Below are 72,089 nucleotides of genomic sequence, written 5' to 3' on the forward strand. Positions count from 1 at the left end.
AAATCAGCATCTTCAAAAAGCTGGTCAGAAGAAGGAAGCATGAAGTGCTCCAAAATTTCTTGGTAAACGGGTGCAGTGACTTTGGTTTTCAAAAAACACAATGGACCAACACCAGCAGATGACATTGCACCCCAAATCATCACAGACTGTGGAAACTTAACACTGGACTTCAAGCAACTTGAGCTATGAGCTTCTCCACCCATCCTCCAGACTTTAGGACCTTGGTTTCCAAATGAAATACAAAACTTGCTCTCATCTGAAAAGAGGACTTTGGACCACTGGGCAACAGTCCAGTTCTTCTTCTCCTTAGCCCAGGTAAGACGCCTCTGACTTAGTCTGTGGTTCAGGAGTGGCTTAACAAGAGGAATACGACAACTGTAGCCAAATTCCTTGACACATCTATATGCCTTGACCCCAGCCTCAGTCCATTCCTTGTGAAGTTCACTCAAATTCTTGAACTGATTTTGTTTGACAGTCTTCATAAGGCTGCGGTTCTCTCGGTTGGTTGTGCATCTTTTTCTTCCACACTTTTTCCTTCCACTCAACTTTCTGTTAACATGCTTGAATACATCACTCTGTGAACAGCCAGCTTCTTTGGCAATGAATGTTTGTGGTTTACCCTCCTTGTGAAGGGTGTCAGTGATTGTCTTTTGGACAACTGTCAGATCAGCACAATCCTCATGATTGTGTAGCCTAGTGAACCAAACTGAGAGACCATTTTGAAGGCTCAGGAAACCTTTGCAAGTGTTTTGAGTTGATTAGCTGATTGGCATTTCAGCATATTCTAATTTGTTGAGATGTGAATTGGTGAATTTTTGTTAAATGTGAGCCAAAATCATCACAATTAAAAGAATCAAAGACTTGAACTACTTCAGTCTGTGTGCATTGAATTTATTTACATGAGTTTCACAATTTGAGTTGAATTATTGAAATAAATGAACTTTTCTACGACATTCTGATTTTTTGAGATGCACCTGTATTTAAAGAAAATTCATGCTTTTAGATGCCTTCCTCGTATGTGATTGTTTTTTTTTTTTATCTAATCGTAATGTCCCTGTAATGTCATTCACGCTCTGTTGTTTTTTTTCTTTCCTTTTCTTTTCTTTTTTTGTAACAGTATTTTAAGTTACTATTAATGTGTATGTGGTCATTATTATTGGTTATTATTTTCTGGATTTGTAAGTGATCCCTTGGCTATGTTGCTTTTGTATTGTCTGTTTAAGCATTAATAATAAAAGAAATAATAAATAAATAAAATAAAACTGAATGTGATGCATGAATGTTCAGGTCATTTGAAAAAGTCTTTTTAATGTCATATGAAACTCGCACCCTGAGTCCCAATGTGCATACTATCCACCCTATCTGCACTAAATAGTATTGAAAATTAATAATATCACATAGAATTTAGGATGGATATTATCAGAGAATGTCTAATATGCACATTGTGACGCAGGCTCAGATATTCCTAATTAATTCGCTTGTCAAAATGCAAATTTTCTTTCGGATTTAAAGACACGAACAGGTCCATTTTATTTTTTGTCTAAAACTAAAATAATCTTAAATGATAGATTAAAAAAAAAAAAAAAAACTGCACATAATACAAGCGAAAATCCCGAAAATCACGCGTCATAGCAGAGGTCATACCCATAAGCACCCGCGGTGATCCGGAAGCTGTTGTTTCGTCTGTCAGAGGCTCCGGTGTCAAACACAAGGTTAGACGAAATATTCCTTTATCGTGTTTGATTCGCATGAAAATGAGAATATGATTGTTACATATGTTTGTACGCCCTCGTAGCACGCGCGCTTTAGTCGCATGAGGCCAGTGTAACGTTATATGAGTGCAGATCGATTCGCTCATCATACTGATAATCAGGGCTTTACTGTAACTACAGTACTTTGATAAGTGTCACTGTGCTGAATGTCTGCCGTGATCATGTACTATAGTATTGACTCCGGACTATCATGGTAATACCACGGTAACATCTGGTCCAGTTTGACCTTGCTGAGTTTGGCTCTGGTTTGATGTTTGTTCAAAGTTGAAAACTGTATATATGCTTCCTCCGAGGACGCAAGAGGCAGCTTCTCCTCAGAAAGTTGGATGAGAAAATAATCGAAATAACAATATGATTAAATATGGTATTAAAATTCTAAAAGTCACTCGTTTTTATAAAGTAGCACTGTCTAACAGCGACACCCGCAGGTAAAGTTACAGCGGAGGCTTGCCTCCCATCGGTCCGTTGACTTTCTACAGAGACCCTAATGCTTGAGGCTCATTGAGATGAATGGGAGAAAGTCACCCACTATATAGTGCACTAGACCGGGAGTCAGCCATTTTGTAGTGCTGTCCGAATTCTGAGTGAACGACTTCATTCCCTACATTCGTCCACTACTTTTTACCCACAACCCATAGATGTGAACCATGCAGTCTATGATATGAACGTAAATATATATCTGTGGTACAACCGATGTACACTCGCTGAAGCACTATTTCCCACAATCCAGTGCGGAGAACCGGCGAGCTGGAAGCGGGAGCGAGCAAGTTTGAATGAGAGACGCCGTTTACATCTTTATTTTTTTCTGCTTAACAACGTTTATTTCATGCATTATTTATATTAAAATATGTTATGCAGGCAATAACTATTTTACTAATTTACCGAGGTGGCATCGTTGTTAACTTTTTTAAAAAATGATAATTTGGTGGATAATTTAAAAGTGTTCGTTAATCACGGTATTCATTCTGATGTCAAATTAACGGTCGCCCGAGGGCGCTCTACGACCATTATCTTATCTGCTCGGGAGAGTGTCAAGATGCTAAAAATAATAAATACATAAAATTATGAACGTGTTAATGTGTTTATTTTTGTTCTTAGTATTTTAATAGTATTTAGTGATTATGAACATAAAAGCATAACAAAACAAATCAATAATATCACAGCTGACGCGGAGGTATGTATAATTACAATATAAAGTCATTTTGAGTGTTATTGCTAGTAATATTATTTTCTAAAATAAGGTAAATATATTATAAAAGTACATGTGAGATGATGTTTTTGCAACAGCTCCAGTGTATACGTCACCGTCCGAATCCATCACTTATTTAACTCCTCTCTGATATAGTGCACTCATCTGCCATACACACTGTATAGGGATTAGTGAATGAGCGGTTTCGGACCGAGAGTGTGTTTTGCTTGTTTGTGTCGGTCTCAGATGGTCTTCATAACAGTGTTGTGTGTTTGTGTGTAGATCATGGCTCTTCATCGGCTCTTCCACCTTTCGTCCCTGTTGCGCTCGGCTGTGAGCGTGACGCTGCGCAGGAACATCGGTCTGTCTGCTGTCGTCTTCAACAAAGCCAGAGACCTGGATCCCGTGCAGAAGCTCTTCCTGGACAAGATCCGCGAGTACAACGCCAAGAGCAAGTGTGTGACCAGCCGTGTATACTGATCAACATGTTCATCTCACGTCACCTGAACTGTCATTGGCGGTGGTTTGAGTGGTTTTCACTGGTTTTGTGATGTCATAGGACCGCTGGCGGTGTGTTTGAAGCCGGTCCGGCCTATCAGAAGAACCTGACCGAAGAGATGACCAAACTCCAGCGCTTGTACGGAGGAGGAGATCTCACCAAATTCCCTCAGTTCAAATTCCCAGGTGAGTTTGAGACGCTGAAGAGCTGCTGGCTGAACGCTCACTTCATGATGAAGAGGGTTTGAAGCGCTCATACTGTAGAAACAGTTTTATGAAAGTGTACAGCACCTTGGTAATTTGTGGTTTTTAAAGCACTTTAAATAAAATTTAATTAGGGATGCATGATATTATCGGACTGATATCGGAATCGGCCGATAATGGCTTTAGATGTAAATATCGGCATCGGGCGATATGAAAAACTATGCTGATATGTCTTGCTGCTAAGAGAAATATGTTAACTCGCATGTGCTCAGGGTGTGACAGTGATTAGATCGTGTCAGCAAGTGTGGCTCATGCTTGAAGCAACGTTTTGTCTGAGTGATGAAAGGATTCACTGTTTAGGATCCCTGCATTTAATCTGTGAAAGCAGGTACAGAATGACACTTCGGTGTGTGATAGAGTAAACAGTAGCCTCCCTCGGGTCCTGTAAGGAGTTTTAATCTGTAGGGGGCGCTGTTGTCCTACTTCTACTTCAATTAAAAATACAATAACTTACACAAATAACATTTAGACTGTGATTTTTTTTTTTTTTTTTAAAGCAGTAATTGATGTCATAAAATAATGAGTATGTTTTGATTTAAAGGTCAGAAGCTATAGCTTACATAAAAAAAAATCAAACACATGACACTTGTAAATTACATAATTTTATACATACTGATTTATTAATTAATGTGTAATATGTTTTCATTTTTAAACAAATCATAAGCTCTAAAAGATTTTCAGAATTTTTTACAGCTTTTTTTTTGCCTTAGACCATCTACAAATGTTAAATCTTAAAATAAAATGTTAGGGTTAACTGCATCTTTCTGGGGGAAAATACAGCAATTGATATATAGTTTATTTATAGTTATTTTCAGAGCTTCAAAGTACTGTCAAAAAACCTTCATTATTGTTTATTTAATTCTAACAAATACGTTTTTGTTAAAAACTTACCAAAATTAAAAATATTTTGCTTATAATTTCTGCACAGGAGAGACTTGGTGTTGTTTCCAAACAAAAGGAAATATATCGGTATCGGCCAAAAATGAGTTGGAAAAATATCGGCATATCGGTTATCGGCAAAAATCCAATATCGTGCATCCCTAATTTTAATTTTACACTTCACTATTTGAAATAAATGTTAACTGAAATATAAGTAGCTTATTTTATTTCAGGTAGTAGCCAAGTCAACACTTCTCATTTTCATTTAGTTTAATTGATTTATTAGAAAAACTTTTAAATATAGTTTGTTATAGTACTAAATTAAGTAAAACTAAATAAAACTAATAAATAAAAACTAGACATTAAAAAAAAAAACTTTTCTAAAACTTTTTAAAATAACTAATTCAAAATATCAAAAATCATTGATACTAAAGTTATTAGTAGTATTGTTGCAGTTTTATGCTTTATGTAACCTAAGCAGCTAGATGTATAAACAAATAAATATTTGATTTGATATGTACTAATAAAATAGTCCATTAGGAAGCTTAAGTCACACAATGAATGAAATCAAATCTTTAATCATGAAATAACTGGTTTAAAGCAGGATGATTATAATCTGAACTACAGTAACAGATTATTAAACATGATTTATTGGATCAGTGCTTCTGTTAGATACTAGTTTAGGTTTGATGCATCTAGTCAAGCTACACAATGATCTGGATAAAACGTTTAAGGAGCTGAAGCTGTTCCAACTGTTTTTTTTGTCCTTTGGGTTAGTTTGGTTGCTTGAACTACTGGTTAGCTTGTTAATCTTTGGTTAATGACTGACCTACACATTTTCCATGTTGTTGTTTCCACAGAACCCCAACTAGAGGAGGTGACGGCAAAATGAATGCCTTCTGTCCTTTACTGTCTGTGCACCGAAAATATGAACTCAATATTTAATAAATAGTCTTTGGTTCAAAAATCTGTTTGTCTGTGTGATGCTGCGTTTCATACATTGTTTTACAGCCTGGGTTTCTTCAAATCACATTCCTGAACATTTGTTTATTGTTACGATTTTCCAATGAGGTAAAATACATTAATATTTCAGTAACTCTTTACAATAAGATCTTGTTCATCACTGTTTTACAAAAATTAGTGAACAAGTAACAATAAACAGCACTTACGAAAGGGTTAGTTTTCACCTCCAAACCCAAAGACTTAGTTTATCTTCAAAATACAATTATTTATAATACTTACTTCAGGGTTATGGTTAACTAAAAACAAAAACATTTGTTACTTGAAATAAACATTAACTAAAAAAACTTTTATAGTACCAAAATAACTAAATACTAAAATCGAAAAAATTATAAACCTTAAAAAGGACAAAAATACTTTACAAAAAAAAAATACTAAAATAAAATATTGATAAAAATACTTTTAAGATACTATTTTTTTTTGTCCAAACTTTTATGGATGAAAAAAGAAAGTATTTAATTTCAGTATTCCATTTCTGAGTTAAAAATATATCACTAAATGTTGAAATAACCATTAATGCGGTAGAAGTGTTAATTGTTAAACACGTTTACAAATACAATTTAAAAATGTATTATAGGGACTGTGAACAAACTTTAACAATATAATTTTCACAGCATTTGTAAAGCTTAATGTTGAAAATATGATAGTTCGTGAAAGCATTATTGTTAACAAATGAACTTTATTCTAAATCTTTAACTTCGTTTCCTTCCTTTCGGTCTCATAATTTGGAAATTTTGTATTTAAGCACTTCTCATTTCTCCTCAATCACTTTTGGATAAATGCGTCAGCTACAAATAAATGTTCCAATTCAGACAAAAAAACTTTATTAAAAAAACAAATATAGATAAAATATACAATAATTCACGCCATTCCATGATTCCCACCATCACACTCAGTAGACACAGACATGATTGAGTTGAAATGAAAGGCACGACGTGTCACATGTCATCAATCAGACTCTACTCAACTCGTTTAAAGGCACCAGTCAAACACTTCAGTCGCTCCAGTTGATCTGGTTCATTCATGTGATGATCGCTTCATCAGAGGCCTTTGGAAGATTATTATTGCAATAGAGAGACCGACTGTTATCGAGTTCTTCATGGTAGTTCCAGTGTCACAACAATTGCCATCCATCCGTCGTTTTCACATCACAGCATGAACGACTGAGTGTGTTTGAAATCCTGTGGATGAAGAAAAAAAATAAAATAATTCAGAATATTTCTGTACATTATTGATTTGCTTAATATAAATTCAATTTCAAAAATAGTGTATAAAGAAAAATAAATAGATTAAAATAAAATGTATTCCAATTAATAACAAATATTTAAATCCTACAGTATTATATAGTGAGCAGAAAAAGAGTAAACAATGTCTTGCAATTAATATTTTACACATTTATATGAATTCTTCCCAGTATTAACTGGGCATTTATACATACAAATATATAGTATTTAAATTTATAAAACATTATTTATAATATAAATACATTTTAGGATGGGGATATTTGGGGGTCAGTAGTATCTAAATGGTTAAAACCCCCTGGAGGGTCAAATGTTGAGTTAATACCAGTGTGTCCAAAACACTTGCTACAACTTCTCTTTTGACAAAAAAAAAAAAAACCCTACAAACATAATTGTGATTGAACCTGGTAAGAGCAGATGCTGCGGTCAACCAAACATTTGATTGTCGTAAACAGCATTTTTTTTTAGGAAAGGTTTGATATTGTCTGGATATTATTAAATTATAGTTTATAAGAGTTACAAGTGCATAAATGTACCAACTCAAAATAAAAGAATTACAGGTGAAACTGATACTTTGTACCTTAAAAAAAAAAAAAAAAAAAATATTAAAAAGAAGAAAAATGAATTGTTTAATTACTAAATTACTCAAACTGTTATTTAATTGTCGCAGTTATTGTTAATCATCATAAATGTATAAATTGACATTTGGATATCAGATGGTTAGTAGAAACGGAGGTTAGTCCTCAGTGGTTGAGTTGGTATAAAAATATCACTCACTTCCTTTGGAGGATGACTGTAGCCCGAATGTTGGCTGAAACACAGAAAATAACAGTGTTAGACACTGAAACAATCACATGATGCAAAAAAAAAAAAAAAAAGGTCACCCAGAACAAACTCTCTCTCTCTCTCTCTCTCAAACACTCTCTCTATCTGTGTGTCGGTGTGCAGTCTCTGGTGTTTCTCTCTCTGCCGTGACTCACGTGTGTTCGGTTCTGTGGAGGTTCTGGCTGCTAATGTGAGCCGTGCCGTGACACTGCGTGATCCAGAATGACCTGTAATGATGCACCGCTGAGGTCAAAGGTCAAACACTACCATCTGCCGCTGACGGAAACGCACACACAGAACGCACGCCATGCATAATCTTGGGAATCAGTGAAGGCCGAGCTATTAATCCATCACATGCGACTCAAAACTCTCCTGTGTTAACCAGATCAAACTAACTAAAACAACTCAATAACATCTGATCAGAACCCAGACGGCCATCTGTTCAGCTTCCTGTGCTTCTGGATCAACCGGGACGATTAGTGCACACACACACACACACACAGTTAGTCTGTTAGTTAAGGCAGTAAACTAGTTGTCTTACCTTCCTCTGTGTCCTGTGTATGAAGGTATTAAAGGTTCAGGTCAGTCAGAAATGAAAGGAAAAACAACTTATTAAATATGAACATTAATTAGTGTCTTTCTCTGGAAATGTAACTAATAATTCACTCCTGATATAATGAACCACACTGAGTGTTATTACCATACAACTAACACTTATTAAAAACAGTTTTCTTTAACTGTAATAAAGCTGAAATAAAATAAATGTTCTTGTAAGCACTAAAACTGAAACAAAAAAAAGCTACATTTATATTTTTTCTTTTTGCAAAAATTCTGTTCATAATTTTCACCACAGAGGGGCAGTAAAATCCTGAGGTTGATATTAAAGTACAAATTATAATGATTTATTCAAATATGAATAAATATTATAATAGTATAAAACTGCTCTATAACTATATTTGGTAACACTTTACAGTAAGCTCTCATTTATGAACATTATTCAATGCAATTACAGAAAAATGAACAATACATTTTTACGGCATTAATCTTTGTTATTGCTAGTTAACAGAAAAGCTCATTTTCATGTTAGTTAACAATATATTAACGATACAACTTTTGATATTAATAATGTATTAGTAAATATTGACCCTGTATAATTGTTGCTGAATAATTATTGTTCATGTTACCTAATATGTTAACAAATGAAACCTTATTGTAAAGTGTTACCCTATATTTCTTTTGGACATAATTTATATTACTATTATTAAACTTTTAAATGTATTCAATTTTTAAATGTTTTCAATCAATTTGCATGTCTTTTGAATGTACTACAGTATATCAAGCTTTAACTGATCATTGCATCCTCAGAATGAGTTCTTCTCAGAATGAGATGGAGAGCTACTCACGGCTGAAGTATCCGTGCCGATGGGCGTAACACGCTCCGAAAACACAAAACAGCATGATCAGGCACAGCAGAACCACTCCGGCTATCACCGCCGCCACATTCAGATCATCTGTCAGACACGTTACAGATCATATACTCACCTGATGAAACATTCACTCGGAATATGTTATTCACATTCTGAAGCTTCAACACACTCCACCTGAATATGATTCATATAGCTGTAATATAATAACTATAAGCTTTATGGAAGTTATTATAGAATGAAAAGGCCAATCTGCACAATCACAGGCAGTCTGAGTTTCTCACATCAGGGTTTTTATATTGAATCTTCTTTACTATTATGATGATTGCACAATCATCATAAATCACAGTGTTAATTCTTGGAACAAATCTGTCCCCAAAATATGGTTAAGTAGGTACAAACACACACACTCCTCACCGATATGCATGTGTGTGCCCTGGCAGCTCTTGGCGGGTCCCACACCGTTTTTGGCCTCACAGTGATACTGACCCGTATCGGCTCTGCTAACAGTCTGGAACGTCTGACAGAAGCACAACAGAACAACAGTCAAACACACCTTCATCTTTTTCAGTAAGGCTGAGAATCAAGAACCATTCATGTATGAACTCATGAACTGTAAATTTGAATCAATTTAATGACACTCACTCAATGAATCACTCCGATCGGTTTAACTAGGTCATTATAATTTTTAGAAACTGACTGGTTTTTAAACATTCAAAACAGAGTTTTCATACAATAAAAGCTACATCAGAAATAGCCCAACATTTTTTAATGTAGCATATAGTTGACGACTACTTACTGAGATGGATGCTTGGTCAAACAAACTGAAATGAAGCCCAGAATCATTTGGTGTGTTCTGTCCTTGTGGCGTGAGTGTGTGACAGTGTCAGTGTTATTCAGAGACGCTTGTGTCTGTCTGTCAGCATTACTTTGTCATTGTGACACTCATAGCAGAGATGAAGATCTGAACACGAGGACATTCACCTCAAAACTGCAGCATGTCTTCACTTATACTGAACAGTCACTTTCATTCAAAACAAATGCATACAGCAATCTGCACTGACGATATTAACCATTAATGACATGATTGTTTATGACATGATTATTCTCCAATTTGCTAATATTTGCCTTTAAATACATGTTTTTCCTTTTTTCCGTAATACCAGAATCTTTCTCCTTCACTCAGCTATGCTCTCTCCAAGAAGCCTCTTATCGCTCACTGATGAAGGTACGCTCATCAGTGGAAGGTGGCCGGATTGCCATCCCCCTGCAGTCTTCCAATGAGTATAAAATCTTTATATTATACTGATAAGCTGTCGGTTCACTTCTTCACCTCTGCCGCTGAACCTCAAATATAGAAGCCATGGCAGCTTGGGACAGAAAGTTTAGGTCATGGGCCTGTGACGTGTCAATTCCCAATCCCCTTTGTTCAACTAAACATCCTAGGTCTCCTTCAGAATGAATATTCACTGCCTTTCTACCCATGTGCCCCCCAAGCAGATGCAGTGCTGCCTGAGCTTTTCTACCCTCCAGTATGCAAAAGGCCTTAAGGACTTTGGTAGCAAGCTGCATGGGCTCAGTTTCCAAGTTATCCTCCCCACTAAGCCGGGGCCTGAATTTGGCGGGAAAATAGCCTCATCACTGACAGTGCTGTCTATGAGAGGTTTACAGGGGTTCACAGACCCTCATTTGTACAATTCAAGCAGCCCCCTGACTCAAAGCAGCAGCCTGCTGTGTTTTGAGCATGGAAAAGTTCCAGACGGTCATTAATTTGCAGGCTATCAGTAGCCCCTTGCCTTCCGAGCATTGGCCAACTGTGTACAGAACACAGAGAAGTCCCAATCGCTTACTCATTCACACAAGAGCGTGCAGCCTCTTGCCTCAAAGCAATTGTTAGTCATGTACAGAGCTCATGGAAATTCTAGTCACTCACTCATTCACACAATAAAAGCAGCTCCTGCTTAGAGAAGTGGCCAGGCATGTACGGAGCACAGGAAAATTCCAATCATTCACTTGATACAAGCAGCCCCTCACCTCAGAGCGGCGGTCAGCTATTGATAGAGTAAAGAAAGTCCAGTCGCACTTATTTACACAATGCAAGGAGTCCCTTGCTTTCAAGCAGCGACCGCTGATGAACTAATCAAAGAAGTTCCGATCACTCATTCATTCACACGATGTAAGCCGTCCCCTGGATCAATGCAGTGGTCAGCTGTGTACAGAACAGTTTTTGACCACTTGCTCTCTCTTACACAGCATAAACAGCCTCGTCTCAGTGCAGCGGTCAGCCATGTACTGAACACAGAGGAGTTCCAGTCACTCACTCATTCACGTGTTATAAGCAGCCCCTGCCTTGGAGCAGTGGTCAGCCGTGTACGAAGCACAGAGACATTCCTGGAAAGCATGGAGAAATTTGTTGTCGCTCACCCACTCACATGAGCAAATTCTCTCCTCAGGGCGACGTTTTGCAGAGAGAGATCTTGAGGTGTTATCCCTGCCCCTCGAGCTGTGGATCCATCACCTCTCATGCTCACAAGCAGCGATGTCAGACACCACTGCGTCTATTATCAAGTTGTCCGAGCGTGTGGGAGGCGCTCCCAGGGGTACCAATTGGGTTGTCATTACCACAGAGAACGGCTACACACTTCAGTTTGCTTGCAGACCACCGTGATCATGTCAAAAAGCAAGTGGTAGAGATAGATAGTGCCTGATGAACAATGGGAATGTGGCTGGTACAGCCGCTACTCCTTGGTTCTTGAAAAAAGACCACTAAACCGAGCGCTGGAGAAGCACGCACTTAGAAGCGCTGACGTGTCGCTCAGTGGGTAAACACCCCTTAATAAACAAACAAACTTTCCTCTGCCCTGGTCTGACACCTGTATAAGATTTATCATTAGTGCTCAGTGCGCTGCCAAACCCTTCCTTTGGTTTGAAAGCACTCTCATTCAAGATATCGCTACTGCTCGCTTCAGCTTGTGAGAAACAGGTGGGGGACTTGCAAGCTCTCTGTCAGTGCTTGTATGCGCTAGATCTGAACGATTGTATGGTGAGGCTTACACCTAGACTCGATTATACACCTAAGTGCTCTCAATGCCATTCAGAGCCCAGGTTATGACACTACAAGGATTTCATTTTTGAGCCAACCTCCGAAAAAAAAGGTGTACCAAAAGGTGTGCCTTATGCCCTGTGGGTGCATTGAGTGCATATGTGGACAGACAAAAACAGACAGAATGTCACACTGAATAAGGGAAGCTATACGATTAGCTTATGCCTCTGGGGAAGTCGAGTGGATCTTCTCAAAACACTTTCACTAGGTTTTATAACCTGGAGATTCCTTCTCTTGCACTGCATGTTCTGTCGGTGCAGTACAAGATGACTGAGCAGCCACTGGATGGCTGAGTTGCCTGTTGCCACGCCCCTCCCTAACATGCTTCAACTAGGTTAAAGCTGATATGATGCAACGCTCCTTGCGGCCTTGAATGCATGATACAGTGTTTTATGCTTATTCACTAATCTTGATGGCCCCAGCTGCAAGTTGTCTGCCCCAGTATTATTCTTAGGACCTTGGCATGTCCTGCACATCTATAATGAAGTTGTAATGTCCATTTTACCCGCAAAGAGCTGGTTATGTTGTATGCACCAATAAACTTGTTGCTTCACTATTTATCAGTATATTTATAACCCACTCACTGAGTCAGTTTATTGTTGTATGCACCAATACAGTCACTCTCTGTACTTAACCAGCCCAGCGCGGCTTGGCTATGTACTGGAGGTGCTGGCACTGTGCCAACTAGCTGTCTGAGTGTCTCCACTAGGTCCAGTACCAACCTGCTATTCACCTGCTTATCCACCTATTGCAGCATGTCGGACGTTTCTCCCCGTATGAACTCTGGGTGGATTCACAGATAACAGTTTTTACACAGCGTGATTTTACTTGTTCCCCAAAGTAGCTTTCAGCCGCAGTGTTGAGAGAACGACTCGAAAGGAAACGTCTGTGGTTACTCTACACAACTTCAATTTAATTTTTTTAAATACATTTTTAAGAGTCAATTAAATATTTAAATCTTAAATATTTTCAGGAACACCTTTTTTGATTTTACATTATTATTCTGATATGTATGCTTTAGGGCTGCCCCTGATTAAAGATAGTAAACTATTGGTCGGGGTTTATATGAATTTAAATAAACACTTTCCCCGCCATTGACTGAATTTTCTGTCGTTTATTAGACAATGCTCCCCCGCTATTTGATGAAAATTCTTCATCTTCTGAAAGAGTACTGAAGATCTGGATCAAAACACAGTGAAGAAGCAAAACTCAATCAACAAAATAATCTGGGGGCCTTTTTTTCCACTTTTGTGAAAATGATCAAAAATGCTGGTGGTCGCTATCTCTCAAACAGACCATTGACACTATCTGCAATATCAATTAGGAGTTTCAATGGTCCACTTGAGAGATAGGTGGTGGTAATGCACTTATAAGTCTGCAATCCGCCATAAAGCAAGAAGAAGAGGAGGCCTCACGTGCCTGCTGCCGAGAACACGTTCAGGAGAGTCCTAACAGTTCGGACATTTTCAGAAACTTTTCAGTTTCTTGCAAGACCAATCGTTTTGTCTTTACACATTAATGTATTACAAGCTGCAGGGTTTAATTTGGTTTTGTTTGTGTGTGTGTTTTTTTTTTTTTTTTAAGTTTTATTGTATGTTTTAGCAGTGATTCCCATCAACTTCCATTATATGACTGACAGACTGCAACGGTTTGTGTTCTACTGAAGAAACAAAGTCACCTACATCTTGAATGCCCTTGTAGTAAGCAGATAAACAATTTTCATTTTCGGGTGAATATCCCTTTAAGCCTAGTCCCTGACTAAAATGTAAGTCTGAGATGTTTTAACTGAAAGAAACTTGCACCGATTGATCTTGAAATATGTCAGTGCCTTTTTTTGTCTCAAGATGCACACCAGTAAAGTTTTTTAAGGCATGTTTATAAAAATTACTTTAAAATCCTAATTGAACTATGGCCTAGTCCTGGCTTAAGCTAAGCCCCGTCTGTAAAACTGGGCCAATGAGCCTTTAATATATAGCCTATTCCGTCCTCAAGCGCACACAAAGCTTGCCACAAAGAATTGGCAAAAGTAATGACTATGTGTTGGGAAAAATAGCAAGGAGATGTACAGCGGACGTGCCTTTAGAGAAAAATGCACCTTTCAAAGTAAACTGGCCTTTTCTCTTTGTTAATATTAATCTATTTGAGTTTGGTGAATATTACAGTAACTGGATCAAGCTATTATAGGTGGTTCAACTAACTACCGACACACAGGGGTGATCCTTTTTCTGTTTTATTTTTTCTGACATGTTGGTTATATCTTTCACTTGGATGTTTTGTCTTCATTTCAGGCTGCAAATCAACAAAATGTAATTATCTTAAAGTGGGGTGATTCTTTTCTATTCCCACTGTATGTCACTATTAGCCTGGTGGAAAGCTAACAGTCTTTTTCATCTCAGCTCCTCACCATCTTGTTGGACACCATTATGGAACAACAACATGCTCACTATCAACAAAAATTCTTTTCTCTTCCCAAAAATGAAAGAGAAAGGAATATTAAACTTAGGAGATATTTTAGAAAATGATATATTTATGACTTTTGAACAATTAAAAAAATAATAAAAATATTCCAGAAAAAAAACCGCTACCAATACATTCAATTAAAGGAAGCTATAAAAAGTAAACATAATACCTTTGTGAATCATAATCATGAACTCAAAAACTTCAAATCTTTACCTTGTAACAAATTATTAGCACAAATATATATCTTAGCCTCCAATGATCTTCAAGTTCTCTACCTACAAATAAATGGAATAATGATCTTCACTATGAATATACAGACATAGACCTTTTAAAACTTTGCAAAAATATTTTTGTCATTAGTAATTCCAGAATATAGTTGATACAATAGAAAATACTATATATCGAGTACATATCACAAAAAGTAAACTCTCTTATGGGCTTTGTCAACACTAATACTGAATTTGGGATTTTCCTTAGTTGTCAGTTATGATCATCAAAATTAAAAGAAATAAACATTTGAAATATATCTGTCTGTGTGTAATGAATGAATATAATATACAAGTTTCACTTTTTGAATGGAATTAATGAAATAAACTTTTTGATGATATTCTAATTATATGACCAGCACCTGTACATAAAGAATTTTTGGTCAGAAATTTTACATAAATTTGAAGCGATTCTAGACGTTAATCTCTCTTTAGCCCCTTCAATGTTTCTGTTGGGAAATGTTCTATTATTTCTTCAAAAGAAACAAAAAAGTTTCTTTACCTCATCCATACTAGCAAAAAAAGTAATACATTTAAACTGGAAGGATAGAACAAAATGATCTATTATCCAATGGTTCAACATATTAATAGACACTTTAACACTTGAGAAAATGACTGCCTCAATCAGAAATAAAATGACTGCTTTTGAAAAAACATGGAGCCCTCTACTGAAGTTCCTGGACAGTTGAATCCGAAACATAAAACAAGGCATCTAATCAAGGTGCGGATAAATTAGATGTTAAATAAAGTGAGTATACAGTTAAGTATATGTATTTCTTATGTAGATCTGTTTGCTTGTCCTGTTATGTGTTCAGCAATGTGTGTTATAGTCACATAAGTGGATCTCATGGTCATGTCTGTTCTATGTATAATTTAATTTCTTTACATTCTATGTACTGTATATATTGTACCCTTCAGCTACATAGAAAAGCACCTTTCATACAGATTACATAATTTGTTTTTGATTTGAATCGGTTCATTAAAAAGTAGACATGTCAAGCTTTCTGTAGATATATTTATGTCTGTGAGACAAGTAGCCTATATACTGAGTTTCGCCATACTTGAGTTTTGTGCTGCGCTCCAGTGCACGGAGACAGAGACAGCAAAAAGCACATCCTGTTTGTTTTCTTTACCGAAGTACAGCGTCTTGTTGATATTGTGAGTGTTATAAAACATAAACAAAAGCACCTTGACAGTTTAGATATATTCCTCTTATTAAAGACTGTAAATGACATCACACATGGGATTGATAAATTTGTAGTAGATTTAAAAGAGTAAAAAAAAACTTGTGCTGTCAAACGATTAATCGTATCCAAAAAAACGTTTGTGTTTACAAAATATATGTGTGTGTACTGAAGACTGGAGTAATGATGCTGAAAATTCACTTTTGATCGCAGGAAAAAAAATTACGTCACAAAAATATTCACATAGAAAAATAATATTAGTTTTTGTATATTTTTGATCAAAAAAATGCAGCCTTGGTGAGCAGAAGAGACTGCTTTCAAGAATATTAAAAAACCTTTTGAACAGTAGTGTAGATAAGCTGTTTGTAATGTTTAATCAGCTGAATGTGTTGTATTAACTAGATTAAACAGCATTAAACACATTCATCTCGTCAGTTAGCAGGTCAACACTGGCAGTTTTCATTCTCACCAGTATGCCGGTGAACTCGTTGACCGTGTATGTGGCGTTGGGCTGGCGGATGGGCAGAGCGCGGTTATCTTTGAACCAGGTGTAGACAGCGGGCGGGATGCTGTGCTGGTCCCTACAACGCAGCTCCACCTGAGAGCCTGTCAGAGCAGAGCTGGGCACGTCGCACAATGGTGTTTGTGGAGGCACTGAAAGCGCACAAAACACATCAGACACACGAGTAGAACACACAGAGCATCAGAGAGCAGGAGAGGCGTGTGTTACCCAGCACTCTCAGTGTGACGTTGGTCTCTCCCAGCGTGATGGAGTCCAGCGGAGCGCTGACCTCACAGCGGTACTTGCCCGCATCGACCTGAGTCACTCTGCGCAGCCGCACTGTTGCCCCTTTAATCTCAGCACGATCATGAAATGGCCCTGAACAACACAGAAGACATTTGCACATCTCTAAATGAGAATAACTGCTTCACCAGATCCAGTGGTAGACAGCAACAAAGTATTATGTACTTATGCACATTTTTCAAGTATCTGAAACCTTTACTTCACTATATTCCAAAGCATAATATCATATATTTTACCCGAATTTTAGAGTTTATTTTTGTAAATGAAAATCAGGTTTAGGTCACAAACTGTCAGTTGTTTGAACTAAATGGGCTGTAAAAGGTTAAGCTGTTTAAGCCTACTGTATGAAATGCTTGAATGTGGACATGCCTGAACAGTTTAAGTTTTATTTAAAAACTAAACATAACATTAATATGTTTGCATAGCATTGCATAGACTTATAGCGTCTTAAAATGTTAACACATTTTGCCCTATGTGACATCTGATTTTATGTTGTATGTTTATATTTGTCAACACATTTTGTTTTTACTTTTTTCGTTCTTATATACTGTACTAGGCTATATGTGTAATAGTGTGTTGCAGCACAAGACGCACAATTCAGAACAAACTAACAGTCTTTAATAATAAATCCGACAGGAAAACTCGGGAGGAGACACAACAACAACTGAAATGTACAAACAATACCAGACAAGGAACTGACTAAAACTAAGGGCTTAAATGGACAGATGGACAGGGGATAACTAATAAGGGAAAATGGGAAAAAAGGAAACTGGGTCAAACTAAACAAGAAACACAGAACTAAACTAAAACAACAAATAACCCAGACAATATCGTATATTTTATTTATTTTCACTTGTTTGCACACCTGAGTTATCATTAATCATCAGTAGTATTTATCAGTTGCTAAATAAATATTTATCGGTCGGTACTTTTTTTTTTACTTTTAATACTCAAGTAAATAAATCAAGTAGTTTTGTATTTATACTCAAGTAAAATTGAAAAGGAGCTCTTTACGCTTTATTACTGTAGTCATATTTTATTAGGGTATCTACTTTTACTCAAGTACTTGATTTGTGTACTTCATTCACCACTGCACAGAACCAAACGTGATGTTTCTACAGAAAGTGAGTTGTTGGGCTGACATTCATGTCAAGCATGGACACATAAACAGATTCGTCTCTTTAACCTCAAGCAGCCATTTATACTGCGTCACACAGATCCTGTTCTGATAATGAGGGGAAATCGGACTTAACTGATTTAACTAAATTTAGATTTATACACAAAAACAGTCTGATCCGCTACTCACTGATTACAAGACAAAATTCAAATGTAACTTTAAGATGCAACTATAACAACAACAAAAACAGACTAAAGCTGTGTTTGCCTGTGCTCGAGTGTTGTGGTTGCTATGCTATGCATTTGTAGGGTGTTGCTATGTGGATGGTGAGGTGTTATGAGTGCTTTTTAGCTTGTTGCCATGAAGTTCCTAAGGTGTTCTAGTTGTATACTACATAGATATGTATAACTAAATGCACTATTAGCGGCTGTTTCTGTGGGCCGCTATACATAAGCCGTCCACCATATTGGAATGTCAAAGCCAGTCCGTGAACACTCGAGAGCACTGCAACAGTAGTTATACACATGTATGAATATCTTTATCCACAATATACTTAAGATCAAACACAAAAACACAACAAAAAAACAAAAAACAAAATAACTAACAAAACATCTAAAAAGAAATTTAAATTAAAAACCAGTAAAAAAACTTGTTAATACATATATAAAAAAAAAAAACACACAAACCAATACATCCTTACCTGTGAAAGTTTATAAATTTTCTTTACGAATTTAAATTTAGTCGTTTTTATAAACCGATACTGCGCAATGTTGTTGCATCTTGAAACTCATTGATTTTTATTGTGAGTGGTGACATACAGACCATTCCAAGATGGCCGATGTCGACGTGTCTGGAGCTGTCGAATGTGGAATCTACCTATAGGCCTACGTATCTATGGTTTACTAAAGCACTGATAAGATTGTTACAGAGTTCCAAATATTTGTTGTGTTGCTATGCGGTTGCTAGTGTGTTGCAGTTTCTAGGTATGGACCTTATGTAGCTCCGCCCCTTTTCAGTGCTGCCTTGTTTCGCTGACACATAAGGTCTATTTGCTAGGGCATATCCATACAGTTGGTAAGATGTTCTGAGTGACTGCCAGGGTGATGCTATGTAGTTGCTAGGGTGTTATAAATTTTTTTTTTAGTTTTTCGCTGTGTGGTTTCTAGAGCGTTATAGGTATTTGCTTGGCCATTTCTATACAGTCTATGGTGTTTTATGTGGTTGCTGAGGTATTGTGAGTGATTTTTAGCAACTTGCAATGAGCTAGAGTGTTCTAGGGATTTTCTGGGGCACTGATATATGGTTGCTGTGTTGTTCTGAGTAGTTGCCAGGGTGTTTTTGGGTGTTGCTATGTGCTTGTTGAGGTGTTCTAGGCATTTGCTAGGGCATAGATATATCATTGCTATGGTGTTCTGAGAAGTTGCTGGGGTTACAGAATGCAGTTATAGTTTTTAATGCAGTTGCTGTTTTAACGCACAGAGTCCGTATGAATTATGAATTGATATTTTCACATACTAAAATTAACAAAATTAACAATACAAATAAAACAAAAAAAAACAAAAAATCATTGCTTATTGTAGTTAAACCATGGTAAAGACAACGTAATGGTTTTGCTACACTAACCATAGTTTAACCATGACATTTATACAAATAGTAAACAATCCGCCGCCCCCCCCCCCAAAAAAAATGGTTAATACACTTTTACTATAATAAAACCATGGTTAATTTTCATAAGGGTTGCTGTGCGGTTGCTAAAATATTCTAAGGGCATTAATATATGGTTGCTATGGTGTTTTGAGCAGTTGCTAGGGTGTTGCTACGTGGTTGCTAGGGTGACATGAATGGTTCCTGATGTGGTGCAAGAGGGTTTGATATGTTGCTAGGATGTTGTAGGTGGTTACCAGGACATTGCTTTGGCCACATAAACACTGTAAGTTTCTGGAGTGACAACTGCATTTAAATGCGGGAGTGAGTCCCGTAAATTATCGTTCCATGTGTGTTCGGAACACAACTCACTCCCGACACTGCCATGAATGGCAGAGTGGTAACCATAGCAACGTTTCGGCATCGCGGCGAGAATGGAGGCCCACAGATTAGCTGCTGTTGACAAAAACATTAGACAGCAAAAACATGCGAAAATCTGCAAAACATTATTAAAACACCATCGTCGGGAGACACGTCGTAATCTAGTTTTGTTCTTTAAACTGTTGTTATTGAACAGCCTACACTCTCTTGACCGCAATTGCTCGGTCCAAAAGACACCTCTCTCCACCATCCTGTCAGATCTGAGGTAAACACTGACGTACTGACGTAATGCACATTGGCATGCTTCTCGTGACATCATCACTAACAACTAGTTGTTCAGTTCGGTTCTGTACACACTGCATAGAATTTCTGTAAAAGGACACTACCTGTATTTAATGCAGGAGTTAATGCAGTTGTTACTACCATATTTTAGTCAATTATGTGTGTACAGAGTGCGATTAAGGAGTAAAAGGTGAACTAACAACCGAATTTAACTGCAGTGTGTACGTGGCCTTTGTGTTTGCGAGGGAGTTCCCAGCAGTTGCTTTGCCATGCGGTTTAATGTCCAGCAGATGAAACTGGTGCAAAAATGGTACATCACAAACTTCAGTTACCTACGAAATGGCCGTCATAATAAACGAATGACACATCCTTGTCTATCTTCTTCCACTCAATGCGAGGATTCATTTCATTCTCTGTCTTGAACTCACAGGAGAGCTCGGCATCTGTGGAGGACAGCAGACATCACAGAGTTAGCTCACATCATCTCACTGACGTCTGCATGAAGACGCCACACAAACTCACCCGAGAACTCATGCACTTCCACTTGAGGACTGCGGCTGGTGACGGTGACAGGGACAACAGCGATGCCTGAAACAGAGACGAGGATGAATGATCAACACAATGAAAAATATCTGCTGTGTGACATTCAGATGTTCACCTTGTTTGTGATATGTCAGCCTAATGTTAATTTTGGTATCTTGACTTCCTAAATGTTATCAGTGTTTTTAGTGTTTTGCTATGTGGTTTCTAAGGAGTTCTGTGTGTTTGCCAGGGCACCTTTATACAGATGCTGTAACGTTCTGAGTAGTCTCTAGGATGTTACAATGCCGCTGCTAGGGTGTTGTGAGTGGGTTTTGATATGCAGGGATGGGTAATATTTCAGATACAATACGTATTTGAAATACGTATTTGAAATACAAAGTACTATTTTGTATTTTAAAGCTTTTGGAAAAAGGCTAATTAAATTTGTATTTAAAAACATTTAAGATTAGTATTTTTGTATTTTCAAACTACATAAAATACTTTGTGCCAGTCAACCTCTGATTTTGTGCATCAACTAGTTCAGACACACTCTCTCCCTTCAACATTCATCACACGAGCTGCAGCTGTACAGCTCCACTCAGCATTGAGTGAGCGACTTTTCTGGAATAAGATGAGGTGAGGATGTCATGGTCAATTGTACTTATTGATTAAAGTTAAAATAGAGCATAGAGCATCATTTGCCTTCAGTTAACAAAAGAATAAAAGAGCACCAACAAGGGAAAAAAAAGCATTAACCAATCAGTTTTGATAGTTAATCGGTTGTTTTTTATCAACTAGCTTGTCTAATGTGTTTAAAGCATTACTGCATGTTGGATGTGACCAATTGTGGCAATGATATAAAGTGTGAATTCATCAAGTGTGAACTGATTTAACTTTTTCTAAATCATTTACATGGAAAAAGGCCAATCGGGGTAAGCAAATATATCCATGCAGCTTTTAGTGGGAAAACGTTGGAGTGGAAAAAGAAGCATGGACGAATGGTTGAGTAATAGTGTGTGATGTGCTTGGTGCAATTGCAATTATTATAAGGGCAGTATGCAACGAAAGGAAATGCCGCTGCCGCTTCCTCTCGTAGCGGAAGCGGTTTGTGGAGTTGAAGCCTGCCTCTATACCGCAAACCTGCTGACTGTGCGCACTCCTCCCTAAATGGTTGTGGCTTTTTTGCCACTTTTTACACTTGCTCACCTTTGTATAATTCTGTGAAATGACAGGGGGGCGACTGAGTAATTGTTCTCCAAACCATCAGAAAGCAGTGGTAAGAGGAAGTCGTTTGCAGAGTAGTTTGTCAAACAATCATTTTGTGAGAAGTTTATGAATAAATTGATTTCTTCACATATAAACTGATAAGGTTGTGGGTAATTTTGTAGGACACATGTGAAAATGTTAAGTACACTACATAAACCCACACAAAAGAATTAAATCATAGTAAACCCAGTAAACTTGAGATTATGACTTATGACATTAGAACAAAACATACTGTTTAAATATGATAACATATGTATAACAATAAATTAAACAATATTGATTGAACAATACTGATTATTGATTACAATACTGATACAAACACTGATAAATGGTACACCACAAAAAATCTTCAGCTTTTGGTTTTGTTCATAAAAAAAAAAAAAATATTCATGTTAAATGCTTAAGATTTTTTTTAAATTTACATTTTAGATAAACTTTCCAATTTAAATAAACTTTATATACACAACAAAATAAACATGAAATATACATTAAATAATTATAAAAAAAGGTATTGTGTATATATATATATATATATATATATATATATATATATATATTATATATTATATATTTTTTTTTTTTTTTTTTTTTCATTCAGAATAGGTCCAGATGGATTTCAGCCAATTGGATGGACAATTTCACATGTATTTTGTGTATTTTCAAAATAATGTATTTTTATTTAAATACATTTTCATGTATTAATGCCTGGATGTATAATGCAAGCTGCTGAAAATGACATGGATTCCTGTGTAAACTGAACATATAAATCACTCTTGGAATTGTTGTTTCCGGACAGACAAAATCATTAACAAAAGGACTGTGGCTGATTACAGCGCTTGATATGTTATTTAATCATTTAAAGGAAACACCAATCAAAACATAAGACTGATCTGGATGGGATCTATGGATCATTTAAGTGTCCTGATGGTTTGAGTCTCATGAACACGAATCTCAATGATCCTTACAAACAGGGATATTTCCCAACAAAATGGTTTGTGTTCTTTAAAGTACAGGTCCTTCTCAAAAAATTAGCATATTGTGAAAATGTTCATTATTTTCCATAATGTAATGATAAAAATTAAACTTTCATATATTTTAGATTCATTGCACACCAACTGAAATATTTCAGGTCTTTTATTGTTTTAATACTGATGATTCTGGCATACAGCTCATGAAAACCCAAAATTCCTATCTAAAAAAATTAGCATATTTCATCCGACCAATAAAAGAAAAGTGTTTTTAATACAAAAAAGTCAACCTTCAAATAATTATGTTCAGTTATGCACTCAATACTTGGTCGGGAATCCTTTTGCAGAAATGACTGCTTCAATGCGGCGTGGCATGGAGGCAATCAGCCTGTGGCACTGCTGAGGTGTTATGGAGGCCCAGGATGCTTCGATAGCGGCCTTAAGCTCATCCAGAGTGTTGGGTCTTGCGTCTCTCAACTTTCTCTTCACAATATCCCACAGATTCTCTATGGGGTTCAGGTCAGGAGAGTTGGCAGGCCAATTGAGCACAGTAATACCATGGTCAGTAAACCATTTACCAGTTTACTGACCATGTTTTTTGGCACTGTGAGCAGGTGACAGGTCGTGCTGAAAAACGAAATCTTCATCTCCATAAAGCTTTTTCAGCAGATGAAAGCATGAAGTGCTCCAAAATCTCCTGATAGCTAGCTGCATTGACCCTGCCCTTGATAAAACACAGTGGACCAACACCAGCAGCTGACATGACACCCCAGACCATCACTGACTGTGGGTACTTGACACTGGACTTCAGGCATTTTGGCATTTCCTTCTCCCCAGTCTTCCTCCAGACTCTGGCAACTTGATCTCCGAATGACATGCAAAATTTGCTTTCATCCGAAAAAAGTACTTTGGACCACTGAGCAACAGTCCAGTGCTGCTTCTCTGTAGCCCAGGTCAGGCGCTTCTGCCGCTGTTTCTGGTTCAAAAGCACACGCCTGTGCACGGTGGCTCTGGATGTTTCTACTCCAGACTCAGTCCACTGCTTCCCGCAGGTCCCCCAAGGTCTGGAATCGGTCCTTCTCCACAATCTTCCTCAGGGTCCGGTCACCTCTTCTCGTTGTGCAGCGTTTTTTTGCCACACTTTTTCCTTCCCTACAGACTTCCCACTGAGGTGCCTTGATACAGCACTCTGGGAACAGCCTATTCGTTCAGAAATTTCTTTCTGTGTCTTACCCTCTCGCTTGAGGGTGTCAATGATGACCTTCTGGACAGCAGTCAGGTCCGCAGTCTTACCCATGATTGCGGTTTTGAGTAATGAACCAGGCTGGGAGTTTTTAAAAGCCTCAGGAATCTTTTGCAGGTGTTTAGAGTTAATTAGTTGATTCAGATGATTAGGTTAATAGCTTGTTTAGAGAACCTTTTCATGATATGCTAATTTTTTGAGATAGGAATTTTGGGTTTTCATGAGCTGTATGCCAAAATCATCAGTATTAAAACAATAAAAAGACCTGAAATATTTCAGTTGGTGTGCAATGAATCTAAAATATATGAAAGTTTAATTTTTAGCATTACATTATGGAAAATAATGTACTTTTTCACAATATGCTAATTTTTTGAGAAGGACCTGTATGTTGGAGTACCTTTTTTTTTTTTTTTTTTTTTTAAATACTTGAATACAGTGATCAATCAACATCATAGGATTGCCATGATACATGCCCAAAAAATATGGTAATAGCATGGTACTTTTTGGTTTGTGTTGTGTCTTGCTGTGTTCTTCTTACAAATCATGCTGTACCATGGTACAGTGATGGCATCATAGTAATTATATGGCACTTTAAAATGAAAACTCATGTTGAAATATTTACATGGGTATTTTAAGAACACCATGGAACTGAAAACTCATGCAAGTTCTATGCTACTTTTTTGTTAGTGTACTTATCACTGTACCGTGGTACCAGCAGTGTTATTTTACTATTATCTATATACTATTACAGTATTACTTATTAATATTATGAATTAAAAAATGTTTTATAATTTTAATTTTAGTTGCTTTTGTCTGAGTTTAAATATTTCAATTTAGCTTCAGTTTATTTATATTTCAGTTTTAGTTTTAGTCATTTTAGTACTTCACATTAACTTTTGTAACATTTGTAATTTTTTAAAATTAATATTTAGGCCTATGTTTTTATTAAAGCCAGTTTTAGTTTACAATAACAGCTCTGATTTGTCTGGAAGGCTTCTGTCAACACACACTTGTTGTAGTGCTCACGTCTGTTTGAATGTCCATTAGATCACACAGAAGGAATGCTGACATTCCTCCATATCTGTATTATTCCAGTTGTGGAGTATGAAACGGGACGGTTGGTGTCAGTACCGTACATCATCTTATCAAACCTCTGCATGAGCTGCTGTCAATCACCCACTCGCATCGCATCAGACAAACAGCCTCAACATCTTCCACAGGAATGGTTCAGATATACAGTGGGTATAGAACATAATTACCTCATTTAAAATAATCACATTTTGTTGATTTGCAGCCTGAAATGAAAAACACAGTTTTTGTTTTATCCAGCTGTATTTACTCAGTACAACTTATAACATCCAAGTGAACGATATCACACCGAAATTTCAGAAAAAAATAGATGAATAAAAAAACAATCACTGAGTTGGACAAAGGATCACCCGTTTGTGTCAGTATTTAGTTGAACCACCCTTTGCTTTAATTACAGCCTTTAGTCTGTTGGGATTTGTCTCTGTCTCTACTAAATTTGCACATCTAGACTCTGCAATATTTGCCCACTCCTCTTTGCAAAACAAATTCAGTTAAATTTGATGGTGAACATTTGTGGACTGCAGTCTTCAAGTCATTCCACAGATTTTCAATGGAGTTTAAGTCTGGGCTCTGACTAGGCCATGCAAGGACATTCACCTTTTTCTTCTTCAACCACTGTGTGCTGAGTTTTGCTGTGTGCTTTGGGTCATTGTCATTTTGGAAGGTAAACCTTCTTCCCATTGACAACTTTCTGGCAGATGGCAGCAGATTTTCCTCAAGAATTTGACGGTATTTTGCCCTATACATTTTTCCTTCTATCCTGACAAATGCTCCAGTCCCTGCTGCAGAGAAACACCCCGCAACAGGATATTACCACCTCCATGCTTTACTGTAGGGATGCTGTCATTTGGATGGTGAGCTGTATTGGATTTCCACCAGACATATTGTTTGGTGTTGAAGCTAAATCATTAAATTTTAGTCTCAGCTGCCTCAGAATCTTCAAGGTGCGCTTAGGCAAAGCTCAGTCGTCTCAGCATGTTCCTGAGGTGTGGCTTTTTCTTGCAACCCTCCCAAACAAGCCACATTTGTGAATAATTTGTGATATTGTTGCCACATGCACACAATGACCACTCTTTGTCAATTTCCTGCAACTGCTTCAGAGTTGCTTTAGGTTTCTTGGTAGCTTCTCTGACCAGTTTTCTCCTGGCTCTTTCATCCAGTTGGAGTGATGTCCTGATCCAAATACTTTCCACTTCTTAATAATAGACTTCACTGTACTTCTAGGAATTGTTAAAACCTTTGAAGTTTTTTTGTATCCACCTCCTGACTTGTACTAATCCACAACTTTATCCCAGTGATCTTTTGACTGTGCCCTGCCACCCATAGTTGATTGTTTGCATCAGCTGCACTACCAAGGACTGAAATGCTTCAGGAAAACTGTTCTCTAATCGAAATGACCACAGTTGTGCCATTGAGAAGGTGATTACCTCCACCTGATTGAATTTACTTTTTTTGGTGGGGGGGGGGGTCCTTTTTCCAACTCTGTGTTTTTGTTTTTTTTTTCTGACATGTTGGTGTGATATCAATTACTTGGATGTTATAAGTTGCACTGAGTAATACAGCTGGATAAAACAAAAAATGTGTCTGTCTTCATTTCAGGCTGCAAAGCAACAAAATGTGATTATTTTAAAGGGGGGTGATCCCACTGTATTATAAAATTTACTCTCCCTCATGTCATTCCAAACCGGTTTGACTTTCTGAGGAACACAAAAGAAGATGTTTCGTAGATTGTTCATGCATCTCCTCACCAAATATGCTGCTAAATGTCTCCTTTCATGTTCCACTGAAGAAAGTAAGTCAAAACGGCTCTGAAACAATATGAGGGAGAGCACATGATGGCAGACAGGATCTGCATTTCTGTTCAGCAGAGATTTCTAACTGCATCTTTTCAGCAGCTCGGTGCCGAACTCGACCTTGCACCTGACGTCTTATCACCTTTCCCTCCGTCTGAATTTGAGGAGAGATGGAGAGAGGCATTGTGTGCTGACGGGAATCAACGCACATGAAAACACTGTGTCCAGTCTGATAAGACGACCTGACACATGGACGACACGGACAGCAACTGTCCCTTTGAGAACTACACACAAACACACACCACCACAAACACACACCTGTCACTGCTTGTGTCCTGAGTCAGCACATAAACATACTCGCTCACTGATTCGGATTCATATTTTACAGCTCTTAAACACAACAGCTCAACAACAAATGCAAATTAATCTTTAGTATGAGAAGATTTAAACAATCATACACATACACTTGCTGAATCTTATGTTATGACTTATGTTCAGGTCATATTTCACCCCAAAACTACAACAATGAAAAATAAATTGCATAAAGACAATGGAACATTTTGATTATAATGACAACATTTAAGCCTAAATTCTCACTACTGTAATATGTTCCTTCATTTTTTTTAAATAAAATATTAATAAATAACAATGATAAATATTTTTATATTATACATTACATAAAAAATCTAAAATAATATTACTATTATTATTATTCTAATTATTTGTTCCCACATTTTTATTATTGCAATGCAATAATTTATACTATAAGGCTTCAGTACAAGAATTTTAATTTGAAATCACCATAAACTAAATGGAGTACAACAAATACTTGACATGTAGCCTGTGTGTGTTTGTGCATGTATATGCATAAATAAATTAAATAAATATAATGTTCCCATTTCTTTCTTGTATTTCAACAAAATTCAATGAAAACATAAGACCACTGTTTTCTTTTTTAAAGCAGCCTTCTTGAACTTTTCAGAGCTATTACTGTTAACTAAAACCATAAAAGAAAAAAACATTTTCTATATACACTACAATAACAACAACCCATTTTCATACTCTTTTAGATACTAAAATAACACTGTTTCTTTCTTGTAATTTTGGGGTGAAATATGAGATTCAGAATTCGATAATTATGTTCTTAGAAGAGATTCTTAATGAATATAACAACTACTTAGTTGTGAATGTGTAAATACAAGGCCTGTAATAATGCCTGTGAATAAATAGGGGAAAAAGCCCAGTGTTGATGTATTGTTGTGTTGATCTGTCGGGTGTTTGTGAGCTTGTGGGGTGCGAGAAACTCTGAAAGAACAAAGACAGTCTGTGGAACTCTGCCTGGAACAGCTGGTACAGACAACTCCACCCCCAACACACACACCCCATTTGATCAGAGCCGTGGCATCACAAGTGTTCTCTGAGATCTCATGAGACGCAGCGTGTTGAGCAGAATTACAGTAAAACACACCATCAAACTCAGCCAGAATCAACAGATGCAGAATCAGAGAAGCGCTGCACATCTGAACCCTCACAAACATGCTCAGCATCGCATGGATGACCACCCAAACACACATTCTACAAATTCTACTGGCCAAGTACCATGGTATTTATTAAAAAAAAAAAAAAAATCAATTGAAGTATCATGTAAATACTGTTTGGGTTATTATAGTTAAACTAAAACCTATACAAATAAATATACCTAAAATGAAAAATTTGAAAAGTAAAAACTGATTCAAAACAAACAAAAAGTACAATATCTCAGTGATTAAATAACACTGACCTACAAGTTTCTGAAAACTCATGATGACATAACTTAAAAAAAAAAGAGAAATCATTACAGAAATATCCATTAATTTAAGAATTTATTGATTTTCAAAACAAATTCCCGAGCCTGGGGAAAGAAAAAAAATATTCCCAGGTTTTCCATGACTTCTGAATCTTTAAAAAAACTAAAAAAAAAAAAACTAAATGTAGACAAATGGAGATGAATAAAAATTTCACAGCAAAATGAGATATCAAAACCCAACTAAGAAGAATGATTATAAATACTGGAATAAAAAGTGGAATATTGGAATAAATATTGGTAATAAACAAGTTTCACCAGCAGCCTTGGTTATATTGACCATGCTAGTACTGTAATCTCAGCTCATCATCTTCTGTTAACTTCAGATAATGAGATATTAAAATTTAAAGAGCAGAGGAATTATTACTGTTTTAATTAATTGTTTTTAATATCATTAATTCAAATCTAAACTCAATTTGTATTGACTGAACTATAATATTAAAAGATTTTTCATAAAATTATACTTAAAACCTCACAACAAAGTAGGCTACTTTGGTGACACCATGGTTGTGTAGCTCGAATACTATGGTATTTTAGATTGTATTTTACAGTTTTAACCCAATAATTTGTAAATGGAAAACTTTTGCCTGCAGATGAAATCATCACGCGTACAGATGATATAGATGATATTTAACAGAACTGGAGAAAGCATAGGCTACGACATGAGACAGAAACACAAACACACAAGCGCTTAATCTTATTCTCTAAAGAAGATCATGAGACTTTAAGAAGATCACATGGAACAAAGCACTTACTCTGAATTAATATCAGCAAAGCCACGGTCACAAACATCTCATCCACAGAGCCGATGAACTTCCCAGAAGAATCCGCAAACAAAGCTGCAATAAACGCGTGTTTGTCCAGATTGATTCGCCCCGCACGTGCTGAACGATGCTCAAACTCTGACTGACTGAGCGAACGAAGTAGCGCGCGTTCTGAGTGCGTGCGTGTGTGTGCAGAGGGCAGGAATAACACTAATTACACGCGCGCGCGCGCACACATACACACTCAAGACCATTTAACCCAGGGGTGTCAAACTCAATTCCTGGAGGGCCGGAGCCCAGCAGAGTTTATAATAAATAAACCGTCTCATTAATAATACAGTGTTGTTAGTTGGCTATATGTCTAGGGAGGTTTTTGTCTCAATAAAGTGACATTCATTTAATAATATTTTCAAGTATGATAATTTAAACACACTATGTTATTGCATTATGTTTTATAATGTACTACAGTACTGAAATATAAATATCTACCACTACTATTTACACAATTATTATTAGTTCTGTTCAGTATATAAAGACCATTAATTATGAAATGAGTTCAATCGGCCAATATAGCATTGTTTACTAGTATAAATCCCTAATTAACAAGCCTTTGTAAAAAGAATGGTTAGTACATTTATTTGTAAGGTAACAACCTCAGCAGCTGTGCTGAATTAATGTTTTGTCATGTGACAACACTTTTGCATGCTACTCTGAAACATTTGTTGCTTATTTTTCACACACTAACACAAAAAAATAAAAAAAATATAAACCATTAACTGGGCAGTAATCAGCAATAATAACTAACCAAGTATGCCATTTCGAACACAGCTATGGTATGAGTGTTGAAACAGGGTTGGAACAAAACTCAGCAGGGCTCCGGCCCTCCAGAAACTGAGTTTGACACCCCTGGGTTAACCAAAACAAAAGATCACCTATTGCAGGGGTGTCCAAACTTGGTCCTGGAGGCCCAGTGTCCCACAGAGTTTAGCTCCAACTTGTCTCAACATACCTGCCTGGAAATTTCTAGTATGCCTAGTAAGAGCTTGATTAGCTGGTTCAGGTGTGTTTGATTAGGGTTGGAGGTAAACTCTGCAGGACAGTGGCCCTCCAGGACCGAGTTTGACACCCCTGACCTACTGTGATTACAAACTAGTGAGTGTTTAAAGTAATGCGAGACAAATTACACATTTAATATAGGCCTATATGTCCCGTATTGTGCCAAATTCTGACCCCTGCCAGATTATTACTCCCTAGTTTTGGTAACGTTAGGGGTTAGGATCAGAGGTGGGGTTAGGATTAGGCAATCAGGTAGCAGCTTTAATGAGGGGGTTAATAATTTGGTACTGAATTATGATTGGATGAGCCCATTTTTTCAGCGTAGGACACATGACCGCGCATCAGTCGCTGCGTCCGAAAGCTCTAAATACTGCCTTTGGAGGCAGCAGTCCAAGGCAGAAAGGCATCAAGCCACGTCGTCCGAATCCAAATTCTGCTTTACCTCCTGTCTCTGGAGGTACCTTCTTCTGATCGAATTTTGAAGGCAGCATAGATGTATCCTTCGCTACATTTGATATCCCACAATCCTGTGTGTTCCATTCCGTGAGCTAAAAAATAAAGATGGCATTTGAAAGTTGCATTTGGTGGTCAGTTTGTGTGTAAATGTATATTTCTGCCTAACTTTTTGCACTTTTGATGTTATTTCTAGCGAGAAATCAATATTCGTTTAGTTATCACCAAAACTCGTTCTATTTTGTTGTAGATCATTAAACCGCCACAAAACCCATTAAGAAGCCAGTCAAAAAACAATCAAATGAGGTGCCTTCGTGCAAAAACAAATCACAAAAACACATTGCCTCATAAGGCAGCGAGGCGGCAAGTCAGCTGCCTAAGCTTTCAGACACAGCCAGTGTACTACTGCACCACTTACCCCCCTCCCATCTACACATTTTGCATTTCTCCCTTATTTTTCAGCATTCAGTTTAGCATATACAATCAAAAACAACAGCAAATAGAAGAACTCATGACTATATGGACACATCTTGCTCATTTTTAATATTTAAATAATCAAGAGTCAGAAAATGCACAATGTTGTTTACAAAAACATAGGCCTACCACCAGAGTAAATGAATGTGAGATCTTCTTCAGAGAGTGTAAGAAGCTTTTAGAATATCTTTTGTTTTTATTTCATTTTTGATGGCAGTCCTGGCTAATGGCACAATAATATAGTTGTATGGTGACCATGGTCAAATTACACAACACACAAAAAACTGCAAAAATGTATCTGAGAAAGCTGTGTGCATTACAGTCTGTGTAAAACAGCTGATGACTGTAATTTCTGGATTTTGCAACATTCTTAATACAGCATATCTGTCGTAGTTGAGACATACAGAAGCTTCTATTCAGACATCTCTGTTGGTCTGAATTCAAGTGAAGAGTGTGTGTGCGTCTGTGTGTGAGGGGTCTGGGTGTGTCACACACTCTCTCTCACACACATACACTAGTATTCCTATCACAATGGGGTAATTCCATAGGCTTAATGGTTTTTATATTGTACAAACTATATTTTCTATCCATTTACCCTAAACCTACCCCTCACACAAAACTTTCTACTTTTTAGATTTTCAAAAAACCTAATTCTGTATAATTTATAAGCTTGTTTCATTATCTGAACCACACAAAAACTCCCCACAAGGTCAAAATTTACTGGTATTACTATACTTGTGGGGACATTTGGTCACCATATTAAAAGGAATACCAGGTACACACTCACACACACACTCACACACATACACAACAGCTGGTCAGTGCACTTTCACCCCGGGGCCGTCGAGTATCATGTATCCACCATCACATATGAGAGCAGGACCACAGATCAACACATGCGACTGAATGCGAAGCATGACAAGTTTTCATAATCGAGTTAAAACAGCACAGGTTAACAGAGTAAAATATTAACTATCACTGATTAAACACGGTACATTACCACAATTGTTTTGTATAAGAGGTTTTCTGTAATGTTATGTTTAAATATGCAAATGAGGCATTATTTAATTAAATGTGTAGTAATTTGCCTACATTTCTAGCATATAAAGCTGAACATTGGAAAGCCAGATTCATAATTCTTGTTTGAATTTGTTGACATATTAAAGGTTTTTCCAGAGGGGATTTTGGATTTCTCTTTATGTCACTCCATAAATAAATACTGTCAACAGACAGGAAAACAAATACAAATTTGCACCATGTTTTTAGGAATAAAATGTTGGATAAATCTGCATGAATTATATACGAACAACCCCTCAGTAAAAGTCTTCAGCCTATATATAGGAAATTGACATGTACAGATGCAAATAGACAAATAGCTATAAAATAAACACTTAAATGTGCATTTTGGATTTTTTTCTTTCCACTAGTCTGAAAGAAGACGTTATGGAGGAAAACAGGCCAAAATCTCAAAACTGACCAGTGCATAAAAAACCCCCCAAAGGTTTTGTCTGTTGTGCCTCGCTTTAAAGAGTCTCAACTGGTCAGCTCCTCTGGCATTTAAACATGCACACAGACACACACACACACAAACACAAACTGCACCTGTCTGCATGCGACAGACACAGCAGCTGCAACAATCCTGACAGTCACAATCACTTCTACAACACTGCCTTTGTCTTCACCCTGACAAACACACCAAAACACACTCAAAACAACCAAACACACCCACACACACATAACCTCCCCACACAAACACTAACACACATGCAAAAAACAAAAAAACTGCAGGCTGCAGCACAACTCCTCTGAGGGTTTAACCCAGCAGATGCAGAGATGGATCAACATGCTCTAGCTGGTTGAGCAAATGGGATTAAACTCTCTGACAAAAAAAAACCACTTTATGAATGCAAACACTTCTAGCAATGCAAATACAACTTCTCATGCTCCAGCACGTCAGAACGAAGAATGCAACACAAGTATAGCAGACTTCACTGCAATCGCATTTACAGTCTGTCAAGGAGGTGAAACAGTTTGCAGACAATCTTATTAGTTAATCAGTTTTGATATGCACAACTAGTTTAGCCCTCATAACATATTTGGGTCTATTGTGACCTGGAAGAGATACATAAAAATGTCTAATAATGCATAGTTTTTAGTAAGGGTTTTTAGTTGTAAGATTTTTTTTATTTATTTACATTATTTTTAAAGAGATATAACAATTAAAAATCAATATAAAAATGAAAAATCTTTAGTTTAGGTGTTCATAAGTTATATTAGTGTCAATAATCTTTTGTAAAAAAAAAAAAAAAAAAAGAAAAAAAAAAAAAAAACCTTTAGCCTTCTCTTCATATTTAACACAATTTTGTTGATAAACATGAATATGTATGCCAGCTGACAAACCACTGCAGCATGAAAAACAGATCACTTTTTTCATCTGACAGTAAAAGTTTATGCAAGTAAAATGAATTTATTTAGCTTGAAAACTTTTCAGAGTAATATTTAAGTTGTTTCATTAGAAATAAATATGCATGCTTCATAAATTTAGTTTTTGAATTCAAAATTTATTTTTCATTCATTCAAATGGTGTTAATACTGGTAATTCAAATTAATCAAAAAGGGGCAAATGCAGTCATAACATGGTAACATTCAAAACTTTGCCTTTTTTTAATATATATTCACTCATTTAAGAAAATTTGCTCAAAAGATACAATTTGGTTTTGGTTGAAGAATATTGGTTTTGATTGTTTTATAAAATGATTCTTGTAAAAAGAGTATACATATTTTGAATTCATTTTGAGGGTCAGTAACAAAGACTCATATGATCTACTAGCTACCAACTTTGTGATTTCCAGTGATTCATTTGCATTCATTAATTTGTGGGAAGCAAAAAGAAGGAATCACTTCAATCACTGAAATTATCCATGATGTTTTTGTCAGTAATGTGAGACTCATTCAAACAATAAAACAAAAGTAGATTTATGACATGTGACAAACATTTTTATTCAACAATATAACACACTGAAAGCTGGGTGTGGAGGTGTTAATTACTGCTGAGGGGGTGTGACAGTGGGCGTGGCTTCTGTTATGAGAGGAGGAGTCACTGTTGGGGATGATGGGATCTCCACCTGCAAAAGAGAAAATAATCAAATATTAATAATGTGTTAGAATATTAACTGTGCTGTTGTATATAAAGATTAATTGACAGAACCTTTCAAAAATATTCAAGTAAATGGTTTAATATAAGTGCATCTATCAGAATCAGAATCAGAATCAGAGAAAGATTTATTGCCAAGTGACAGTGCTTGCGAATAACTAAGCAGTACACACTGAGAAACAACACACAGTCAAAAAAATCCCTTTGCAATCTGAGTTAAACAAATTGTGCTATAAATGATAATGGAATTGGATTGAAAATGCAGGGATGTACTAGGATGAAGGGGGGGGTAACAAAAAATACTATTGCACATTTTTTTGTAATGGTGGGAAACATTTAACTGTTCATGAGGTAGATTGCCTGGGGGAAGAAAAAGAAACTGTTTTGTGTGCTGAATGTTGGTACTCTGAAGCGCCGGCCAGATGGCAAGAGTTCAAAGATGGGGTAACTTGATTAAGAGGGTTCTGAGCCCTTTCCTCACTCTGGATGTTTTCTTGAAAAAAAAAATAAGTCATTGAATTCAATTTTGTACTGAACAGAAAGTGCAAGGACAGACTCAATGAGTCTGTTTCAACAGCCTTTGTTGGGCCTTTTTAAGTGGAGTCAATGTGATTGCCCACTTCAGGTCCTGAGAGATGTGGTTCCCAGGAATCTGAATGAACTTCAAGGTGCTGTTCATGATAGGTGAGTGGGGGGGGGGAGTGCAGGGGGGTTTCTCCTGAAAGTCCCGTCTCCCACTGTTTTGTTTGGTTAAGACTGCACCAAACAGCCATTTCTTGTCTTAAGCAGAATACCGTCCTGGATGAGACGACGTGAGTGTGTGAAAAAAATTGTTTTTTTTGCAGGTACAAACAGCGAGAAGAGCAGGGGGGAGGAGAAATCACATGAGGGGCACCAGTGTGAGGAGGCTGCTTTGAATTTCCCCAAGTCTCACCTCCTGTTGCCTATCTGTCAGAAAACTGACAGAAATATGGAACAGAGAGAGGTCTGAGGACTGTTGGGATGATGGTGTTGAAAGCCGAACTGAAGTCTAGAATAAGTTCAGGATGAAGTGCCCAAATGTATTTGCATAATTGTTAAGCAATAGTAAAATCCAGTGACTTCAGATAAGCCAGTTTTTTTCAAACGACTTTGACGACAGATTTAGAGCCACAGGTTGTAGTCGTTAAGTCCTTTTGGTGAAGCAAAATGATAAGATCTGTGAAAAAGTTCTGAACACTTAAAAAAAAAAAAAAAAATTGTACATGCATACAACTGAGAACAGTTTCTGAGTTTGTAAAAATGATCAAATGTGTTGTCTAATGCACTTTTACACTAATGTACTCAAAATGACGATTAAGACACTTTACAGAAAAAGAAAAAAAAATAATTCATTGAATTCAAGTACTGCAATAAATTCAGCTTCACATTTCTGCTGCTCCTTCTAAAACTTTTTAAGTATGTGTTTTTATTTTTCCTTTGTTTGAACAAATGTAGGGATGAGTTGAAACTTTGTCTGTTTTTCTATTTTTAAAAATGCCAATGAGGCATTATCTAATTAAATATGCACTAATTTGCATACATTTTAGCACACAAACCTGAACTTTGGATAAAGCCAAGTTCTTAATTCTTGTTTGATTTTGTTGACAGAAACAGACATAAAAGATATACACTTTCATCATGTTTTTAGGAATAAAATGTTGTACAAATCAGTGTGAATGATTTATGAACAAACCCCTCAGTAAAAGCCTTCAGAATATAAAGAAGAATAAAACTGAAATGTTTGGTGTAAGCTCTAGTGAGAAAAATATAAAAAAATATCACCTTTGACTGGAATTTAAATGTACAGATGCAAACAGTGCAATAGAATAAACATTTAAATGTGTATTTTGCCAAAAAAAAAAAAAAAAAAGCCAAATAGGCCAAAATCTTAAAACTGACCAGTGCATGAAAACAGTGTTTTTGACTGCAGTGTCTTGCCTTCACTTGTTTAACCGAATTATCACACACAAACACATTTCTTACTAGTCTTTCTGCTCTTTTCCTCAGCATCTTCCACACTTTATGATGAGCCTAAAAACACAAATAAAACATGTGCACAACTCAGAATCAAGAATATACATACTAAAGCACAATGTACTAGACTTAATCTTAGAAACATAAAAATGACAGACTGAACTGCTCTTCAAATTCTCCACAGTGCTACATTTAAATTAATTATATGGCAGAATAACACATTGTAAAGATTCATTTTCTCTCACATTCAGACAGATGTCAGATGTACGTACAGTGAGGTTGAGGGGCAGCGAGAGCCCCTGAGCCCGCCGCAGGACGCCCCACTCGCACTCTCCCACCGTATGGACAGATGTGACCTCATACTGAGAGCAGAGACCTGTACGAGCCACTAGAGGGCCTCCACTCACCGTCACATGATCTCCACACCTGAGCAAAACACAGGTGAACCATTACAGCTGATCTGATAGTGTGTGTGTGTGTGTGTGTGTGTGTGTGTGTGTGTGTGTGTGTGTGTGTGTGTGTGTGTGTGTGTGTGTGTGTGTGTGTGTGCTGGTTTGACCTATAAAATGTCCTCATTATGCGGACATTATAAACATGCTCAACTATTTTTATTTAAAAATGCAGAACATTTTCTGTGAGGGTTATCAAAGTATCATGAGCTTAGTATAAAAACCATTACGCCTATGAAGAGTCCTCTTAATGATAGGAGTGTGAGTGAGAGGGTGTGTGTGTGTGTGTGTGTGTGTGTGTGTGTGTTCACCTGTATAATGACACTGTCCCATTCTGGCTTTGAGCTGCTCTTTCTTCAACTTCCTCCTGTTTACACCTGCGCAAACACAATTACACACATGATTCATCAGTGATTATTCTAGAGAAAAAATGCTTTCAAAGCCTTTCATTAAAATTATTTTTTTCCCTCAATATTTCATTAACTTATCAGTCCTTCTGATCAATTAGAGACACTTCTTAAGTATCCAATCAAATCAACAAATTCAAATCATGCTATTGTTGAATATCTTGATTCAACGTCACATTTGAGAAGTAAAATGGAGTGAATGCTGGTTTATTACATTTATCTCAACTTCAAACTAGATGAACTCATCAGAAACAAGAGTTTGTCCAAACAGACAGCAACAGTCTTTTTTTTTTCAGTTCAAGATGACAGTCCAAAACCAATAATCTACACTCCCAACAGTCAAAAGTTCACTTCAAGAATTATCAAGTGCTGTAAAAGCTTTATTAGAGCCACAGAAAAATGTTTCGTTGAAAACTGCACAATACACAATCTTCCAGCCTAGGATGAAGTCATTATGTACATTAACAATAATTTGGGACAAATATAATGCAATTTAATGGAAATTATGTGAGTGGGGCAGCCGGATTTTGAACAGCGCCCAAAGCTGTAGCTGCGATCCGCGGACAGTCGCCGGTTGAGCCTCCAGTGTGTGTACACTCATAGAAAACAGTGTGTTCCAATTTTAAAGACGTAGTGTGCTGCACTTCTCGTCCGGTGTGTGACCGGATTAAGGCTGGATTAGCCTCTTATTTCAAAGGTGGAATTGTCAAAGATGATTTTTAGAAAAAGACATCGTAAGCTAGACTGGCAGTTTATTTTTTCCCCCGACGAGGTTAGGAGGAGAGGCCTAGGATCAAGAGTCACGGGTCACTACTGGAATGAACTCATTTACACTTGTCCCCTAAATAGAGTGCTATGTAAAATATATATAAAATTCAGTAATTATGCTTTGTATTTGTCATTTTTCTTTTCGTTTTTGTTGTTTTTAAATACCTCTATTTAATAGTTTAGAGTTTAATAGTTTTTATTCATTTTTATTTTAGTTAAGTCAAGTTAAACTAATTGAAAATGAGAAATGTTGCTTCGTAAACTAGCTGAAATAAAATATTATATATTTTTTTCAATTGTTTTAGTTTACCATAACAACCCTGGGAGGAACTCTTCTTCTATTCTGTTATTGTAGTGTCATTTAGTTTGAAAGTAATTTTGTTGAACATTTTTATTATTTTTATTAGTTTTTATCTTTTTAATATAATATATCTCTATATAGTTTTTTTACGCTTTGGTTTTTAGTTTATTTAGATTTAGTTATTTTAGTATTCAACAAACTAAGCAAAAATGAGAAATGTTGAGAAATTAGTTATATATATATATATATATATATATATTAGGGCTGTCAAATGATTAATCACGATTAATCACATCCAAAATAAAAGTTTTGTTTACATAATATATGTGTGTATACTGTGTATATTTATTATGTATATATAAATACACACACATGCATGTATAAATTTAAGAAGAATATGTTATGTTTATATATTAAATATATTTATATACAATATAAAATATAAGAATATAAATATATAAATGTATATACATGTAAATATTTTCTAAATATATAATTTATGTGTGTGTATTTATATATACATAATAAATATACCCTGTACACATACATATATTATGTAAACAAAACTTTTATTTTGGATGTGATTAATCGTGATTAAATAATATGAAATATTCTTTTATATATATATATATATTTTTTCTAAAAATTATTTTTATTTTTTTCAGTTAATGTTTGTTTGATTTCAAGTAATGACAATTTATTTTAAAGACTTTAGTTTCAGTTTTAGTTAACAATAAATAATAACCAAATATTGGATGTAGATTTACTGAATATTGTCTACACTGTCTGAACAGATCCATATCTGATATTAGACTAAATGATTTTAATTTTATAATGTACAAAATACAAAACACATGTTGAAAACATCTGAATTGTGTAGTGTGTGTTTCTTGTACCGGCTGTGAGAGAAGATCTCGAGCGCCACAGTCGCTGAAACATCCAGCGGTTCCCACGGCAGATCCTTATGAATGAGCTGCAGTGCATCACGTGTTAAACTGCGCACATTCTCCTGCAACAAAAGAAGCAATCAAACTGAACACTGCACATGCTTCAGAGAAGATCAGGATCATCACCAAAGATACGGTCATACTGACACAAATCCAGGAGCTTCAATTCACATCCAACTCAGCGTTCAGCACTAAAGACAAGTGCAAACTGAGTGGGGTTGAAAATTAACAGGGATTTGACCAAAAAATGCCTCTCAATCAGTTCTTGTTTTATATATTCAGAATGTAGACATGAACAAGAGTGCTGTTTTACCTGAATATCAATATGATTGTGAATGTGATGCTTATTGAACTAGTATATAAACTCAATAAGAAGTTAATACTGAGTATTAAATTTTAGATACAATACTGGACCGCCAAATTAACTTAGAAAGCTGCCCTTATAAAGGTAAAAATGCCCCTGGAAATCTATTTCAGGGAACAAATATTGCATCTTAATGAAAAAGCACATTTCTGATACTGAAACATTACTGGTTACATTACTGATACTGGGTTTGAAACGTTTCATGATCTAAACACTTAAAGTACATTTCAAGCAGTCAAAAATGCATGCGATCACATGATATGAACCACTCACTCTACTGTCAATCAACAGCTTGTAGAGTTTGGCTTTATAAATGGACTGAACATCTTCAGTATGACTGACATCTGAAGAACTGATCTGAATGCAGGTATGCCACACATTTGCACACATTAACATAATTAATCAATATGTAATATGCAGGAGGACACATTTGAGATGCATGTTAACAGTGTCTGAGATGAAGAAGCAGTTCTGACCTCTGTAGGCGTCCAGGAGTCTAAACGAGAGTCCAGAACCAGATCACAACAGAACGCACCAGCGGTCACTGCAAACACAACAGATGAAGAGTTAACATCATCTGAATATAACTAACAACACACACAGCTGTGAGTAAATCAGGTTCAGTTGTACCTGGCACTTCAGGAAGCTTCAGCAGCTCAACATTGAACTCGTCCTTAAATGCTCCGTCGAGCACATGACCCAGAAGAGCTGCACAGGAGCGCCAGTAAGCCTGAAGCACACATAAGTTCACTGTCTCAATGATAACACACAGCATCAGAAGTGTTTTACGTTAAGCAGCGCAAACACACACTGACCTGGTTGGCTATCTGAGGGTCGTTATCTTTGAAGGTGAGAAGGGTGAGGTCACAGGAGTGGGTCAAAGGCCGGTGCATGTGCCACGGCTGTCCGTCCACTAGAGCCAGAGCTGAGCTCTTCACATGCCACTCTGTCAGATCTGACAGACAAGACATAAAAAATATGTATTCTGTGTCCCAAATCACTCTTTTTTTTACTAGTCAATGACATGTGAGGTTTCAGTTTTGTAAAAATAAGATTTCACGTATTTTTTTTATATAGTCCACTTTCTATAACTGCACAACTACATGTCAGCCAGCAGTCATTACAGTATTAGTAGGCTGTCTGCTTAAAATCTGCTAACACTTTATTTTGATGGACATTCTACTAACTATAACTTTGCAAGTACATGCCAACTTATTGTGCTAACCTTAACCCAACTGTCTACTAATACTCTAATGAGATTTATTTGACATGTAGTTACAATTAAATGAGAGTTAACTGACATGTAGTTGCAACTTTACTTATAATATACAGGGTCTAAAGTGGACTACTGAAATAAATAATTTAACCAAAATAACATTTATACAATCTGAAGAAATCATTAGAAAATAGTTAACCATATACTTTTTAAATATTATTGTGATTGTGCAAAATGACAAATTATATTGACGTTATAAAGAATGCATGAAGCAATTTACTTTATTTTTTTTTAGTTTTCAGCCAAAATCCTCATTTTCATTCCTTGAATCATTTCTAGTCTCTTTCAAAAACTCCCGTTGACCCCACACATCAAATGGATTAGCATATTAATTTGCAGTTTTTTAAGTTAAAAACATCTTAATGATGGATCTGTTTCTTATAAACACAAAGCAGTTTTTTCTTTACAAGAATTTAGTTGATGAACTATCGTTATTGTGATGTTTTATGTGACTCTCATTCTGACAGCACCCATTCACTGCAGAGGATTTAATTTAAAGCTAAATTTCTCCAAATCTGTTACCATAAAGAAATAAACTAATCTACATCATGGATGGCCTTTGGGTGAGTACCTTTCCAGTTCATTTTCATTTTTAGGTAAATGATTAATTGAACAGAAGAAGCTCACAGTATCGTTAAGACACTCACGGCGTGTGCAGCTGTAGGGCGTCGACAGGCCTCTGTTCATGACCAGCAGGGTCCCCTGTAGGCCGGGCCCCTGTAGCGTCACCTCGATCTTCTCTGTCCGCGGATACAGAGATCTCTGACGTGCCTGCTCTTTAGAGAACAGAGCACTGCGATGACTGCGCAGTTCTGCAGACGAGAGGCTTGCAGCCGCTGCACTAGACGCTAGACCTGCAACACATTTACATTCATTCATTATGAAGATGCCATCAATGATGTCTATGTATTGACTAGCGAAAATTACTGATTATAACAATTGTGTGTTAGTAGTATTGTATATATGCGATATTAAAGTGGAATTCTATTATAATGTATTTTCAAATGTAATTTTCTAAACTTAATGTACTACGGAAAATCAGCATAACTAAATTAATATATATATATATATATATATATATATATATATATATATATATATATATATATATATATATATACACACACGTATATACACTGCTGTTCAAAAGTTTTGGATCAGTAAGATTTTTACTGTTTTAAAGAAGTCTCTTCTGTTCATCAAGGTTGCATTTATTTGACCAAAAATACATAACAATACATACATAAAATATTATGACCATTTAAAATAATGGTTTTCTATTTTAAAAACACTTTAAAGCTGAATTTTTAAATTCATTACTTCAGTCTTCAGTGTCACATGATCCTTCAGAAATCATTCCAATATGCTGATTTGTTATCAATGTTGGAAAGAGTTGTGCTGCTTAATATTTTTATGGAAACTGTGATACTTTGTTCTGGATTCTTTGATGAATAAAGTTAAAAAAGAACAGCATTTATTTAAAACAGAAACCTTATCTAACAATATAAATCTTTATTATCACTTTTTATAAATTTAACACATCTTTGCTGAATAAAAGCATTAATTTCTTTCAAAATAATAATAAAAACAAAATACTGACCCAAAACGTTTGAATGGTAGTGTGTATTGTTACAAAAGATTTCTATTTTGAATAAATGCTGTTCTTTTTATTCATCAAAGAATCCTGAAAAAAAGTATCACAGATTCAAAAAAAGTAGTACAGCAAATCTGTAATAATGTTATAATAATTCTGAAAAAACTGTAATAATGCTGATAAAAATTCAGCTTTGCATCACAGGAATAAATTATATTTTAAAGTATATTAAAATAGAAAAACATTATTTTAAATTTGCAATGTTACACAATATTACTGTTTTTCTGTATTTCTGATCAAATAAAAAACATTACAAATCTTACTGATTCCAAACTTTTGAACAGCAGTATATACACAGTTGCAATCAAAATTAAGCAACCTCGTTGACCTGCAAGACATGCTGCAGGGAGCTAAACTTCATGAAAACAACTGTAACAAAGGCATCAGTAAACAATTAGAGAAAGTTTATTACTACACATGAGCGATTCTGAAAGATGATGAATAATGAAAAAAAAAATTCTAATTGGCTCTAAACAAACAAAATTATTCATTTATCCATGTCGCAATGAACCATCAAGGTCAGTAGATTAATTATTTGCGTTTTGTCATGATGACTTACGGCGCTGAAGCATCTGACAGACTGTCCGAGCAGCCATGAGCATCACACAAAGATATCCTCTGCAACAGAAACTAATAAATACAAACTACAGAAAAAAATAGTTTCTTAAAGCCGCTCACTGACAGAGATGAGCGACACGCTTGTGCAGCTTCCGACTGGAGCGCTGCAGCGACAAAAACATTCCGTGTGATGCGACGGTGAGCGTTTGGAGTTCCGCTTTGATTTTACCAAGCTTTAAAAAAGATTTATAATTTTTAAAACATTATTTACGTTGATTAGCCCCATAAAACCTACAGTTTTTATTTTGGGGGGTCATCTGATTTGTGACGATGCATTCATACATTAATAATATTAATTAAAATTAGTCCTTTTACCATGGTGAATATGCCGAGGTAACGGTTGCTGCCACTAGAGGGAGAAATGCGACAATCGTGTCCGAATGTCGTGTGCAGCGGAAAGGCGGCCTCTCCCGGTTGGAGTCAGTATTAACAACATGAATATACTAACTCCAACCAGGAGAGGTCGCAATTGAGTTTCAGAATAGTTTCAGAAATATAAGATGGCACATAATGTTTCATATGCTGAGGCAATCAAAAGCATTGTGAAAAATAATAATGAAGAGAAAGCAGCTCCTATATATCCACCAGAAGTAAGGAGTACAGATAGCAATAGACCATGTTCAGTGGTTAATGTCACCATGCTACATGTTAAGAAAAGTGATAAAATCAAATCAGTTGTGCAAGCTGCTAATGATTTTTTGGGGTTAGTAACAAAGACAGATGATATTCATAAAATACTAAACCAGAAGAATGGAGGGTCTCAAAATGGTTAAAGTATTAATGATGTTTTTCATTCTCCAGTGGAATGCGCGGAGTTTGATAGCGAACGGACAGGAATTTAAAAGATATGTTCAGGAATTGACAAACAAACCAGATATTATTAGAATTTATATTGAAAGGATATCATAATATAAGAGTTGACAGAGAAAAAGACAAAGGAGGAGGTAGCATCACATTTATCAAAGAAGGGATCTCATTTAGACACATTAACACAACAACTGAACATGAAAATATAGTTACTGAAATCTTTAATGGAGACAAAGGAAAACTAACTGTCATTAATTATTATAACCCATGTGAAGCATTAACAAATGATTTAATGAAAAGCATTAATAAAAGAAGCCATAGAGAAATATGGTGTGGGGATTTTAATGCTCATAATAGTTTATGGGGAAGTAAATACACAGATTTAAATGGTGAAATATTAGAAGAAATGATAAATGATAGGATGCTAGTATGTTTGCATAATGGTAATGGTACAAGGAGAAATATTTATAAGAATGAGACATCATGTATTGACCTCACTTTAACTGATAGGAAAATAGCCAGCAGATGTGAATGGGAAGTTGATCATGGCACAAGTATCGGAAGTGATCACTTTCCAATATTATGTAAAGTAGATATTGATTTTAAAATTGATTAAATATATGTCCATCATAGATGGTGTTTTAAGAAAGCAAACTGGGAGAAATTTTCTGAATGGTGTATAGATGTATTAAATGAAATACATGTGGAAACAGATCAGAGTATTGATTGAATTGAATTAATCATAAGTTAAGTATGTTTATCATTGCAGCAGCAAGTCAGAGTATTCCTAGCAATATGAGTCAAAAGGGAAAAACTAACGTCCCATGGTGGAATGACAAATGTTCAGGAGCTGTTAAGGACAGAAATAGAGCTTTTAAAAGGTCGTGTGGAACACTTACAATGAACAATCTTATGGAATATCAAAGAAAAAAGGCTTTAGCAAGAAAAGTTATTAAGGAAGCAAAAAAAGAATCTTGGAGACAATTCTGTTCAACAATTGGAAAAGAAACTACACTAAATAAAATGTGGATGATGGTTAAAAAGATGATAGGTAAATATAAACCCCCACATGCTCCTGTACTAAAGGAAGGACAAAATTAAGCAATTTCAGATATGGAGAAAGCCAATTTACTTGGATACAAATTTGCAGAGATTCATAAAGGTAGTAATATGGATGAGTGTTTTAAGAAAAGAAAGGAAGAGATTCTAAATGCTAATAAAGGCATTCTTTATCCTAGAGAGGGAAATATATCTATATTAGATGCTGAATTTAGTTTATCAGAACTTAAAATGGCTTTAGGTAATACAGGATACTCTTCGCCAGGATGTGATAATATATGTTATGTAATGATTAGAAATCTACCTGATAAATTCTTAGGAAAAATACTTGAATTATTCAATAAGATATGGCAAGAGGGGAAATTACCAAAAGTTTGGAAAAGTGCAACCATCCTTCCATTTCCCAAACCAGGAAAGGATTCGAGCAATCCAGAGAATTATAGACCCATTGCTTTATCGTCACATTTAGGTAAATTAATGGAAAAGGTAGTAGTTGCACGGTTAAATTATTTTCTAGAATATAAATGTCCATTTAAACAATATCAAACAGGGTTTAGGAAAAGTAAATCAACTACTGATGCCTTAGTAAAGGATGTGGTTGGATGAAAGGCTTACATGGAGACATCATATAGAGCATGTTGAAACAAAATGTAAAAAAGTTCTAAATCTAATGAGGATGATCACTGGACAGTGTTGGGGAGCAGATAGAAAGTCTTTGATGTACATTTATACAGCCGTAATAAGATCTTTCATAGACTATGGATGTGTAATTTATAGCTCAGCATGAAAAACTTTAAGGAAACTTGAGAGGGTTCAATTCAAAGCTATAAGAATTGCTTTAGGAGCAATTAAAACAACCCCCACAAATTTGTTATTAGTAGAATCTGAGGAATATCCGCTTAGTCTAAGATATATTAAGTTGTCTCTAAAATATTGGGTTAGGCTGATGGTAAGTATCAATAATCAAGCAATTTCAGTTCTAAATGATTGCTGGGAGTATCACACAGAATCAAAAGGGTTTGGCTGGAACATTAATAGTATAGCAGAACAATACAGAATTAAAGAATTTAAATTTAGTCCTTCACTGGTTTTAAGTGTGGTTCCCCCATGGTTTCTTCCATCACCAGAGGTTAACAGTGAACTACTGAAAGAAAAGAAAGAGTATCCAAATGAACAAAGTTTTGCAGCATATTGCCAGAGATATTTAGAAACATCATTCTATGGATATGTTAAAATATATACTGCTGGATCAAAAGATCCACAAAATGGACATTGTGGTATTGGGATATATGTCCTAGAATTTAACAAAAGAGAGGGGTATAGACTAAATAATTTTTTATCTGTATACTCTATTGAAATGACTGGGTTAATAACAGCCCTTAGGTGGATTGAAGAGGTTAAGACATTGAGAAATGTAATCTGTACAGATTCCATGGCAGCTTTACACAGTCTAATTACAGGTCACTCTTCAAGGGAAGTTTTGATTATTGAAATTAAATATTTGTTACTACAACTCAAGAACCTTGGGATCAGTATTCAGTTGTGTTGGGTTCCAGCTCATATAGGCATTAAATGTAATAATGAGGCGGATAATATTGCAAAAAAATGTTGGAAAACAAAAATATAGGAGTTAATGTTCCAATAGGTAAGGGTGAAACCAAATCCATAATCAAATCAGTAATTGTACAAAAATGGCAAAGGGAATGGGAGGCAGCATTTAATGCAAGACACTACCATAAATATCAGAAGAAGGTGACAGGGAAAAGGGTTACTTCACGGAGTCTAAACAGAAGGGAAGAAGTGGTCTATACCAGACTTAGACTAGGACATACAGGACTAAAATCCACTTTACATATAGTAGGAAAGGGTAATGGTTTATGCATAATGTGCCAAGACAGAGAAGATGTTAATCATGTACTTTTTACTTGTGAGAAGTATAATGATGATAGAATAATCTGGCAGGAAATGGAAGAGGAGAACTCCATTCATGAAATTCTGGAAGAAATGGGCATGACAAGGGAGAGACTTAAAGCTCTATTTAGTTATCTTAATAATACTGGTTTAATGAAAAGAGTATAAGCCCCCCCCCCTTTTTTTAAGTAATAGAAGCCTAGACTCTATGATGTTCATGGTATTACACACTCCTGTACAGTTGGTGGTGGTATACTACAAAATAGTCATCTGCCATGAATCAGAAGAAGAAGAAGAGGTCGCAATTTCCAGCCACTGCCCGTATTAATAACAGCGTAGTAGATGTGCAGTCTAATAGACATAAGTATTTATATGTCTATGGGTGGAACTATGATGTCACTTTGTAGGTAAAACCCCGGAAGCGAGTTAGCATTTTAGCATTTCTGGTTCCATCGTCCCAGAGTCAATGGGTTTTTTTGAATGGGATTTTGGTTAAATCCCTAAAATAAGGTCCGTGGTTCACACAGGCTCAAATACTTTCACGTTTTATACACCCCACTCATGATTTTATTGAAACTGTTACGTTTCTTAAAAATTACGGTTGCTAACAAGTTGCTAAATGGGACTACAGGCGCTGTCGGAGAAATTAAACTTCATCACGCCTGAACAGTTGATCTATTTACAGTATTTTCTAGTCGTAGTATAATTTGTAATACAATTAATTGTAGAATAACCAATTCGTTTCCAGCATTTTATATATATATATATATATTTTTTTTTTTTTTGTTATGCCCCGAAATGCAACACAAGTCTTCAGATGGAAGATGCTCATTTTATCACTGTCCTACTGATGTGGAGGCTCTGGGTTCGTAAGGTAAACTCATATTACGATTATTCCATGTACCCACCACATTTACCACATATAAGGATTTCCTAGAAGCAAGGATAAAATAGCATTTTATGTACCCACACTAACAAAGCTGAAATGTGGTACTTTATTCCCTAAAATCTTTAATCTTTCCATATCCAGAAACTCGCTCACTCTGCTGTTATTTAATAGATTAAATGCACTAGAATTTTATTGAATAGTATGTGAAGACACGTTTTTAATTAAAATATTCATATTTTTCAAGGATTTATTGACTTTTAATGCACCTTATTTCAAAATGTACAGAAATAGGTGCTTTCATATGTCCTTTAGTTATGATTTTCATTTATTCACTTTACTAGCCTATTTATAATTAATGTCTCATTTTAGTGTTAGTTTGGCTCTAGTTTTGTAGTTTTTTTTATTCCAGTTTATATAAAAAAGGTTCATGTAGCATGGATTAAAATTCATATACAGAGTAAATCCTTTTCACTGAACACATTAAAAATAATTTTGATAAAGTTGTGGGAAGCGTGGTGGTGGTGACACTGAAGTTCGTTTATAGCCTATGTTTATCTTTTAAGTTTTGACGCTTTTATTTAGGCTTCAAAATTCATTAAAGTTATATTATTTTGTGAAGATTATCTTGATGGACAAAACGTGTAAGTTTTGTCCTTTTATTTTCTCCTTGTACATCAGGGCCTGTAGTCACAAAACATTTTATCTTGCCACTAAGAGTTCTCCTAAATAGCAGTAAAATATTTTAGTCAAGTCAAGTCAAGTTATCTTTATTTATATAGCGCTTTAAACTAAAAAGATTGCGTCAAAGCAACTGAACAACATTAATTAAGAAAACAGTGTGTCAATAATGCAAAATGACAGTTAAAGGCAGTTCATCATTGAATTCAGTGATGTCATCATGCAGCTCAGTTCAGTTTAAATAGTATCTGTGCAATAATTTGCAATCAAGTCAGTTCAATTCCAGGCTGCAGCAAAGTCAGATTGTACAGAAGAATCATCTGTTTCCTGTGGTCTTGTCCCGGTGATCATCTGAGACAAGGTCTTTACAGGGGATCTGTCTCTGGGGCTCTAGTCCTGGTCTCTGCTGTCTTTCAGGGCTGTAGAGGTCCTTTCTAGGTGCTGATCCACCATCTGGGCTGGATACGCACTGGATCCGGGTGACTGCAGTGACCATCTGATCTGGATACAGACTGGATCTGGTGGCTATGGTGACCTCGGAATAAGAAAGAAACAGACTAATATTAGCGTAGATGCCATTCTTCTAACGATGTAGCAAGTACATCAGGTGTTATGGGAAGTGTTCCCGGTTCCGGTTTGCCTAATTAATGCAGCCTAAAAATCCTTTAACAGATTTGGATATTAGAAGCGTATTAGTGTGTTGTGTGTAAGCCAGTTTAAAGAGATGGGTCTTTAATCTAGATTTAAACTGCAAGACTGTGTCTGCCTCCCAAACAATGTTAGGTAGGTTATTCCAGAGTTTAGGTGCCAAATAGGAAAAGGATCTGCATCCCGCAGTTGATTTTGATATTCTAGGTATTATCAAATTGCCAGAGTTTTGAGAATGCAGCGGACGTGGAGGACTATAATGTAACAAGAGCTCGTTCAAATACTGAGGTGCTAAATCATTCAGGGCTTTATAAGTAATAAGCAAGATTTTAAAATCTATACGATGTTTGATAGTGTTGACAGAACTGGGCTAATATGGTCATACTTCCTGGTTCTAGTAAGAACTCAATTACAATAATCTAACCTTGAGGTCATAAACGCATGGATTAACATTTCTGCATTTGACATTGAGAGCATAGGCCGTAGTTTAGATATATTTTTGAGATGGAAAAATGCAGTTTTACAAATGCTAGAAACGTGGCTTTATAAGGAAAGATTGCTATCAAATAGCACACCTAGGTTCCTAACTGATGATTAAGAATTGACAGAGCAGCCATCAAGTCTTAGACAGCATTCTAGGTCATTACATGCAGAGTTTTTAGGTTCTATAATCAACACCTCTGTTTTTTCAGAATTTAGCAATAAGAAATTACTCGTCATCCAGTTTTTTATATCAACTATGCATTCTGTTATTTTTTCAAATTGGTATGTTTCATCTGGCCACAAAGAAATATAGAGCTGAGTATCATCAGCAGAAGTGAAACAGACAGTGAAAGCTAACATCGTGTTTCCTGATGATATCTCCCAAGGGTAACATGTACAGCGTGAAGAGTAACGGCCCTAGTACTGAGCCTTGAGCTACTCCATACTGCACTTGTGATCGATATGATACCTCTTTATTAACTGCTATGAATTGATGGCAGTGATATAAGTACGATTTAAACCATGCTAATGCACTTCCATTAATGCCAACAAAGTTTTCTAGTCTATGCAAAAGAATTTTGTGGTCAACGGTGTCGAAGACAGCACTAAGATCCAATAGCACTAATAGAGAGATACAACCACGATCAGATGATAAGAGCAGGTCATTTGTAACTCTAAGGAGAGCAGTCTCAGTACTATGATACGGTCTAAATCCTGACTGGAAATCCTCACAGATATCATTTTTCTCGAATAAGGAATATAATTGTGAGGATACTACCTTTTCAAGTATCTTGGACAGAAAAGGGAGATTCGAGATCGGTCTATAATTAACTAGTTTTTTGGGGTCAAGTTGTGTTTTTTTGATGAGAGGCTTAATAACAGCCAGTTTGAAGGTTTTGGGGACCTATCCAAGTCAGAGGGTCACTGCAGTCACCCGGATCCAGTATGTATCCAGCCCAGATGGTGGATCAGCAGCTAGAAAGGACCTCTACAGTCCTGAAAGACAGCGGAGACCAGGACAACTAGAGCCCCAGAGACAGATCCCCTGTAAAGACCTTGTCTCAGATGACCACCGGGACAAGACCATAGGAAACAGATGATTCTTCTGCACAATCTGACTTTGCTGCAGCCTGGAATTGAACTGCTGGTTTGGTCTGGTCAGAGGAGAACTAGCCCCCCGACTGAGCCTAGTTTCTCCCAAGGTTTACTTTCTTCATTCTGTCACCGATGGAGTTTTGGTTCCTTGCCATTGTCAACTCTGGCTTGCTTAGTTGGGGACACTTCATTTACAGCGATATCGTTGACTTGATTGCAAATTATTGCACAGATACTATTTAAACTGAACTGAGCTGAATGATGACATCAATGAATTCAATGATGAACTGCCTTTAACTGTCATTTTGCATTATTGACAGTTTTCCTAATCAATGTTGTTCAGTTGCTTTGACGCAATCTTATTTTTTCAAGCGCTATATAAATAAAGGTGACTTGACTTGACTTTAGATTATTTAAAAAGTTTATACAATTCTTCCTCTCCTATAGTAGAGAATGAGTGGAACTGTTCCTGAGGGGATCTATAGTGCACTGTCTGATGCGATACTGTAGTTGACGGCTGCATGGTTACAATTTTATCTCTAATAGTATCGATTTTAAAAGTAAAGTAGTTCATAAAGTCATCAATGCTGTGATGTTGGGAAATGTCAACACTTGTTGATGCTTTATTTGTCGTTAATTTAGCCACTGTATTGAAAATACCTGGGGTTATGTTTGTTTTCTTCTAAAAGAGACAAAAAGTAATCAGATCTAGCAGTTTTTAATGCTTTTCTGTAGGATAGGTTACTTTCCCGCCAAGCAATACGAAATACCTCTAGTTTTGTTTTCCTCCAGCTGCGCTCCATTTTCCGGGCTGCTCTCTTTAGGGTGCGAGTGTGCTCATTATACCACGGTGTCAGACTGTTTTCCTTAACCTTCCTTAAGCGTAAAGGAGCAACTGTATTTAAAATGCTATGTGAAGTGTGCACAAAACTAAATGATCTGAGATATCATCGCTTGACTGCGTAATTTCAACACCATCAACATCAATTCCATGTGACAGTATTAAATCTAGAGTATGATTTCAACAATGAGTAGGTCCTAAGATGTGTTGTCTAACCCCAATAGAGTTCAGAATGTCTATAAATGCTGATCCCAATGCATCTTTTTCATTATCAACATGGATATTAAAAATCACCAACAATTAAAACTTTATCTGCAGCCAGCACTAACTCAGATGTAAAATCAGCAAACTCTTTAATAAAGTCTTTATGGTGCTCTGGTGGCCTGTATACAGTAGCCAGTACAAACATCACAGGGGATTTATCATTAACATTTGTTTCTCTGGATAATGTTATATGAAGCACCATTACTTCAAATGAGTTCTACTTGAAGCCTGCCCTCTGAGAAATACTGAAAACATTGTTATAAATTGAAGCAACATCTCCCTCTTTACCTTTTGGAAAAATGCTTTCATAGAAAGGGAACTGATATTCAATAAGGCAAGCTTTATCATTTGTTTATCCGTATTGCATCTGTTTTTTATTTGTTGAACCTCAATTAAATTGTTACGCTTAAATTGGTATGGACATTTTTTTGTATTTTCTAGTTCGGGGAACAGACACAGTCTCTATAGTGTGATATCTAGGTGAAAGAGTCTCTATGAGCTGAGAATTAACTGACTTCTGTGATATGAGGCAGCTAGCAGAGAGTCAGTTTAGCCAGTCTGTCTGCTTCCTGACCTGGGCCCCAGTTAGTCCAGTACAAACTCTGACTATGTGCTATATTTCTAGAGAGAAGAGCGGCACCACCCCAGGAGGGATGTAGACCATCTCTTTTCAACAGGTCAGGTCTGCCCCAAAAGCTCGTCCAATTGTCTATGAAACCTATGTTATTCTGTGGGCACCACTTAGACATCCAGCCATTGAGTGATGACAATCTGCTATGCATCTCATCACCACGGTAAGCAGGGAGGGGACCAGAGCATATTACAGTGTCTGACATCGTGCTTGCAAGTTCACACACCTCTTTAATTTTATTTTTAGTGATCTCCAAATGGCGAAGTCAAACATCATTAGCGCCGGCGTGAATAACAATCTTACTGTATTTAGGTTTAGCATTAGCCAGCACTTTTAAATTTGCCAAGATGTCAGGCTCTCTGGCTCCCGGTAAACATTGGACTATGGTGGCTGGTGTCCCTATATTCATGTTCCGTACAATAGAATCGCCAATAACTAGAGCACTTTCATCAGGTTTCTCAGTGGGTGCTTCACTGAGTGAGGAGAACATGTTTAATGTTTTGATCGGAACAGAAGAGCAGTGTTTTGACCCGCGACTATGCCACCTCACAGTCACCCAGTTGCCCTGCTGCAGAGGCGCTGTTACTGGAACCAAACAATGTACAGGACTCCCTGAGCTAGTCGCATCCAAAGCTGTATCCAGAGCCCTCACATTCTTACTGTCCTCAATTAAAGTTTGGATGCGTGTCTCTAATTCTAAAATCTTCTCTGTCAGCATAACTATTTCCCTGCATTTATCACAAGTGAATCCCTCATCGCCGGCAGAGAGAGATAAACTATACATGTGGTAAGCGGTGCAAATAACAATAGCAGGAGAAGCCATTACTCTCCGTGCTTGATAAAAAATTCTTACCACAGTTGTTTGACGAACTTGTGAAAAACCGGAGTGAGAGAGTAGCTAGAGAGAGGAGAGGAGAAAAGAAAAAAGAAATGAAAACAGCTATAAGCACGAATGGAAACGCTAATGACAAGGTAACGAATGCTAACGTGATGCAGGTGTGCTGCACTCACGGATTTAGGATAAAAGCGGATGATCAAATTAATCAGATTAGATTGATAGATAATATCAGAAATATGGTGGGAATTAAGTTACATTTTATCACTTTAAACAACAGAGAGTGATAGTAAGATAGAGATTCTACAGAAAAACAAAGCTACATGGAGCTACGATCACAAACCAATCTGGAGCATTCAGATTAGTCATCGCTGAAATGCCATGGAGGTTTGTTCAGTGTGCATGCTCTCTGACTGAATTCTGTACTCTCTCATGATCTCATTGCATATTCTCCAATCATAAACATCAGAGTGCAAATGTGCGTATGTTGTAATTAAGAGAATCATTTCACAGTGTAGACAGCTTCATTGATTATAGGCAAACAGGAGATTTTTGAGAGTGCTTAAACTCATGCTAGATTTAAGCAGGCTAAATTAAAATGTTATTTGATAATGTAATGTTTTTGGTTTCCTTTCTGTACAAAAAAAGCATTATAATTAGTAACTTACAATGTTTGTATTAAAATGAAAAAAAAAAAGTTAAATACAAAATCAGTTATATTACAAATATTTTATTACATGACACCCAAGTAAAGTAGGCTACTTAAGTTAAAAAAAAGCAGTATACAAAAAACAGGTTTTATGCTTAGGTAAAAAAAAAATAAAAAAATATTACACTTACATTAGGCTACTTGCCCATCATTTGTTATAGATGCAAAATACATTTACTTACACATATTCGAGAACATTATAACGAATATTTCAAATAAAAAAAGGAAAAATTAAATAAAACCAATAGGCCTATATCAGTTATACAGCACTATCATGGCTGCTGTGTGTCACATGACCCCCACCCTCCACCCCCCACCACCACCAGCACAGCACAGCACCAAATGACCCCTGGTGCCCCAGTGCAAGACGCCCCTGCCCCAGAGGAACACGATTTCTACCAAGGGGGCCCCCCCAAGTACCGCTTGCTTAGGGCCCCAAAAACTCTAATCGCCCCTGATTAGAACATGTAGCAATAGATCGGATTGTAAAAAGGACACTATTCACAAGTGGTGACAGAACTAGAAACTCATGTAATTTGTGCACACTAATCTAAACAAACAAACACACACTCATACATGGGTGTAGTTGGAGTGGATGACTGAAACCGTTAGAGAAACCAGAGAATGCAGTTATGGAAAATGAGTCAGTTAACCACCTAAATCAAACCATCTACAGCTTATACTAAACCTCTGTTTCATTTGGTTAAAGGGATGCTCCACGCCAAAATGAACCCCGCATGTCGTTCCAAACCTGTAAAAGCTTTGTTCGTCTTAGGAACACAATTTAAGATATTTTGGATGAAAACCGGGAGGCCTGTGACTGTCCCATAGACTGCCAAGTAAATAACAGTGTCAACGTCCATAAAAGGTATGAAAGTCATCATCAGAAAACTCCATCTGCCATCAGACATGCAATCTGGGTTATATGAAGCAACGGGAACACTTTTTGTTAGAGAAGAAAACAAATATAAAGACATTATTCAACAATTCTTTTGTCAACACTCTCCTCTGTGTCTCTCCACATCACCATATGCTCTTCTGTATCATCCACACCACGAGGATGCACTGTTTCTATGTGTATTTAGCTTTGATTTGAAAGAAACCAGCGCATCCTTGTGGCGGTGATGATACAAAGCAATCTCAGTGAGTTCCAGGAGGGCTCGCACTAACGTGCTTTTGCCATCATACATAACCTTAACTTGTGCAAGGATTGATGGGAACAGTGACATCCAATAATATTTAAAAACTATTTTGAATTTTAACAACAAGAAAAAATGAAAAACTGCTTTAATATCTTTAATATCAAATATGAATAACGAAAAAAAATAAAATAAAAAAAAAAACCCAGAGAGACGGAGACGGCTAATGTTACGCCAACTTAAAAATTAGTTGTCAGTTGACCTTGATCCAAATCATGTTGAACATTACCTCAGCGCAGATGAAGTGAGTAATTTTTGGAAAACCACATCCTTCAGTCTTCATTTGCTGCCGAATTGTGAAACAGTATATAATACAAAAAAGACAATATACAAGAACAGTAATAATACACAAGCAGGGGCGTAGGAATGAGTTTAACATTGGGGGGACACATATCGGAAACCTGATAGATCCGTTAATGTATGCGGTGTTAAATTTGACGTATAATTAGCTCTGCCAGTAGAGCACAACAACCAGCAGCATCCTGCCGATTAAAAGCCTTAATAATCGAACCTGATGAACCTGATTTGTTTGCCACACACTTGTCCCTGCATTTTTTGCTTGGCACTTGGGCCTTAGCACTCTATTGCTATTAATATACTGTATTAATCTTAGTTAATAAAAATATAGCTGTTCATTGTTTGTTCATGTTACTTCACAGTTTAATAACTATGTTAACAAATACAACTTTTGATTTCAATAATATAGGCTATTAGTAGCCTAAATATTGAAATTAACACTAACAATGCTGTAGAAGTGCAGTTTATTAATAGTAAATGTTAACTAATGTTAGTTAACTAGAGTTTAATAAATGGAACATCATTGTAAAGTGTTACAGATTATCTATTCAAAAAATCCCTTAAAATCAATCTTTTAAAAATAATTAAATATAAACATACATAGTTAAATATTAACAGATATGAGTCATTAGTTCGCGAAACGTGTCATTAACGGACTACGGCGTGCATTGTGTGACTATCCCGGCAGTTTAGGAAATCGCACAAGATTTGTGTCAACACAGAAAACATTTCATCACTGGATAGGTTTTTTCTATTATTAAAATTATAATTTATGTCAGCTGAATGCTTTTCAGAGAAGATAAGGCAACGTTTTTTGCACAATTGTCACACCCCGCAGTAATTCAGGAGAAAAAAATATCCAAATGCTCCACGTGAAACTTCGGTCTTCCGACCTTTTACAATCATGTCAACTGATTTTGATTAATATGCGCGAGGGAGAGAGAGCAAGACACCGCTCGCTTGTGTTGTTTGAACTTGAAGACGGCGAGAGAGTGCGCGCGGGCGGCCGGGGTTCTCTCTCTGCTGCTGCTACCCAGATAGCAAGCAGTTTCGGCCCAGATCCGGCCCACATCTGGCCCGCATAGATTTCACGTGGGCCAGATGTGGGCCTGAACTGGGCCAACACTATGTTGCTGTCTGGGTAGCTATAATATGCGCCCTGTCAAGCACAGCAGTCATTCTATTTCGGTCAAATAAGGCTTTGGCGGCAGTCAATGTTTTTTTTTTTAAATCGCACAGATTAAATTTAAGGAGCATTTGCGACCAAAATCGTCACAATTTCGAGCCTTGTAAAATCATCTTACATACTGTTTTTAGTGTCAAATCGCTTTTGTCCATTACGTTACTGGAAAGTGTGCCATATTTTCGCCAGCCAACGTTGGCTAGTAACGTTAATAGTAACAACGTTTACCTAGCAAGAGTGTACTAGTCAGTTGTCGAATCACAACATCAGCTTAACATCAAGTCTAACGTTAAACAGAATATATAATTATCCTCTCGTAAATCAACACACAGTCTCACTTCTGAAGTGTCTTTCTTTGGTATCAGTAAGAGGTTGGAGATCCATTCTGCTTCTTCATTGACCTCCTCAATAATTCCTTCTTCAGATCATCTTATCTAGCTCTTAATTGACAGCTTCAATCATGTGATACAGAACTCGTCTCAGTCCTTGTGCCACAGTTATTACTTTCTCATCCACTGTGACTCTTTGAGAATATCCAGAAATTTGTCCAAGTCCTTTGAACAATTACTCATACTCTTTGGCCAGTTTGCTAAACCTGTCTGAGGAATTGTCCACATTGTTCACAGCAGTGGTTCTACATCTCCTTTAATCACATAGATGGCATCTTTTATGGTTCTGTCTTTGTATTTTAAAGGAGACATATTATGTTTTGGACCGTTGTTTTGTCTTTAAATGCAAATGAGCTGCTGCTCTCCACCCCCTTTTCCAGAATAGAGCTGCACCATTACAACTCGTACCTGCTAAAAAACATCTGTTTTGGTTCTGATTATCGTTTATCATGCTGAAATTATGCGTTTTAAAGTTTAAACTTCAGATATATGGTTTTCTGAGTGCACATAGTCGAAGCACACAGACAGAAAGCAGCGGTCACAGCATGTGAGTACTAAACTAAGTTCTCATTAACGTAAAGTTTACGTTAAAAACACACGAGTTACAACAAGTCGGCTATGTCTGTGAAGGTAAACGGCTGGGAAATAAATCGCTCATTTATTTTAGATCTGTGTGGCAGCAGCAATATATAGTAAATAAATCCACTGTTCTTTTCTCCTCTTAGGCTGGGACTGTAAATAGTGTTCTGTGCATGTCTGTGCAGCCAAAGACAGAACAGTTAGCATGTTTTGCTCAAACTTTCGTCATGGCATTAGAACTGGTAACATACACCATTGTTGCTTGCAAAATCAAAATGACGGCACCATGGGTGGAAACTTACAGACAGAGCTGGGTAGTAACGGATTACATGTAATCTGGATTACGTAATCAGATTCCAAAACTCAAGTACTTGTAATTAGAGTAAACTACTTTTTAAAATACTCGTAATCAGACTACAGTTACTTTTTTATGGATTACATGATTACATATTATTTACACAATGGCAATAAGTTGTTCACAATTATTGATTATCCTAAATTTCCTTTTTTAACGTTTATATTTTTTCCTAATAAACCTGCCGCTTATATACATTCGTGGTTCTTCGAGTTTTTCTGGCGGAGGGGTGTCAGAATCGCACTCAGAAGAAATCAGCAACATGATAATGGAAAATGGAGAGTGAAGAACGCAGCCTTTAATCACTGGATGTACAGACATCATTTAATTTTTAAAGAAAGACACGGGGAAAAAAATTTCACTGTTCTGTGTAAGATCTGCTTACTACGGATTAATTTGCTGTCCATGGAAATCTTTGACCTAGCAAAGTTATTGCTGGGAATTTCATGTTTTAATATATTTTTTGTAATGTTGATTTTTCTTCATTGTTACTACGTTACCTTATGCACTTTAAGGCCACGTGCACACGAAGACGCGTTTCCTTGTATATGCATACATTTTGTCTCGTATATGTGTTCCGTCCACACGGATCCGGCGTTTTGGGAGAGTGAAACCGATATTTTTTTTTTAACCGGGTCCCAGAGTGGATAAATTTGAAAACGCCCCCTTTGCGTTTTCATGTGGACAGCGAATCCGTATATTTTCTGAAACGATGAAGTCATCAGCCCACGTCTCGCCCCACAGTCAGACACCACTACGTCACGTAACAGCAACAAAAATATGAACAAACACTGAACGATTGTCTTTTTATTAACTAACATTAACACAGATTAATAAATATATTGTTCCATGTTCGTTTATGTACTGAGCGCAAGGTTTATGCGCATAGTCCATGTCTTATTCTCCGTTTTTAGTGTTGTGAAAAACAGGATGAAAGATTTGACCTAGAAATGGTCTATATATATTAAATATATATATATATATATATATATATATATATATATATATATATATATATATATATATATATATATATATATAAGCAATTTTACTGTTGTGAGTTTCATGTTCTTTAATATTCATTTTTGTAATATTGTTTGTCTTTTCCTCATTGTTACTATGTACTTAAAATGTTTTGAGATGAATAGAAATGTCATTGCTGTGTGAGTTTAGTCCTTTTCAAAATTCATGTTTGCAATGTAGCTATTGTTTGATGTTTTTCATTGATACAGTCACATACACTTCTAGTGTTTTTTCTTTTAGATTTAATATTTGACCTAGCAGTGATATTGCTGTGAATGTCATGTTTTTCAATATTGTTTTTTGTAATGTAATGTAGCTGTTTTCTAAATTTACAAGGATAAGTAAATATTCTTTAAAATCATAAGATGTGATTTTGTTTTATACAGTATTACTAGCAAAACACTAACAGCAAGGTACATTAGCATTAGTATTTTATTTTTTTAAGTATTAACTTTCCATAGATTGCACTTGAAAAAGAAGCTATTGTGGCTCTTGTTGGTGAATTAAATATATTTTTTTGGAATATATTTTTTTTCTTTGTATCTGTCAAAATAGTACAAGATTAGGCTAATTCCAATATATGTGATCTCAAATAAGGGTTAGCACAAATGTAATTTAAATGTAATCCAAAAGTAATCAGATTACGTTACCAAAAATGTGTAATCTAAGAGATTATATTACTGACTACAAATTTTGTCATGTAATCTGTAAATAGTAACTGATTACAATTCGTAAGTAATCTACCCAGCTCTGCTTACAGATTAAGGGGCGGTTGTATTATAATGAGATCTCTTTGCCACGTCACCAAGGGAGCGGAATCTGATGCGCTCGTTTTCTCCGACAATTGCAGAAAAAGGCTTACCAAAACAAAGTTACTGGGTTAATCTTTTTCACATTTCCTTGGTTGGTAGATGCACAGAGGACCTGATTATAGCACTTAAAACCTGGAAAAGTCAGATTTTCATGATATGTCACCTCTAAGCAAGCATCAAAGGAGCCTATGCATTTCAGGGGAACATTTTGACCATAAGCATAAAATCTTTTGCTTATCTGGCTCAGAGTGATTCCCTGCTGTTCAAATATTTTCTTATACAGTTGCTCACAGATGAATTTTTTCAAATTTCTAATAATCTTTTATATTATTGAATCTTTAAACTGTCAACACTGTGCTCGAATTATGCTCTACTGTGACAGAGTATTTTATGTTCCAGCATTTTGATCGTGCCGGCGCCTCATGCGCACATATTCATTGCAAGCAGCATGGCATTTTTTCGTTCATTATGATTTTTTTTTTTTTTTATCGATATTGGAACGTACAAAGCCCAGTTAATTTAATAAACAATGGTTTAGCTTCAAATACATTCCGAATATGGAAACATTTGGATTTGTGCTGAATGAGAGCTGTACGTGAACCCATACTTTCTGTTACGCTTTAAATTAAGTTTTTTGTTTTTTAAAGCTATTCTGGGCTTTCCTGTGCATAATAGGCTATATTTTATTAATAAACTGTGTACCATATGTTGGTTTTAGCCTATACCGTCTTTGTCCATTAGCCTCCCTTAAGCATTTTTTATAGTCCAGCGGTTTTCTGTGGGGGAGAACGTTGCATTATGGCTATCTGCTTTACTGATAGTAATGCTGTTAATAAGGTTATTAGTATTAATAGTATTTATTAGACCTAATACCGAATTGTGCCTGCAGTGTCACTATTATAGTACATGAAGCATTTTAGAATGTCCCAAAACCATGCCTTAAACTATAAGCAAAGCTGACTGTATTTGAACTTGTCCAAGTTTAAAATAAAACTCTATAAACTGCTCCATTGTGAACTTATGAGCTGTATGAACCACTAACGTACAAGCTTTAAAGTAAACAGGAAGCGTTCAAACTGAACTGATTTTGTGAGAGAATACAAAAGTTTTGTGAAAATGCAAAAAAAAATCCCTAACACCACCATGTCCCATTAGGGGCTCCATACTTGACTGCTACGACAGCATCTTTGACTCGTCTCATCTTTGATTTCTTTGATATTTAATGCTTTATACAAAGTTAACCTTTCTTCTTGCAACAATTTATCACACAGCCGTTGTCTGCACTCTTCTTCTAACAGTTGATCTCTCAGCATTTCAGACACCAGAGCTAAAAACTTGCATGTTTCTCTCTTAATGAATTCAAATGCATCAACTGTCTATCTGATGATCAAGCTGTCTGTCAATTTATGACGTTCAATGATGACATTTACGGTGGCCAAGAGGTGCAAAACCAAAAAAAAAAAAAAAAAAAAACAAACCCCACTGACTGGATGAGACATCTGTCAATCAAAGTATACAGGAAGAACCAGCCGAAGAACAGCAGAGCCATGGTAGAAAGTTTGGAGGTCATATTAAAGTAGCTCAGTTTAAATGTATTGTATGAATTGAGCTTACTATGGAATAAAACATACGGAAATAGTGCAAATAGCCTGCCTTGTTGGCAGTCATGCCACTCTCCCAATGTGTGAAACAACTAACCAAGACTCAAAAATCAACTCTGAATAACTTTTTTTCAGCCCTCATAAAATCAAGTATCACATGTCAGCTTTTTGACATAATCGACCCGGCTTCGATCCCGCCTTTTTCAAAACTTTTTTCCTCCCTTTTCAGAGGTATTCTGGGCGAAAGAGGGGATCCATAACACAACGGAAACAAAAGGACTGAGAAAAAAAAAGAAAAACAAATGGAGGGGAGATAAACGGAGGTAACTGTTTCTGGTCGGGTCTTCTGTCACAATCTTCCTCTAGGAGAGAACGAGGAAACACTGGAGATGACACGAATAAGTCTTTAATAATCCAAAGCAGAGACAGGAAACCAGGGAGACATCCAACAAGTCGACCCAACAAACAAGAACTGAAAGGACTAGGGCTTTTAAAAGCAGGATAATTGGGGAGGGACGAGACACACCTGGCATCAAATTAACACAATCAACATGAGGAAGAAACTGGGTCACGGGGCAAAAACACACACAGATAAGTCCAGTCCTGAAAAAGACACTGAGGGGGTTCCCAGTCTGGATGACCTAATTTGGGGAGGTCACTAGTTTAAATATCCGTGATGATGACAGTAACTTTAGATGCTGCTTCGGGACCACCTGAAGAGCTTCTCGGGCACCAGAACCACCACTGTTAATTTCCTAAATTTCAAGGTCACTGCTTAGTCCTATTTGAAGTTATCCTAACATGAGTAGAAGGGCAGATTTTTCAGCATATTTCATAAATTAACTGTATTCTAAAGCACATTCTAAAAAAACTTAAATTAGATATTTGAAAATAACTCAAAATTAGAGGACACTTACAGATAGTACTTAAAGAATGCAAATGTTTATCAGAACCTCCTACAGCAACATGCAGTTTCTTCCTTGCAAGCATATCCCAATCAGCCTGAATTTTTCATGCAAGACAATGCATGAAAAGACAATGCATGCAAGACAATGCATGAAAATCACACTGTAAAATGGATAAAGCAGTTCCTTAAGCTAAGAACTATGAAATAATGAAATGGTCGGTCCAGAGTCTTGATCTAAACCTGATTGAAAATCTCTTGAAAATCCTTGGCAAAAAGTTTATGGCTAAGAAACCCACTTCAGTTACCATACTATGGAAGAAGAGTAGACTAAGATCACACTTGCGCAGTGTGAGAAACTAGTGATGTGCTGAAGTCATTCAAAGCAGGGTCCAAAATTTTAGTGTAAACTTCTTTCGTGCTACAGTGGTTACTGTTCTATAATTTTGATCACATTGTTTTCCACAAAATAAAAAAAAAAAATCATAAAATAAAATAAAAGGAATTTAAAATAACATTAATCAAAATAAGACACTTACTATATATATATATATATATATATATATATATATATATATATATATATATATATATATATATATAGTGGGGAAAATATTTATTTGATCCCCTGTTAATTTTGTAAGTTTGCGAAATGAAGGGTCTGTAATTTTTATGGTATGATTATTTTAATGGATAGAGACAAAAAACTTCTTTTTTTGTCAGAGAGTCACAGTCACTTCCGTCATCACCACAGTCTACACAAGCATCAGTGCCAATGTTCATAAGATCAAATTCACCTGCGTTCTAATTCCCCGCACCTGCTGCAGCTCATCAAGCTCCTCTTTATTAGTGCTCACCACTCACATGCTCTTTGTTTGGTCTACCATTCACTACCTTGAACCTAGTGTGGCTCCCTTGTCACGCACCTGTGTGGTTTCTCCACCGCTCTGATGCTCCACGTGATTCCTGCAAGAAAGCAAAGAACTGACACCGCAAGCTAAGCCCTCTGAACCTTGACTCTGTGCTACTTACATCATCACCACCTGGTTCACACCCTTGTCTCAGTCAATAAAGGCCTTTGTTTGACCAGTTACCTCTGTGTCTCCAAGCCTGTGTCTGTGACTATTAAAGTTAGTAATTGATTTGTATTTCAATGAGTGAAATAAGTATCTGATCCCTTACCAACCAGCAAGAATTCTGGCTCCCACAGATTGTTGAAAAAGTGAAAGTTGTGACATTTGCCAAGTATGGTAACCCATACTTGGAACTGGTGCTCTGCATTTGACCCATCCAAGTGCACACACAGCAGTGAGAAGTCAACGCATCGTGAACACACACCCGGAGCAGTGGGTAGCTATATCCAGCGCCCAGGGAGCAACTGGGGGTTCAGTGCCTTGCTCAAGGGCACTTCAGCCATGGGTATCGAGGGTGGAAGAGAGTGCTGTTCATTCACTCCCCACCCACCAACAACTCCTGCCAGCATCGAGACTCAAACCTGCGACCTTCTGGTTACAAGTCCAATTCTCTAACCATTAGGCCCCAGCTGCCCATGTGGAACACAGATTAGTCCAGCCACTTTAAAAAGTTACTCCTAATGTCAGCTCGTTAGGTGTATAAGACAATCTGTATCTTCCATTCCAACCTCTCCCACCACCATGGGCAAGACCAAAGAGCTGTCAAAGGATGTCAGAGACAAGACTGTAGATCTGCACAAGGCTGGAATGAGCCACAAGAGCAAGAAGGTTGGTGAGAAGGTGTTGATGCGATTATTAGTAAATGGAAGAAATACAAAACAACCATCAGTTGGCCTCGGTCTGGAGCTCTGTGCAAGATCTTGCCTCATAGGGTAAGGATGATCATGAAAAAGGTGAGGGATCAGCACTGAACTACACGGGAGGAGCTTGTTTATAATCTTAACATATAAATTGAATCAATTAAACAAACATACATAATATTATCATTATAACATTTGACATTTCTGTCCCCCTCACTGCTGAATTGATTGCTACTGCCCTGTAACATAACTGAATATAAAACTTTGCTATATGCTGTGTTATCTTCATTTTAGGGATTTATTCGGTGGGAAAGGAGCCAAAAATGGCTCTTTTGATGTTGAAGGTTGCAGACCCCTCTTCTATGGCATCACTGTGAAAACCCCCTTTTGGAAGGTTTACTTTTAAGAGTGTACGTTATAATTACAGTTATTGTGTGGTTATAAGGGTTTGCAGATGCTTTTCTATTCATGCAGCTTGCATTATGTTTACTACAGGGACTGCCCCAATGAGGTCTGGTGCTTTACGAGCATGCAAAATGTGAGTCTTACTAAATCACTTTATGAATCAATTCTTCAAGAATTCAAACCCACAACCTTCAGATTACTAAGAGCTCTTGAACCACTAAAATACCGGCAGCCCTGAATGTTTCTAGGGGTCCTCTTCACAAACTGCTTGCAGAATGTGACCACAACTGATATTTGGGTTGGACATTGGCTGAGATTTTATTTAAATCCACGTATGCTTTTTTGTTTTGGTGAAGACATGACGGATGTGGTGAGGCTAGTATGAATATTATGTAAAATTACAATAGGTAGTAAATCTGTTCATTCAGAAAAAAAGAGGAAAAAACCCTCATTCATTTACATGAATAAAAACTCACACATTCAGCCCATCAAACAAAGGAAATGAAAGTTAATTACAAAAACAAATGGTTGCAGGTTCCTTTTATTTGTTTTCGGTTCAGACAGAAGCTGCAAATACAATTTAACGATTCAATGAACAGACTTTTAAGTCATTTGTGATTATTTACATATTTTTTTTATATATATATGTATTTCATACTTATTGAGTTGTTTCTGGATGTGTGAATGCGAACACAACTTACACAACTAGATTTAACCTAGTTATGAGATTTGGAGATTTAGCCACCAGCGCAGGACTAATGCTAACAGCATAGGTGTTCAGTAGTACAAAACCCCTATCACGATTAGCATTAAACCTGAACTGGGACGATTCAGAGCCGCGATCACGTCATGATCTGGAGCAGAACCTGTTCAGAAGAAAAGAAACAAAATCAGATTGACTATAAATCACATTGTTTAAATGCTTTTCATGATGCATTTCTAAAAACATAGAAAAAAAAATACAAAAAACTAAAAACTTGTTTTCATGATGCATCAGATTTTTTTGGGTTTGAATTATGACAATAAAAGCAAACTGTCTGTCCGTTTAGAGTCAATCCTAAAACTACATTTAAATAATGTGGTCAACATCATCTCCATTGCCCACACATCCAGTTCAGAAAGGTGACGATCTGTGACCTTTAAACGCTGGTAACACTGAGTCACATATACATCCGACTCTGCTCCTTCTCCTTTCTTTGCTCTCATTCCCTGTTTTTAACAGTTATGTGGAGTCTGTTTCAAATTTCACTGGCTGATAAAGATGCCGTTTCGATATTCAAAAACACAAACTTTAACAGAAGGAAGGAAATGCAGAAGCCACAGCATCATGTGGTTTTCTTCAGAGCTCTGAAACACATTTACCTGTTTGATTTCCTTCCTTGTTCTGTTGATATATTCCTCCTTGACAACTGCCAGTCCTCTGATTTAGTCTGCTGGTTTTAGCTGAAAGTCGTTTTAGCACATCTTTGAGATATTCCATTCATTTTAAACAGAACTCATTGACTTTCTGTCTCTGTCTCCCATCTTTCTCTCTAAGCAACGCTACTGAGGCCTATATATACACACGGTACTTTAGAGAGAAGTGACTCATGTGAAACCCCCTCCAATGGAAATTACGAAGGGGAAAAGTGTGATCAGACTATCTATGTAAATTAAAGTGTTTAGAAAGGATTAAAATTAGTAGTTCACCGTTCTTCAAATCATATCTATGAAATCATAAGCATTACGGGGAAGTTGCTGCTTGTTTTAATAATAGTAAAACTATGATTAGGGAGTTTCTAAGATTGAGTTCTGTTGATTTTCTGTTGTAAATGAAAACACCATTAACATTCAGGATGAAAAGTTGATGATGATAATAATGACAGGTAACAATCATTCATGTATTATAAACCTGAAAGACAAAATATATAGTCACGTCTGTTTGTATAGGTTTTATTCATACCCAAAAACACAGATTCAGCTTAGAGGAAGGATTTAGTGTTTGTGTTGTACATTCATTTATCTATATTTGCTATTTCATATTCAGTTTAATTCCACTAATATTGTCTGTATATTTTTCTAGATTTGATCTTCATCAATAATCATTGATGATGGTTATTATTTCAGTTGGCATGAGTCAATCAGGGATTTTCACCCTTTGGGCTAAACCCATTATTCACTTAATGACTGTCTCACGGAATATTTCACATTTATCCTTAGATGACCTGCTAAAAGGGATAGTTCACTCAAAAAAATTACCCCATGTTTTACTCACCCTCAAGCCATCCTAGGTGTACAATATATGACTTTCTTCTTTCAGACAAATTTCATTTTATTATTATTTTTTTATTATCATTATTGAATCTCTCAACATTTTATAACAATAGCCAGGTGGTAAACACACACACACACACACACACACACAATGTTACTTGCAATCGCCATCTGCACTCTCCTACTGCGTCTGGGAGAGCTCAACGTGCTGCAACTTAAGAAGATACATGCAAATAGAAAAAGCACCAGGAAATTAAGAAAACATCTGCATCAGTTTGACAACACACACACTGCAAATACTCACAACACAACCAAATACAGCAACATGCTGTAAAAATTCACAACACAATCAAATATAGAAACGCGCTGCAAATACAGAAACGCACTGCAAAAACTCGCAACACAAACAAATACACGTAGCGTCCCACTCCCTTAAACTTATGAAGGGGCCCTGGATTAATCTGCAGTTAAATATCTCTAAATGTTCTCTGAATATTATTAGCCTTGTTTCAGTAAACCTTTTCTCTGCTTTTGGTATGCTTCTTAACTGACTAAAATAACCACACAGTCCATTAAACGAGACATAACTTTGATTAGTTTACTTAAGACAAATAAAATAAAAAAGAAATATAATAGAAATAACATGTAAAGTTTTCCCCTTAACAGATGCACAATAAGAGGGTCTGTCCTCTTTTCAACTCCACACTTTAACTGTCACACTTTAATGTTTCAGGTCATGAAACAAATTTAAATATTAGTCAAAGATAACACAAGTGAACACAACATGCAGTTTTTAAATGAAGGTTTTTATTATTAAGGAAAAACAAAATCCAAAACTACATGGCCCTGTGTGAAAAAAATGTTTGCCCCCTAATAACTGGTTGGGCCACCCTTAGCAGCAACAACTGCAATCAAGCGTTTGCAATAACTGGCAATGAGTCTGTTACAGCGCTGTGGAGGAATTTTTGGTCCACTCATCTATGCAAAATTGTTGTAATTCAGCCACACTGGAGGGTTTTCGAGCATGAACCACCTTTTTAAGGTCATGCCACAGCATTTCATAGGATTCAGGTCAGGACTTTGACTAGTCTTCATTTTGTTTTTCTTCAGCCATTCAGAGGTGGACTTGCTGGTGTGTTTTGGATCATTGTCCTGCTCCAGAACACAAGTTTGCTTCAGCTTGAGGTCACGAACAGATGGCTGGACATTGTCCTTCGGGACTTTTGGTAAACCGCAGAATTCATGGTTCCATTTATCACAGCAAGTCTTCCAGGTCCTGAAGCAGAATAACAGCCCCAGACCATCACACTACCACCACCATATTTTACTGTTGGTATGATGTTCATTTTCTGAAATGCGGTGTTACTTTTACACCAGACATATTGGGACACACACCTTCCAAAAAGGTCAACTTTTGTCTCGTCAGTCCACAGAGTATTTTCCCAAAAGTCTTGGGGATCATCAAGATGTGACCTCTTGGATAAGTTGTTGCTGTGCTCTAGGGGTAATTTTGGTCAGCCAGCCACTCCTGGGAAGGTTCTCCACTGTTCCATGAAGTAATCAGGCCTGAAATGAGGAAGGGGGCCAACACTTTTTCACATCACTGTATATATATATATAACTAATATATATTAGTGGAATTGCATTGTCATGGTTCAAATCTTAATTATCTGACCGTCATCAATTCCTAGCAATGAATGATGAGATATCGCATCGTTCACAAGTACAGTATGGAGTGCCACAAGGCTCAGTACTAGGACTGTTGCTTTTCACACTTCACATATTACCCTTGGGAGATATTTCATCAAGAGACATGGTGTTAGCTTTCACTGTTATGCTGATGATACACAGCTCTATATTTCTTCGCGGCCCGATGAAACCTACTAATTTGCAAAACTAACGAAATGCATGCATAGTTGATATAAAAAAACTGGATGACTAGAAATTTCCTACTGCTAAATTCTGAAAAAACTGTGGTTTTAATTACTGGACCAAAAACCTCTGCATGTAATAATCTAAAACACTGTCTAACACTTGATGGCTGCTCTGTTAATTTCTCCTCATCAGTTAGGAACCTAGGTGTGCTATTTGATAGCAACCTTTCCTTTGAAAACCATTTTTCTAGCATTTCTAGCAATGTCAAATGCAGAAACGTTAATTCATGCATTCATGACCTTAATGTTAGATTATTGTAATGCTTTATTGGGTGGTTACTCTTTATTGCACGCTTAATAAAACTCCATCTGGTCCAAAATGCAGCAGCTAGAGTTTTTACGAGAACGAGGAAGCACGACCACATTAGCCTGGTTCTGTCAACTCTGCACTGGCTCCCTATTGAACAATGAATACATTTTTATAATCTTGCTAATTACTTATAAAGCCCTGAATGGTTTAGCTCCTCAATACATGAGTGAGCTCATATCACATTATAGTCCTTCATGTCCGCAGGAATCTAAAAACTCTGGCCATTTGATAATATCTAGAATATCAAAATAAACAGCGGGCGAATCCCGACTGAGCCTGGTATTTCCCAAGTTTTTTTCTCCATTTATGTCACCGATGGAGTTTTGGTTCCTTGCCACTGTCACCTTTGGCTTGCTTAGTTGGGGACGCTTGACCAATTGCACAGGCACTATTGGAAGAGAGCTGAACTGGATGATAACATCACTGAATCATCAATGAACTGACTTTTGACTGGAAAAATGACTTATTGTCTTTGTGCATTATTGACAATCTATTTTCCTGTTTAACACTGTAAAGCTGCTTTGACACAACCAGTATTGTAGCAATGCCACATAAGGGGTGATTTATGTATACGGTTGTTGATTATCACTAATATATTGTGGATCATTTAATCTATTATCACCCTGTTTTCTGTATTGTTGCCTCTATATATGTGTGTGTATTTGCCCTGGATGAGATCAGTCTTGCGAGACTGCACGTGTTACCTGGCATCGCAAACTTTCACGTGATCAGAACAAGGAAGCTCGGTTTACTATATGGGGAGCTGGCTTACCGGCGTTGGAGGGGTTGGTGCTCACGCTGTTCATTGTTAGTTTCCCCCGGGTCTTCGAGCGCTTGTGGAATACTTACCAAACTGTTTTTTGGATTTTACGGCTGCCTCTCTTGTGGAGTATTTTTTGTATGTTTATTTTTCTAGACATTGGATTACTTACCAAGAAGGAGTTTAAAAGTTTTGGTCACTACTTTGGATCTGCTCTCTGATGTTCGTTCATGATCTTCCATTGGTAAGACTGATTCAAATCTTGTATATACAGAGTTCTGGCATGAAACTCTGATGGCGGAGTCCAATAGGTCTAACTCAATCTGTGAATAAAGGCAAGTCTAATTTTAAAACTAAAAGAAGCAGTTTTGCTACTACTGTTAAATCAATGGAAAGGAAATCAGAAATTGGGATTAACAAAAGAAACAATTTTACCCAGCAACAAGAGTTGTTTGTTTTGCAGATGTGGACACACTTTGGAATTGTGCCCTCTATTTGAAAAGAGGAGTCATGGTGAAATGATTTCATTCTTAAAAGATAACAGCATTTGTTTTGCCTGCATGTGTACAGGGCACATCAGTAAACATTGTAAATATCACCTTTCATGTAAAGTGTGTAATCTTAAACACCCTAGTATACTTCAAATCTACCCAAGAGAAAATGTGAGTGAGTCAAAGCAAGTGAAGAAGTAGACGGAAAATGTAATGGGCAGTGATCTGGAATCTGTTGAGTCCAGTGGATTTATTGGGGCTGGTGAATATGAATGTAAACTTTCTATAGTTCCTGTGAAAGTGAAATATAAAAAAGGAAATAAGACTGTGATTACTTATGCATTTTTGGACCAAGGTAGCACAGCAGTGTTTTGTACATCTGGATTGATGAATAGACTTGTTCTTTCGGGTAGAAAAACAAATATTCTCTTGTGTAATCAGGAGAAAGTCACAACTACCCATGTTGTTTCTGGGTTAGAAGTAGCTGGTTTGAATGAAGAAGATCTTTGGGAGTTACCTGATGCCTATACACAAGAGACTATGCCTGTGCATAGCAGAAATATCCCAAGACAAATGGATTTGCAGTGAAGGCCACATTTGAAACATGTGAATCTACCTGAAATTGACTGAATTGCTTGTAGGAATAAATGCCCCAAGGGTTATGGAGCCGATTGAAGTGGTCCGCAGTGTCAATAACGGACACTGTGCAATTAAATTTGTCAAATACGGTCCTTTTGGTCATCTAAACCACGCTCGCCCAGGAGGCTTAAACGGACTGTCGATCGCAGTGTATTAACCAACCTGGCCAGATCGGTTGGCAACGATTCTGGTAAAAACAGTTTTTCCTTTGTCGATTTTTCCATAGTCGATATAAAAAACTGGATGACGAGTAATTTCTTACTGCTAAATTCTGAAAAAACAGAGGTGTTAATTATAGGGCCAAAAAGCTCTGCATGTAATGACCTAGAATGATGTCTAAGCCTTGATGGCTGCTCTGTCAATTCTTCGACATCAGTTAGGAACCTAGGTGTGCTATTTGATAGCAACCTTTCCTTAGAAAGCCACGTTTCTAGCATTTGTAAAACTGCATTTTTCCATCTCAAAAATATATCTAAATTACGGCCTATGCTCTCAATGTCAAATGCAGAAATGTTAATCCATGCGTTTATGACCAAGGTTAGACTATTGTAATGCTCTATTGGGTGGTTGTTC

General features: G+C 36.5%; 3 protein-coding genes and 1 long non-coding RNA gene across 5 annotated transcripts; 1 reads left to right on the plus strand and 3 right to left on the minus strand.

The window, feature by feature from the left end:
- Nucleotides 1–1,555: 1,555 nt before the first annotated feature.
- Nucleotides 1,556–5,569, plus strand: atp5pf (ATP synthase peripheral stalk subunit F6). The gene is made up of 4 exons (XM_019068559.2): nucleotides 1,556–1,712; nucleotides 3,244–3,416; nucleotides 3,521–3,645; nucleotides 5,463–5,569. Exons 2-4 carry the CDS (start codon nucleotides 3,247–3,249, stop codon nucleotides 5,492–5,494), a joined length of 327 nt encoding a protein of 108 aa, XP_018924104.1. The 5' UTR covers nucleotides 1,556–1,712; nucleotides 3,244–3,246; the 3' UTR covers nucleotides 5,495–5,569.
- An 860-nt stretch (nucleotides 5,570–6,429) lies between these two features.
- On the minus strand, nucleotides 6,430–30,044 carry jam2a (junctional adhesion molecule 2a). 2 transcript variants are annotated; one of them, XM_042749978.1, is made up of 11 exons: nucleotides 29,834–30,044; nucleotides 20,877–20,942; nucleotides 20,687–20,797; nucleotides 16,856–17,005; nucleotides 16,595–16,779; nucleotides 9,530–9,632; nucleotides 9,092–9,199; nucleotides 8,230–8,242; nucleotides 7,844–7,915; nucleotides 7,641–7,674; nucleotides 6,430–6,803 (listed from the first exon to the last, which is right to left on the minus strand). In XM_042749978.1, exons 1-11 carry the CDS (start codon nucleotides 29,868–29,870, stop codon nucleotides 6,771–6,773), a joined length of 912 nt encoding a protein of 303 aa, XP_042605912.1. In that variant the 5' UTR covers nucleotides 29,871–30,044; the 3' UTR covers nucleotides 6,430–6,770. The 2 variants fall into 2 exon arrangements, with proteins under 2 accessions (XP_042605912.1, XP_042605965.1); XM_042750031.1 differs by lacking the exon at nucleotides 7,844–7,915 and having other exon boundaries at nucleotides 29,834–30,041.
- A 4,756-nt stretch (nucleotides 30,045–34,800) lies between these two features.
- Nucleotides 34,801–43,879, minus strand: mrpl39 (mitochondrial ribosomal protein L39). The gene is made up of 10 exons (XM_042750241.1): nucleotides 43,700–43,879; nucleotides 42,134–42,340; nucleotides 41,026–41,165; nucleotides 40,841–40,940; nucleotides 40,687–40,754; nucleotides 39,796–39,908; nucleotides 37,735–37,800; nucleotides 37,247–37,400; nucleotides 36,984–37,031; nucleotides 34,801–34,950 (listed from the first exon to the last, which is right to left on the minus strand). Exons 1-10 carry the CDS (start codon nucleotides 43,740–43,742, stop codon nucleotides 34,870–34,872), a joined length of 1,020 nt encoding a protein of 339 aa, XP_042606175.1. The 5' UTR covers nucleotides 43,743–43,879; the 3' UTR covers nucleotides 34,801–34,869.
- A 21,775-nt stretch (nucleotides 43,880–65,654) lies between these two features.
- On the minus strand, nucleotides 65,655–66,625 carry LOC122148009. Its single transcript, XR_006162016.1, has 2 exons — nucleotides 66,492–66,625; nucleotides 65,655–65,995 (listed from the first exon to the last, which is right to left on the minus strand). It is a non-coding gene; the product is annotated as an uncharacterized LOC122148009 (long non-coding RNA).
- Between the last annotated feature and the right edge of the window lie 5,464 nt (nucleotides 66,626–72,089).

The sequence above is a fragment of the Cyprinus carpio genome, chromosome A1 (assembly GCF_018340385.1).
Source record: "Cyprinus carpio isolate SPL01 chromosome A1, ASM1834038v1, whole genome shotgun sequence".
NCBI lineage: Eukaryota > Metazoa > Chordata > Actinopteri > Cypriniformes > Cyprinidae > Cyprinus > Cyprinus carpio.

Excerpts from the sequence above, each read along its gene's own strand:
- mrpl39 (XM_042750241.1), bottom strand. The coding sequence starts at position 43,742 with ATGCTCATGGCTGCTCGGACAGTCTGTCAGATGCTTCAGCGCC. Across the intron at positions 40,941-41,025 it reads ACCCTCAGATAGCCAACCAG|GCTTACTGGCGCTCCTGTGC; the intron begins GTCAGTGTGTGT and ends TGTGTGCTTCAG. Across the intron at positions 39,909-40,686 it reads ACTCCTGGACGCCTACAGAG|GAGAATGTGCGCAGTTTAAC; the intron begins GTCAGAACTGCT and ends CTTTTGTTGCAG.
- atp5pf (XM_019068559.2), top strand. The coding sequence starts at position 3,247 with ATGGCTCTTCATCGGCTCTTCCACCTTTCGTCCCTGTTGCGCTCGGCT. Across the intron at positions 3,417-3,520 it reads GAGTACAACGCCAAGAGCAA|GACCGCTGGCGGTGTGTTTG; the intron begins GTGTGTGACCAG and ends GTGATGTCATAG. Across the intron at positions 3,646-5,462 it reads CCCTCAGTTCAAATTCCCAG|AACCCCAACTAGAGGAGGTG; the intron begins GTGAGTTTGAGA and ends TTGTTTCCACAG.
- jam2a (XM_042749978.1), bottom strand. The coding sequence starts at position 29,870 with ATGTTTGTGACCGTGGCTTTGCTGATATTAATTCAGA. Across the intron at positions 20,943-29,833 it reads TTTGCTGATATTAATTCAGA|GCATCGCTGTTGTCCCTGTC; the intron begins GTAAGTGCTTTG and ends TCTCTGTTTCAG. Across the intron at positions 17,006-20,686 it reads TTATGACGGCCATTTCGTAG|GGCCATTTCATGATCGTGCT; the intron begins GTAACTGAAGTT and ends TGTGTTGTTCAG.